A 72,089-nucleotide genomic window follows, 5' to 3' on the forward strand; every position below is an offset into this window, starting at 1 on the left:
AATCACTCCAATTAAACGTTAATAATGCATTAACCGGATATAGTGATGTTCTCTATCACAAGTGGCCCTAGACTTCTTAAACATAAGGAGTCTGGCGAGCATGTGCAGTTGTTTTTAGGTTTAATTAAGCAAGGTTTAAAATGTAACACACTGAAGTAAAACGGTCTCTAAAGCTTGCATTGTTTAATAAACATATCCTATAAATAGATCAGCGTCGTTGTATACACCCTCACGTCCCGTTTATAACAACACACACCGTCTGCAACATTAGCCTCAGCTCACTTTATTTACGGGCTTTTTATTGCCCGACGCACTAATCTGGCTTCATCTACAAGGTCTGTAATACTTAGGAGATGTAAATTCCTAATCTACTTTGCATTTTTTGTATACACGTAGTCACGTCACGTACTGTAGCCTACATTTATCTCCTAAAACTAGGTCGCACTGCCTCAGCTATTACGTTGGTATTTACTACGGGGTAATAGCTAGAGCGGGAGCCAGGGGGGGTCAGCCTAGCTGGAAAAGTAACAAATTCAAACCCACATAGCAATGGTCCTTGTGTCTGCCCATGCATAAAAACTGAAGTCTGCCGGGCCTGCAGTGGTGGACAAGGTCATGAGGTCATGTCAATTGCCATAAAAATATGCCATTTGCACCATATTTCTGAACTATGACTATTTTTACAGACCAAACGGTTAACATTAGCCAAATGTTGTCGAAGTGTATGTTGTTTGTCTTGTCCATTGGAGTCATTTGCTACCATCCTGCCATCTCTACCGTGGTGTTCAGATCAGGACCAGAGTCAGGGTCTTGATAAATGCTTAGGGGCTACAACTTTGACATGATCTCATGACCTTGTCCACCACTGCAGGCCCGGCAGACTTCAGTTTTCATGCATAGGCAGACACAAGGACCATTGTTATGTGGGTTTGAATTTGTTACCTTTCCAACTAGCCTGCTGACCTCCCCCTGGCTCCCGGTCTATAACGGTTACGAGGTAACGTTACAGAGTTATGCAACTCTGTGTTTCTGCCCCTACCCCCTTTGAACCACCTTCCTACAAATGACGTGTTACTTTGGGGGCCAAGGAAAAGAAACGAGGAGTTTGTCAGTTTACACAAGTCTACCCAGTGTTCGTGCTCTGCTATAGGTTTAGAGAAAACTTATCTTATTTCATGGCAGACACGTGAAATAGGTCACTAATTTGTTTTCTGCTTCCAGCGACCACCCATCGGGAAGATGGAAACTATCCTTCAACCAGTGATTAAAGAGTCAAAAGTTAAAGAATAAGAAACGCGCCAGTGTTCTGCAGACAGGGAGAAGACTGTGGAGATTTTAGTTTAAAATTTTAAAGTTTGAAAGAGATGTAGAGTAGGCAAATGATATATTGATTGATATCGTAATGGGAACTAAAGTATATTCACTCTGATATCATTCCACGGTAATGATCTAAAAAGCACCCATCTTCAGTGATTTAGGGGCCTGCACACTGTTTAGGCCGTGGGACCACGGCCTCTATAGCCCCAGCAGTACAGGGTCCGTGTGGCTGTCGTCGTCGTTATGTCCCTAATAAGGGTTGTCAAGCTGACCGGACTTCTGCAGGAAGATCCTCACCTAATAGCACACTCCGGTGTCTTTATTCATTATATTTACGCTTCTTTATGAGATTATTTTGTTTCCTTAGTTATTTTAGTGCAAATGTTCCCTGCCCATAGTACGCTTTACTAAACCCAACCCCCAAAAGGCAATCCGTAAATCTAAATCCGTCGATGACACACTGGTGAAGGTTCTGGAGGCCCCGAGAAGGCCACGAGTAGTGTTGCCGCCTGACGAGGGCTGTTTTTGTCGCCCAGAGGCTGAGGGATATAAAACGTCCGCGCGGCGCTCAGGAAACCAAAGGAGCCTTGAAGAAACCGTACGTGGAACAGCAGGATACAGCGTCTCTTGAGTGTCCCCTGAGGCATTCTTCACCCCTTGGCAGTCGTGGGCGTTGCAGGTCACCGAGACACAGGTAGGTGAGGGCAAGGGGCGGCACGCTGCCTGCCGTGACACACACCTTTATGGATGGTTTACCTCTTCATGCAGCATCGATTGACGGTGGCAGGCAGGTTTTCTAACATACCAAAGGCAGGTATTCACTTGCTTTACACATTGTGGACACCGCCCGCCGCTCCTCGCCCCAGACTACGAAAAGCCCACACCTGCTGCTGGTGGGACAGACGAAAAGTAATCCCAGAACAGAATGTCACTCATTTATCTATATATTATATGCCTCATAATAATAGTTCAGTGTTGTGTATTTTCAAAGAATAAAATTGGGTGTGGCCATTTAACTCCGTGGTGCAGTGGTCAGCGTGCCCAACTCTGAACCTGCGGGCCTGGGCAGTCATCATGCAGCCCACCCAGCTGTTCATCCTTCCTTTCGAAATGGTTGATAAATGGTTACTTGGGCAAACCAGGGGAAGGTAAACTGTGGTAACCTGGATGTTACACTGGCCCAGTGTCCCGGGGTTAAGATTCGTTTTAGTGCCGTGCCAGTATTTCATTACCTACCTTATGAAACATCACTAGCTCTTCATAAATCTTTTCTACAAACGTTCAACAATCATGGAAATGCTTCCAAAATCCAATTCAAGGACTATTTATTGTTGAAAATAGGGGATAATATATTCACGAAAGTGCAGCCTCTTCTGGCAGCGGCCACGGCGGCGGTGCAGCCGGTGTTGCGAGAAATACCTCCTCGCAGAAATAGGTAAATAGGTTGCATATACATGTGGGGGGGGTCCAAGGAGGGACACAGCCCCCCCTGATTAGAAAGGGGGTCAAGGGGGGCAAAGCCCCCCCGTTAGCAGGTTGTAAAGTTCGGTTGGAGTAGTTTAAATATGCTCCCTCACCCTAAACCCTCTGCAAGCTATTTTGCAGCTGAATCAATCGCCGCGGCCTCCGCCAGAGGAGGCTGCGCTTTCGTGAATATATTATCCCCTATTTTCAACAATAAATAGTCCTTGAATTGGATTTTGAAAGCGTTTCCATGATTGTTGAAAGTTTTTAGAAAAGATATATGAAGAGCTAGTGATATTTCATAAGGTAGGTTATGAAATACTGGCACGGTACTAAAACGAATCTTTACCTCTCCCGGATCAAAGGGTTCCCACCACAGGCCCAAGGGCCAATGTGACAGATATGGGCATCACAGCCACGTACAGCTGTAGCATATGCTCTCAATAAAGGAAAATTACATAACTACACCCACCGTCCCACCAACCAACAGCGCAGCACGAAGCGTATCAATTATTTATCATAAACAATTAAATCTGACCTGACCTGACCTAACATCTAAATCTAACCTAACCATACCTGACCGGTACTTTGCTGCCAAAATGCAATAAACAGAAATAAATCTCCAGTAGGCCATATTTTATGAAGTTTTCTCACAAATGAGTGATTTGCAACAGCAAAGCAATACGGCATTGTGTTATATGTGCAAAAAGTACTTCATATAGAACAGAGGTGTCATTTGCAATGAGGCAGGAGTACCTCTAGAATAATATCCTCACCTTAACCTAATTTCTGAGCATCATTACTGTGTGGTGGTTCTTCTTCTTTTGACCTATTCTGCTTTCTGGATCTGGATCTGGATTTATGATGTGCAGGGCACCTGTACAAGTGCATAACACCCATATTTGTGTTGTGTTAGTGTTGGTGTGTTGTGGTGATGCTTTGTATTGCTTCTTAGGTCCTCCTCCTCAACACTTTCCAGCATTCATTTTCAGCTTTCTTCTATTACTCACTGTCAAACTCATCCATTATCCTCTGCAGCATCCCCTCATTCTCTGCCAATAATACTGTATCATCTGCAAACAGGCCTGCCACTAATGACTCCTCTGTACCTCTCACTTTCAGCCTTGGACCTAGCTTCCCAACTCTGGCTTTCATTTCTCTCATACAACCATCCATGTAAGTACACATTAAAAAGCCATGGTGACATCACACACACCTGTCTTACACCCACACCAACATCAAAACCCTCACTCAACTCACCATTCATGAGTATAGAGGCACTCGCATTCTTATAGAAGGATCTGATTCCCTCCAGCAAATGCCCTCCCACACTATATATCCTTAGAACATCCCATAATCCATTTCTGTCAACTCTGTCATATGCCTTCTCTAGGTCCATGGTCCATGAAAGCAGCAAACAGCATCCTATCCTTTTCTAGGTACTTTTTAACTAACATTTTCAATGCAGATATTTTATCTACACAACCCCTCCCATTCCTAAAACTCCCTTGTTCATCGCCTACAATTTTTTCTCATTTATTTTCTTCATCCTTTCATTTAGAACCTTTCCATACACTTTTCCTGCCACACTGAGTGGACTTATTCCTCTGTTACTATTACAATCACCTCTGCTCTGCTTTGTACAGCAGCACAACAATAGCCTATCATCTTGGTAAGGTTAGTAAACAGAGTTAGCCATCATAGGCACTATTGGTAATGGGCATTTTCATGCCACCATATGACTGCAAACATACATCAACATTTGCTTGCCACTTTACTCCACAACATATATGTCAAATAACATGGTCCAGTATGTCAGAATGTACAGCACATTATTTGAAAGATGTAGGAGCTGCTGTACATCCTGAGTTCCTGGGAGAATATCCTATGACAAAAGAAATATTAAAAGATTTCCCATAGGTACTAGTGCGATGATGGCACAGATACAGAAAAAGCCCCAAGTTCTCAGTGCCAAGGGAATGTCTCTTTGACTCATTAGTAAATTGGTGGCCTTCCCACCTCACAGGTGGTGAGTTCAAATTCCCCACTCCCTGATGAAGGTTGTTATTTATACAACTATAAGCGGTTTCAACTCTTCATGGCTTCTCTCAAGTAAACCAGTTTCTCATGAATTTTGAAAAGCAGCAAATACTCATAGTATTGTGGTGATAGTGGTGGGATCCTGCAGTCGTGAGGGGGATGCAAAGATGGCCCATGTTGTATACAAAAAATATGCTAATGAAAGTAGATTGATTTAGTGTTTCAAAAAGCAATTAATACTTACATTACACTAGCAGTTTGTATTTACAGAAACCTGGGATGGACTGTGCATGCCCTGACAAGTGCTGTGTGATTGGAGGCATTAAGATCTTGAGACTGTTCCACATGAAATTCTTCTTTAGATATCTTTAAATTGGTTTATACCTGTCAAATTTATGAATGCATATCAGAAGAGTGCTGGATTTACCAGCCCAATGAGCTTATTGAATAAAACAAATCAGATGGTAGTTATATTAGGAAAAGTAACACAATTTTTTTCAGATGTATATTTTAAATGCATCACTTTTGAGTTCCTTAGAATTGCTTAGCTTTTAAGTTATGAGCAATTTCCTAACTAACCAAACCTACTTGTTTAATTTTACCTGCCTAGGGAGAGTACCTTATCATCACCAAATAAGTAACTTGGTCATATTTAATTAGTAAATTAGCCTCACCTGATGTGAAAGTTAAATATGACTTTGCTCATCCCATACAGAAACAAACTGGCACCCAGTCATATTCATTTTCATACTCTTCTTGAAACCTGGCTTTTTTACCAAAAAAAATAGTAGTCAAAGGGTTGCAGGTTCTGTGAATCTATTTCTGTTGAAAAATTGCTTGTGTTTAATTGAAAAGAAAATGGAGGGTTAGTTTTCCTAACCTGAATTCAGCCTATGCTTCTTAGAAATTTAAGATTATGGAATCAACTAAACACAATAAAACTGAGATAATATTCTTGTGTGAGTTTGCAGGAGTGACTTCTCATTAGACCTCTCAAAATGAAAGAAACCTTTCTTGAAAACTGCAGGAATGCATACTGAGGATTTGCAAAAGAGGGCTGTAAGACTCAAGGGGTGATAGCTCTGTTAATCATGTATTAGAGCTCCATTATAATAAAGTTAACACCTCTACTGCAGTCTATATTATAAATTTATTATTGTATTTGAACCCTGTCATAATTTGAGATACATTTAATGAGTTGTTCTTCACCATCAGTGAGGCACATCAGTACCTTCATTTTATTATACTTACTATTATGCCTTACCTGAAACTGTGATATTGTAGCTAAGATTGTGTGATGAATATAATGGTTACTCACCTTTGCAGGGTCCATAAATTCAGCACCATGTCAGATGATGGGAGAGGTCAGACCCCAAGACAACCTAGGAATCTGCAAGGACTCCTGAATTTTTGTACAGAAATAACAGCAAGAGAAGACACAACACAGCCAACGAGTATCCAGCATTTAGATCCCGAGGTGAGATGCCACACTTATTCTTGTGATCCATTACCATCAATACCATTGCCACCATTGGTATGATACAAAGAAGGAAATGAAGTATTGTGATAAAACACAAACCTTTTCCCAAGGCTTTATTCAGCTTAAAGTCTATGCCATACTCTGTAAACAGAGAGAGAGAAATGCTATACAAACAGGAGGGGTAAAACACAAACAACCTAATACAAGAACACATAATATACAAACAAAACACTATAAATGCTGAAGCTATGATCATATGGTAATATCAGTGTTGTAACAATAATAATGCAGAGATTGGAATAGATACCTACTGAGCTGCTTGAGCTGGTGAGGGCTGGCTGGACACTGGCAGCTGCAACTAAACCTAGCTGCCATTACTGCTCCCCAACCCAGTGTTGCCAACCCAGGAACTACAGTGTAGCCAACCTAACAATAACATTTTAACCCTAACATTCTCCCTCTTCCAAAATAGCTAGTACCGTCTTTAAAGATCTAAGTGGTTTGGTGGGCGACGTATACGTCCAGACCTTCGTAGCTCTGGAGCCTTCTCGCCAGGTTCCGCATGCCCTGGAGGTGTTGAAGTAGCACGTGGAGCCGTGTCACTTGCTTCGGTAGGAGTAGGGTCGAGTGACTTCCTTGGAGAAGTTGAGGCATCTCCCGCAGCATCCACAGGGGTATCTTGGGATCCCATACGTGCAGGGGTCTCAGCTGGGGCTAGGTGCCGAGTAGACACTGTAGTCTCTTCACCATTTTGGTTGTGAATGTGAGCATAGTGCGGATTAGCCTGAAGGAGCTCCACTTCTTCAACAAGAGGGTCTGTCTTGCTCATCCACACATGACTCTTTAGGAGAACTGGTCCAGGATGACATAGCCAGGAGGGCACTGAAGCTCCAGTAGAGGAGCGACGTGAATAGTTCAGCAGTCTCTCATGTGGGGTAGCATTTGTAGCCGTGCACAGTAATCAACGAACTGAGTGAAGAGCATCAGGTAGAACAACTTGCCAGCATTGAGTAGGTAGACCACGGGACTTGAGAGCCATGGTAATTGCTTTCCATATTATTCCATTAAACCGCTCCACTTGTCCATTGCCTTCGGGGTTGTAGCTTGTGGTTCTGCTACAGGAAATTCCTTTACTATTCAAAAACTCTTAGAGTTCTTTGCTCATGAAAGACAATCCCCTGTCTGAGTGGATGTAGGCAGGCATGCCAAAAATTGAAAACAACTGAGAGAGACAACTAATGATGGTTGAAGCAGTCATATTCGCGCAAGGGAACACAAAAGAAAATCTAGAATATTCATCAACGATGTTGAGGAAATATCGATTCCTATCAGTACTGGGTAGGGGTCCTTTGAAATCTATATTCAGCCGCTCAAAAGGCTGAGTAGCTTTTATGAGATGAGCCTTTTCTGGGTGATGAAAGTTTGGTTTGACCTCTGCACGTACTTTACATAATCTGGTCACCTGTCGCACATCTTCCACTGAGTAAGGCATATTCTTGGACTTGACGAGATGGTAGAAGCGGGTGACCCCAGGATGACACAAAGCCTTGTGAAGAGTTACTAGTGATTCCTGGCCATTACATGCTGCCCCACAGTGGGATCTAGGGAATATATCAGGGGAGATATTTTCTGGTCCAGGTCGGTACACAATCTCAAAGTCATAGCAAGATAGTTCCATTTGCCAATGCAATATTTTGTCATTCTTTATCTTACTCTTATGCTGCTTGTCAAACATAAACCTCACAGATCGCTGGTCAGTTCTTATAGTAAAATGCCTGCCTGTCAGATAATGCCTCCAATGGCGAACAGCTTCAGTGATGGCCTGGGCTTCCTTTTCTATCAAAGCATAGCACTTCTCAGGTCCCTGAAATGTTCTTGAAAAGAAGGCTACTGGATGTCCTGCCTGGGAGAGAACCGCTGCAATGGCAACTTCAGATGCATCAGTTTCAACCTCGGACGGTAGTGACTCGTCAATTGCTTGAACTACTGAATTTTCAATGTCCTGCTTGAGAGTGTGAAAGGCAGCTTCTGCTTCCTTGGTCACTGGGAATGCAGCGGCGGTGCTTAGGGGGCAAACTTTGCTTGAATAATCATAGATCCAGTGTGAGTAGTATGCAAAAAGGCCCAGGGTTCGTCGGAGTGTCTTTTTATCTTGAGGCACTGGCAACTCGCGTAGTGGCCAAAATTGTTCGGGGTCTGGTCGTTTTTCTCCTCCTTCCACCACGTAACCAAGGATGCTAAGCCTTTTCGTTGAGAACGTGCACTTTTCCTCATTGTAACTTATGTTTTTCTTCTTAGCAGCCTCCAGGAACTTATTGAGGTTAGCATCATACTCCTCCTGGGTCATGCCACAAATGGTAACATCATCCAAGTATGCATAAGTTCCAGTGAGCTGTTCCTCTTGAATTAATGAATCCATGATTCGTTGGAAGCAGGCTACCCCATTGGTGACCCCAAAAGGGACACGAGTAAACTGGTACAGGCCACCGTCAGCCTCAAACGCAGTGTAAGGTTTATCTTCTTTCCTAATGGGGACCTGATGATAGGCACTCTGTAGATCAGTAGTGCTAAAAACGCGGTACCGAGCGATTTTGTTCACTGTGTCATCAATACGGGGTAGGGGGTAGCTATCAAGAAGTGTGGATTTATTGATAGTCTCAGAGTAGTCAATGGCCAGTTGCCATTTCTTAGAACCATCTTTGACAACAACAACTTGTGCCCGCCACGGAGAATTACTTGGTTGTATTACACCCTCCTTCAGCAACCTCTGAGTTTCTTTCTTGATGAACATCCGATCCTGATAAGAATAGCGGCGTGACCTTGCTGATATAGGATGGCAATCAGCTGCAAGGTTATCAAACAGCTTCGGAGGGTCAACCTTTAAGGTACTGAGTCCACAAATGACAAGAGGAGGCAGGTCACCCCCATACCTCAGAGTAACACTACCATGCAGTTTCTGAAAGTCTTGACCGAGAATCACATCTGAGCAGAGTTGTGGTAAAACAGTTAGACGTATACCTTTATAATCCTGGCCATTAACTCTGAGGTCTACCTGGCAAAACCCTGATGTCCGAGTAGAGAGGGATGTCGATGCCATAGAAACTGCACTCGATGAGTGATGGACAATCAAGGAGTGGCGCTTGACTAGGTCTGGGTGGATGAAGCTATCAGAGCTGCCACTGTCAACAAGTCCATCCACCTCTGCTCCCTTAATTAAGACTTTTACAACTGCCTTTACGAGTGAACCAGGGGTAGCTGCAGAAGTAACTGTTGCTAGTGTTACATGGTCACCAAAATCTGTACACGCACTTGCTGTTGTTGAAGACTTACCTCGACACACTTTGGCAAAGTGACCTTTCTTCTGACACTTATGGCACAATGCTTCACATGCTGGACACTTGGGGCGGGGATGCCTTGGGAGACCACAGAAGAAACACTTGGCACTTACAGCGGCAGCCACAGGGGCAGGCTCCTCAGTAACTTCTTTGATGGTACTTGGGTTAGGCGTTGCAGCACTTACCGCCTGAGAAGGCTGAGTACTGTACACTTCAGAATTCCTTTGAGCGGAATCCAAGGCTCTCGCCTGGTCAAACATGGTGGCTAAGTCCAGGGTTTTATCCTCCAGGAGGCACTGCCGTATTGCTGGTGACTGCAGACCACTTATAAACGCATCCCGGATAGACTCTTCACAATATTGAAGAGCTGTCACAGTTTGGAAGTTACAGTCCTTACTTATAGTTTTCAAAGCTTGAAAATATTCATCTAAGGACTCACCAACTTGCTGGCAGTGAGTTGCAAGGCGGTGGCGTGCAAAAACTTCGTTTGTGGGCTTGACATACTGTGATCTTGGGGCACTGATAGCGCTGTCATAGGTAGCACATTCAGAAATAGTCTCGTAGATTTATGGCGACACAAAGTTCATGAGTAGACCCAGCTTATCAACGTTTTCTTGTGGAAGAGCTCCCAAGAAGTTTTCAAAAGTCCTGAACCAATGCTTCCATTCCTGGGCCACTATCGATACAGCGGGGTCACAGTCTAGCCTCTCCGGTTTCAGCAGGCATTCCATGTTGTAGCCCCTGTTTACTGGAGGTGTGGTGGTGGTTGCAGCAGCCTGGGTCCTTGTCCAGTGTCCTTGGGACCACTTGAGCGCCACCACCCAAAAGACTTTAAGCTGAATAAATTGTGATAAAACACAAACCTTTTCCCAAGGCTTTATTCAGCTTAAAGTCTATGCCATACTCTGTAAACAGAGAGAGAGAAATGCTATACAAACAGGAGGGGTAAAACACAAACAACCTAATACAAGAACACATAATATACAAACACAACACTATAAATGCTGAAGCTATGATCATATGGTAATATCAGTGTTGTAACAATAATAATGCAGAGATTGGAGTAGATACCTACTGAGCTGCTTGAGCTGGTGAGGGCTGGCTGGACACTGGCAGCTGCAACTAAACCTAGCTGCCATTACTGCTCCCCAACCCAGTGTTGCCAACCCAGGAACTACAGTGTAGCCAACCTAACAATAACATTTTAACCCTAACAAGTATTAAAGCTGACAGGCACATACATTGCATTGTGATGTAAAGCACATGCTTATTCTGCTGTTCATTTTTAAATCTATACATGTAGCTATACTGTAAACAGAGTCCTTATAAAATGAAATGTTATTTATTAACCCTCTCACGCACCATAAGTTGCAATAAGTTTTCTTATCCGTGCTCATTTGTAAAATCCAGTCTCTCGCCAGCTCAAGTCAGTTATTTAGCACGTCAAAATATTTTGTTTCTCTGCTATTTTCCTCCTCTTCTTCTCTTTGACAAGTGTGCTGGCAAAGATCTGTTAAAGACTAATGAATGATATATGGATGGACTACCTGGAAAAACAGAACAGATAGACGGATAAGCTAACAGTGTGGCTTTCTAGGAGGAAGATCTTGTTCACGAACTTAATGTGCTTTTACTCATGACTGATTGACATAGTTCAGGAAAGGGAAGGTTTGGCTGTTGGAATTTATTTAGACCTACAGAAAGCATTCAATAAGGTGCCACTTAACAGACTGCTTTGGAAGATAGAGGACATTGGAGGAAGGACTGAGAGGAGGACTCTTGAGGTGGATGAAGGACTTTTTGGAGAATAAGGAAATGAGGACTGTGATCAGGGGTGTGAGGTCCTCATAGGGGAAAGTGATTAGTGGAGTCCCACAGGGGTCAGTGCTGGCTCCAGTCACGTTTCCAATTTACATCAACGACAGGGCGAAGGGAATGAACATCTCTGAGAGTTTGTTTGCTGATATGCCAAGTTACTGAGGAGGATTGGAAGTGGGGAGGACTGCCAAGCACTGCAACAGGACCTAGACAAGATATGGGAATGGAATTTAATATCAGAAAGTGCAGTGTGATGGGATTTGGAAAAAACAAAAATAGAATTTTAGATAATTATACATTGGGAAATAAGAGCATTAAGAAAACAACAATGGGAAAGGATCTGGAAATAACTGTATCGGATAATCTGTCACCAGAGAAACACATAAACAAAATTGTAGGTGAGACTTGCAACCTGGTGATGAAAAAATTGATTGTAAATATGATACATCCAAAGTTGGAATATGCACCAGTAGTATGGTCACCAAGTACACAGACGAATATAAGGAAAGTAGAAAGAATTCAGAGGGCAGCGCAAAATTGGTTCCAGGACTAAGAGACTTAACATTCAAAGAGAGATTGAAACAGCTGAACCTACTGACACTGGAACAGAGGAGGGAGAGAGATCTGATTGCAGTATATAGGGTGCTGAGTGGGATGGAAAAAGTGGACAAAGAAGATCCAATAATGTGGGATACAAGAGAATCAAGAGGTCATGGAAGGAAGATGAAAAAGGAAGCCTGTATAAGAGACAAAGAAGAACAGCTTTCTACAAAGAGTGGTGGATACCTGGAACGGCCTGGGAAAAGATGTGGTCCATGCAAAGACAATTCATGATATTAAGGCCAAGTTGGATAATAGTAGATATAGAGATGGGACAGTACGAGCGTAGCTCCTCTCCTGCATACCACAACTAGGTAAATACAACTTAGTAAATACAAAGGTAACCACCCAACTCTGGTAAATTTTCTTTGGTGGAGTCTTGAATTACTTTCACTACCCTGCCAGTACTTCTTCTTGTCCTGCCTGATATACCATTTTTCATCATATAATTGTGATAACTTTTCATGATTTATATGCGGGCCACATATTCTCTCTCTCTCTCTCTCTCTCTCTCTCTCTCTCTCTCTCTCTCTCTCTCTCTCTCTCTCTCTCTCTCTCTCTCTCTCTCTCTCTCTCTCTCTCTCTCTCTCTCTCTCTCTCTCTCTCTCTCTCTCTCTCTCTCTCTCTCTCTCTCTCTCTCTCTCTCTCTCTCTCTCTCTCTCTCTCTCTCTCTCTCTCTCTCTCTCTCGTAATGAGCTTCATGGAGTGACAGTTTTTTCTTTCACAGCGACGCAGATTTTTGGAGGAAGCTTTGAACTCACTCACCGTTAATGTTGCCAAACAGCTGGCAGAGAGTGTCAAGAGCTTATGTTGTGAGGCGGTAACAATGGGGGGTGAGGACGTGACGGAACAAGAGGAAGCCATAGCTATGATAGAGGAACACGCGGATGACATGAACTATGCTATTGGTAGGTAACAACAAAAGTACCCTTCTTGGAGCTTTGGAGTGTTTTGTGTGTGTGTGCTGCTTGTAGCACAGGAAGGCTTTCTTGAGGGGCCTTATGGACAGCCCAGCCCATTACTGGCGCAGGCTAATTTTATTTATAATGGCTGCCGTGATGTATGGCCCATGCTGTCCCCCAGTGCTCCTCTTGACTGAAGTTGTTGAAGTTAAGGTTGATTGAAGATCCGGACAGCATGTGGGTAATCTTCCGCCACTCGGCGATGACTTGAAAAATCAGCGTGTTTCGGTGGGGACTCGAACCTAGTCCACGCTAGGTCCTCGGGCTCACCACGCCCGCACGCTAACCACTCGGCCACCGCCTCCCCGGGAACAGAAGTCATGTGTAGTTTTTAATGACAGGATTTATATATATATATATATATATATATATATATATATATATATATATATATATATATATATATATATATATATATATTAAAAATGCTGAATAATTATTCAGCTTGATAAGTTAGTTAAGATATATATACTGAATGTTTTAACTCCAGTCATCATGACTATTGTAAGAGATGAGAAAACATTTATAAGGCTAGTCTTTTTATTCTTATTATTGGGTTCAAAGCCTGAAATAGTGACAAAGCACAATCATCATCTTCCAAGTTATCTATGCTAGTACATTATTATTATTATTTATTTTTTTTTTTTTCTTTTTCTATTGCTGCCATCTCTTAATCCACCCCTCGTGATGTAGAGTAGCAAAACAAAAGGTCCTGATACAGTACTTACTTGGTAATAGAATGAGGATGGCTTTAAACGATGCAGGTGGTAAGAGAATGATCCTGAGTTCTGATTATTTTGCTTTCAAACATAAAGATCAAATCCAAAAGAAAGTGCAAAAAGAGTGAGAAGGGGACAAAGGAGGGTGATTGAAGGATTTAGGGGAGCAAGGGAGTTTGGGATGAATCACAAGTAAATGATAGTTACAAAACTGAAACCTTTCAAGATTTTGGGCAAGCATGTGATGAAAGTACAGAATAGTGAGTGAGGAAAAGGTTTATGAAGGTTATAAAGGGAACAGGCGGATGGTTGGTAGAATCAAGGATTACATAAAGTAGGAGTTGAGTGCACCAAAAATGTATTTAACATTAAGAAAAAAAAATTCCTTTATCAGTGCTGCAGAAGTTCCTAAAAGGGACTATTGTCAAGAGCTATAATAGGTAGAATTTTCCTCATAAAAGTTAATAATTACCAAATCTGTCAAATTGATTCTGCAATGGATCGATCACACACATCTACATTGGATGCAGCTCTACATTACCAGATTTTATATATATATATATATATATATATATATATAGAGAGAGAGAGAGAGAGAGTATAAAAGTGCAGGAGATTTTATCGAAAAAATGTTTCATTAAAAGTGATTGTCAGTTCAGCGTTGATTATTTTCTTTAAGATGTTCTCTTTTTGTCTAAGGAGTGTCTTATTCTCTTTAGGGAGATTGTTGATGGTATCCCCGTAGGGTATCATCTGCGTAGCCAGATCGCGATTTCGGGTCCTGGACCCTTCTTCAGTGGCGTTGGGAGTGAGTGTGTCCATCTCAAGGTGTGAGAGGAGAATGACTGGGTGTCCGCGCGGGGCTGCCTTTATACGGCTGGCTCCCCGGGGTTCCTCGCTGCCTCGGCTCCTGATTGGCTGAGCGTTGCCTGCTGGACACCTTTCCTCATGCTTGGAAGAGCCAGCAGATCAAACAAAGAAGACGAGCGTATAATGCGCCAAATCGTCAAGAAAAACGTCACTCCCACCAACCCAGAAAAGAAAATAAGCCTCACCATCTACTACAAAAGTAAGAAGACCAGCCATCTCCTACTACGAAACAGCCCAGCAGTCGACAAAAAGAATACTCAACAGTCACATGTTGTATATAGGTTCACTTGCAACCAAGGGAACTGTGCAGCCCTTCAATCAACCTATATCGGCATGACGACACTGAGATTAAGCAGACGACTCAGCTATCACCTTGCATCAGGAGCGCCCAAGACCCACACTGAGCAAGTACATAAGACGAAACTTACAAGAAAAACTCTGGAAGAAAACACCGAAATAATTACAACATGCAACGACTACAGACGCCTGCCCATCTTAGAAGCGTTATACATCAAGGATATGGAGCCAAATCTTAACATCCAACAACAAGATCTGCTTGCTCTTCCAAGCATGAGGAAAGGTGTCAATCAGTCAAAGCTAAGCCAAGAAGTAGCCGAGGCAGCTAGGAACCCCGGGGAGCCAGCCGTATAAAGGCAGCCCAGCGGACACCCAGTCATTCTCCTCTCACACCTTGAGATGGACACACTCACCCCAACGCCACTGAAGAAGGGTCCAGGACCCAATCGCGATCTATACGCCAGATGATACCCTACAGGATACAATCAACAATCTCCCTAAAGAGAATAATACAATAATTAGACAAAAAGATAAAATCTTAAATAAAATAATAAACTCTGAACTTACAATCACTTTTAATGAAAAATATATATATATATATATTTATATATATATATATATATATATATATATATATATATATATATATATATATATATATATATATATATATATATATATATATATATATATATATATATATATATATATATATATATATATATATATATATATATAAAAAACTGGGCAAAAAAAAAAAAAAATGCCCAGCTGGTATGCATGACCTTCCTCTGGGCAATGGTCTGTTACCAAGTACAGCAAGATTTCATTTCATTCATATTCCTAAGATATTACTGCTGTTCAAAACTTATTCATGGTGCAGCTTAAGTTGTTTCATTAATTTTTTGCTTCTTTCAAAATCACAAGAATATTCTTATTTCTTTTCAGACTTGTACAAGATGGGAGCCTTCCCGGTGTTTGTGCGGTGCCTTGACTCCCCCCACTCCTCGCTGCGGGTGGGGGCTGCAGGGCTAATTGGGGATGTCTGTCAGAACAACCTGCAGTGCCAGCAAAGCATGATAACATTAAATGTTGTGCCACAGTTGCTCCACATGGTTGATGGAGATGAGGATATTAATGTGAGAGTAAAGGCTCTTTATGCTCTGTCATGTAAGTTTTGTTTCATTAAGTTCTTTAAAATTACTGTAGTAATCTTGAAATGTGAAACATGCCACTTTTTTTTATTATTAAGCAGACTTAACATTGACTACAAATTATTGTAACATGAGATTCCATAAGTTAAAATTTTATTTGCATCTTTTCAGTAACATAGAACACAAATTATTGTAGCATGAGATTCCATAAGTTAAACTTTCATTTGCATCCTTTCAGTAACTTAGAACACAGATTATGTAACATGAGATTCCATAAGTTAAAATTTTATTTGCATCCTTTCAGTAACTTAGAACATTCAACAAAGTTAATCATAATCAATACAAACAAACATTATGTGGTAGAGTACTTAACAGCAGTTTGATGTAAATTTTGGTCTGCTTCATATAATTCGAGTTTTCCCTCCAGGCCTCATACGTGACTTCCCAGACGGAGAGAAAGAGTTCATGAAAGCTGAAGGTTTTTCTTATCTGATGCGAGCAATGCAGTCTGGGGTGGAGAAACTTGTGGTCAAGTCTGCATTTCTTCTCAGCAGACTTATTCAAGGAAACGATTCATATAAAGGTAACTGTCTTTATGCAAGTATCAATATTTGGCATTGATTGGCAATAGATTAAATATGTACTTTTAGCCATAAAAAATATAAATGGGAGTAGGCAGTCAGACAGCTGCTGAATCAGACGCAGGATACTACTGGTGAGGTATATACAGGAGGCAAGGGGGTGCTGCAAGCCTATCAAAGACCCTCCTTTGTCCTCACTTTTAATTTCTCTGTTGTATCATTAACACCAGAGAGTAGTTCAGCATGCTCTCTAAAGACAAATCTTCTTACTCTCCACACCACGCTACATTCATGCTACTCTTGGGAGTAGGTAGGAAGACACCTACCAAAATGGGCGTAAGCCACTCCTAGTGAGGTATATATGGGAAGGAAGGAGAGTGCTGCAAGCCCTCCAAAGACCCTTCCCGTGTCCTCCCTTTCCATTTCCCTATTGTCTCATCAACACCAGAGAGTAGTTCAACATGCTCTCTAAAGCCAAATCCTCTTTCTTTCCTCACCACACTACATACACACCATTTCCCAAAATTTTTCAAATTCAAAATGGTGTTCATAAGCACTGCCTCGGAGTCCCCGGCTGGGGAGGGTGACCACAAATTCCTCCAGGGAGGACTCCCTTTTGGGCTGCCGACTTGAGAGGTGTCTTGATAACTCCTCAGACCTCCTTCTTATCAATTTCTGCTACATTCACAGTCTTTGTTCCAATTTCCATTCTCTGGAGCACCATGTCTCCTCCTCTAAACTTCACCTTCTCTTCCTCACAGAAACACAGGTCGGGGGCTACTGACAGCAATCTCTACTCTGTTCCCTCCTATTATCTCTATCCTAAATTTCAATCCAAAGCTGGATGTTGCACCTACGTGCGCAACGACATCACTTGCTCTCGTGCCCACGACCTTGACTCTTCTGAATTTTCCACCATCTGGCTAAGACTTCATTGCCACTCTAGTACTTTCTCTTCCCCTCATGCTAAAAAGCCTTGGTTTAATCACGCTTGTTCTCATGCTATTAAAGATAAGAGAGGCAGCTCACAAAAGGTACCAAAGCTTTCGTACTCCTGCTAATAACGACCTTTACATTTCTGCCCGAAGTCGGGCCAAATCTATTCTCCGAATAACCCAAAACTCTTTCATCAATAGAAAGGGCCACAAATTGCTTTTTCTAATTCTTCAAGGTACTTCTGGCACTTAGCCAAAAAGATCTCCAATTTCACTTTTTCATCTCTCCCTCCTCTCCTAATACTGAAGTAGGGATGTACCGATACCAAAATTTTGATCGATACCAATACCTGTGCACTGATTTTTATGTATGCAACAATTCCAGCAGCTAAAGGGCAATATCAAATGTTAAGAAAAAAAAAAAGACCCATTACTCGTTGTTCCAATATAGAAGGGAAGTGTTAACACACCCCCTCAAGAGTTTCGACAAGGGGCGAGGGAGGAGGCGCCTCGTGACTTCTAGTTGACACAGCTGGGTTAGCTTTATCTTAATTGCTGTACATTTAGGCAGAAGACTGAAGAAGTCCCCAGACCCTGGCAGTGTGCCCCGTTGCAGGGCGATTGTCTGACCGACTGAGGCAGGCAATTGAGGCGAGTGGAGGGGCTCCACCAATCCCACGCCGAAGCTACTAATGCTAAACCTGTATTGTACGCATCCACGGTACCAAAGGCTATACTGTATACTAAGTATTATATACCTTTTATTTAAAGTGATGAAACTTAAATCACGGGAAATTCCAAACTATGTAGTATCATGATACTAGATAATTACACTTTTCTAATATTTTTTCAACAATTTAGAAAATACAATTTCTATTGAACAAAATTATTTAAGAGTGACATGCTATGTACAAAACTCCTTCAGGTATTGGTAGTATCAGCCGATACCGATACTCTTAACCCTTTCGCGCACAGTAAGTTTCCAGTAAGTCTCTTCCACTCACCATGCATCTCTCAGGCCCGACCAGCCTTTTTTTGCCGCCGCGAAACTCTACATTCCCGTATGTATTTTATCATCACAGATATATCGGGCCCCAATAAATTTGGTATCAAAGGCTTCATAAAGACTTGTACTAGAACATGCGCAAATAAAAATAGAGGAAAAAATATATGTAAACAATAGAAACTCGTTTCAAGTCTCCGTATAGATTATTGTAGACAATAAATCCTAAGTACCAACTCTTCCCCACTTGCTATCTCAAAATTTTGTGAGCCAACTTTTTTAGCTGAATATATGTTTCGAAGCGGAATTTAGTGAGGATTCTTATGGTATCCTCAAAATCTTCATACGCCTATTAGTTCCTGAGTTACACCAAGAAAACTGTATTTTTTCCTCTCCCGTCAGAGTAGGCTAACAAAAAATCGCTCCACGCTCCTCATTTATGCTCCTTAGAAAGGTTACCATGAAGAAACTTATCCCAACAAATGACGCTCCAAATTTGACGCATTTCCACCGAAAACTTAATTTTTAATAAATTTTTTTACTTTTGTGACGCGTTTCACGTCATCGTGCGCCAGGACCTTTTACCTTTGATGACGCGAAACGCGTCATCGTGCACGAGAGGGTTAAAATGTGCCGATACCACCGATACATCCCTATCCTGAAGGCAGCACTGCCATCTCATGTCGCTAAGGCTGAACTCTTCACTCAGACTTTGTGAAAACTCCACTCTGGATGATTCAGAGCATATTCCTCCAACTCATCATCCCTCTGACTCCACTATGCCTTTGCTGTATAAAAATAAATAAAATAAAATCCTGCGAGCAGACAGGCCTGATCTAGATCCTCCGGTGAACTGTAAAACCTTGTGCAGTGTTTAGATATGTCATTGCATGTGTGAAACTAGGGCAGCAACATTTGAAATATGTGTGAATGTTTTGAAGCTCATCTCACTTCAGTCTTTCCTATTCTGTGTGCCAATACAGGAACAATTTTGTGGCCTGATTGAGTCATTGATATTTTTTTCTTCAGCCGAGTTGTTATCCATGGGGTATGTGGAGCAGTTATTCACCATCCTCAGTAATGAAGAAACGGACAACATTTCACGGGAGCATTGCACAGCAGCTCTGCTTAGCCTTGCGTCATCCTATCCCCCGGCCCTGGCTGAGTGCATGAGGCCAGAATTACACCTGAATCATCTCCTTACAACAAGGCTTAAGGAAATCAAAGCCAAGCAAGAATTACAAGTAAGTTCCTTCAATGATGCTTATACAAGAAATTGAGAGCCAGAGTTGGGGACTTCAATCCAAATCAATTTAATATAGAGCAGTCTGGTGGTGGACCTTTTTGTGGACAATATAGTTGTGTTGGCAGAAGGGGAAATGCTGCTGCAGAGGATTGTGAATGAATTTTATGGATTATAATTATAAAAGGAGACTGTTCACAGTAAGTGTTAGCAAGAGTAAAGTTATGATATTTGAGGACAAAAGTTTGTAAAGTCATACAGAGTTAGAGCAGAGAGCAAGACCATATACAAATCAGTTTTATAGTAGGTGCAAGTGGTGTGTCAAGATGGGATAGAAAAAGCAATGAAATCATGCATGAGAGATTAGATATGGATGTAACAATAAAGAGTGAGGATTGTGGAATGGTTGAAGTGTGGTGCTCAGAAATGGTTTGGACATGGGATGAGAATGAATGAGGACAACTTTATGAAGAGTATCTGAGGTCAGGATTGAGGGAGCGACCACCAGTGAAATGGATCAGAAGAGTGGATATTTGAGAGAGAGGGGTAGGCAAGGGATCAAGTGTGCTGGGGGTGCTGGAACAAAGAAAGTTGGACTGGACAGTTCTGTTCATGTATGTAGTGAGGACATCAAGGTCACCAAAAGTTTCACATACCTGGGTCTTGCCAGGAAGTCACTTGATGGTTTGGCCTGGACCATGGCGTTATGGACATACTCATCAGGAGTGCATGGCATTATTAATATCTATGCAGACAGATAAAGATTTGAATTTTTAAGTCACATGTTATCCCTGTCTACTGTATGGCTGCAAGACATGGACAGTGAATAATGACTTGGAGAGGGGTGTCGATGCCTTTGGTACCAAGTGCCTTCACAGGATAATGGAGTAGCACTTGAATGATCAGCAACTAATTCATGAAACTGAATTAAGGTCTGTTACCTACTTTGTGAATACCAACTCCAGCTATATGGGCATGTGGCATGTTTGCTGAAAGTCAATCCTCCTTATAGGGTTGTTTCCATACAAGACAACCTTGAATGGAGGGAACTAAGAGGGCACCAACTAACTCATGACTGGGGCAAGTTTATCAATCCTGCCAGGAGGGTCTTGGAATGGAAAGGATGGATAGGTACATGGAGGCTTGCTTAGTGGGACTGTTGGGGGTGGAAGCAGTGGGTGAGTGAAGCAACATGCCCCCTGGCGTGTTGCTTCACTCACCCAGGTGTCACTATAAACACTTGCCTGCACCATAACAGGCTGGGGCCGACCATCAAGCCCTACCAAGAAAACCTACCAGCGCCATAGGCTGAAATGTAAAAAAAAAAAAAAAAATGCTTGCCATTAGTTAGCTGAAATCACAAGTTAAATGGTTGCATGTACTCCATACCTGACAATGCTAATTAAGTAAAGATGAGCTTCATGGCAAGTTACCTTTCTTCTTGTAAGATGTTCCACCATTATTTTATAATTCAGTTTCTTGTGGCAGCACAGTGTGTACACATCAGCACTTGTGCCTCATCACCATATAATACTGCTCACACCAAAGTATTGTTGTGTTGTTTGAGTGAATTTTGGTAAACTTGGTTTATAAGATACTCACATTATTGCAGATACCTATTAAATTAGAATTCTTCTTTAGTCATTGAAAAATAAATTTGCCTTGTATGTGCTTCATGAAACCTTCATCTTCTCAGGAGGAGGAAGGCTACATCAGCGAGCTTCTGAAGCTGATGGAGAGACCCGAGGCTGATGGGGAGGAGAACTCATGCAGATAATTCTACTCACTTCCTCATTAGCATTTTATGACCACTGCATTAATTTATTAAATTATTGTTCTCCTAAAGGCAATAGCACTATAAATCTAATCACTACAGCAGTTCACTCCTTAAACATTTGCAAATGTAACAGTCTCACTCCATGGAGATAATAAATTTCCATAATGTTAAATGTACAAAATTTATAGATATTTAAGTTTAACTTAATAAAGAATATATTTTAGTATCCAGGCAGAGTTATTTACCTGCTATACTGCATTCTTGAGTGGCTGTATATATTGGATGGTCTTGGTCTGTGCCATGCCCACGACAAACCTTTCTTACCCTCACCATGCCTGTTGGAATATGGGGCTTTGCATGACTGCACAGGGGCCCAATGTCTGAATGACCTTTTTTTATTTTATTTTTATGTATGTAGTACATAATTTTGTTTTTATTTAATTTTGTTTATTTTCTTTATTTTCAACAAGGACGGCCTATGAAAGTATATGAGAACTTCTCTTCAAAGTGATCCTTATTTGAGGGCTGTGGGTTTGCACCCTTTGCTGGTGCCAGGCCACCACCCTGGAAGTTGAGACACAACCCTTGGGTGTCTCCCTGTACCTATTTACTGCTGGGAGGACAGACAAACAACTTCAAAGCAACTGCCCATCCATCTCCACTCCTGGGAATTAAACCACAGATCTCTCACTTGTAAGACATGCATTCCTGTAACCTTAGATCCGATTTTTTTTTTTTTTTTTTTTCCCTTATTCTATATTTTTTCAAGTTGTAAGAGCCATTTTGATAGGATGCCATTCAATTATGTATAATAATTCACTCTTACTAATAGGCTATACAGTCAGTTGACTTTGTGCTACTTTTACATTCCAATTTTGTTACAACCCTAAATAAAAGTTAAATTGAAAGAAGGAACAAGAGGACAGACTTTCAGTATGTGATGACATGCATAAATATCCTATACTACTGTTGCTTTTGACATGAATGTATTTAAGTGAACCTGCATCTACAATATGCCAACTTTGCATAGGGAGACACAAGCCTATGACATGTAGTTGTGCTTTATATCAAGATAAATTGAACAACTATGAGGCACAGCAATGTGTATGGACACAAAAACAATGGCTACACTGCTGTTGCTACCGTTTTAGCTGTAACTGAAAGAGAAAATTGTCAATAGATTAGGTAGTTGTCTTATTTGTACATATTAATCACAGCTGAAGTGTGCATCCACTATTGAACTTATCAATATTTACACATTCCTACCCGTATAGAACTACACTGCAATTTACTGAGAAAGATAATATTGTTAGTACATGCTAAAGCTAGGATACTCCTGAAGAATACTCACATGGCCGTTCAAGAGAGAATAATGATTGGCTATTCTTCAAAACATAATAGTTTGGTGTTAAAAGTTGACATGGAGATTGTGACTTTCCTTGTATCTAGCTCATACATTAAGGCTGCGTTTACACCAACCGCGTCGCGTCGAGTTGAGTCACGTCGTCATTTGAGGCGATTCATATTGACGCAACTCCGTTTACACCGACTGCGTCAACCTGAGTCAAGTCAGTACTCAATGACCCATTTGATTTCATGGAGAATGGATGCATGTTTTCATTTTTTTTTTTTTTTTTTATTAATTTATCTTATTTATTTTGTTTTCCATTGGTCTTTTTTTCTTTTATTTTCTATTGGCATTTTTCAAATACTTTTCTTTTTCTTTTCTTTTTAGTTCTTTTCTTGCTGTTGTTTTTTCTTCTTTTGTTTTCTTTTTTGGTGGGGGGGTTTTCTATCATACTTAAGTTGATGTTCGTGTGTCTGGGTGAGCCACTTTCCTCCCAGAAGGGATCAGCGAGTTATGATTTACTTCATGTTTTTGGTGACGGGTATAATTTCTTGGCGTATGCTTGACTATAATTGAACGTAACGGATGCTATATGAATGGTGTACATTGTTATTTACAAATATTGAAAATATACATATTAAGTATATGAATATACCCACTCCCCCTTGTCCCTTGTCCTACTAACATTGCTTTGTGATAGGCCCCAATCTTAACACTGTGTGCATTGTATGTACATATGTATGAATGGTTGAGTGAATGATGTGCATTCTTCAGGATGATACGTAAAACTGAAAACTTCTTTCCATAAAGCAGCGATGACATCACGATCCCGGTGGTTAGGGTCACTGGAATCATATATAGCAGGGGGCTCTTGAACTAAGTTGATTAGGAGTTCCACCAGCATGCTTGAACACCACGGCAGACTCGCTGTGACCGATGTCAAAAATAGGTCCAGCCCTATATGTGACTTGACACATCCGGTGTAAACGGTTTCTTTCAAAATCCCATAGAAGTCATTGTTATAACTGGGGTGGCGATTCATGATACGTCATGAATCGTCATGACACGACGAGACGCGACTCGCTTGGTGTAAACACAGCCTAATGTTGCCTTCTTGTGTGAAAATAAATTACTAAAAAGGAATATGAAGTTCCCAATAGCAATGTAAACTTTCTGTACAGTACTATCAGTATTCAAACAACTTCAGTGTAACAATAGTACATTTCTTACCTTATGATGCAGAATGTGGCCACCAAAAGGTTGGATAAAACTAGAAGTAAGTGAGAAGAGAAGGATGTGAACCCTGCTGCTCATGTCTGCAGCTCCTTTGTTGCAAATCTGGAAGGAAAAAATAGAAAATGTTTTCTTCCATCCATATAATGTCTGTACTGCCATACACATATAAATGATCCAGTCATAAAATAAAGTTTTGCTACTGCTGTATACCATCATTCCACTACCTCCTCATGATTTTAGTTCAGTCAATAAATCAATCCACTGCCTCCTCCCTTTACCCATGTCATCTTATTATGCAAACATGTTCATATCACTCAGAATATTGATAATAATATTGTAACTGAAAAGTCATGTCTGCAAATTTCCTAAAATGATCCCAACTAATCCTCTACAAGGTTGCTAGTAGTACCAATTGGCATGTCACCCTTCTGCCAAATCTTTACTAGAGCAGCTTGCCTCCCAACAAATGTCAGATAGCTTTTTCTACCAATGCCTGCTGCACGATGAATAAACCCCAACCCTGCTGACCATATACCCAACCACAGCCACAAAGACATTAACACATTGCAACTCAAGTCTAACCATTACAACACACTGCCACATCACCAACCACACAACCTTACCCACTACTCCATCACCACACCACCGAACAGATAATGTCCCACCACAGCCTGCATCACAACACACCACCCACTGCACAACCTTCCCTGCCACAGCCTATATCACAACACACCACCTACCACCCATCACACAACCTGCTCCACTAAAGCCTACATACATTTCAACACACAGCCTGCCTCATCATAACCTAGCATTACAACATACTCACCCCCATACAATCTTCTCTACTGCAGTCTACACCAGAGAACTGGAAACTGAGGAGTAAAATGTTGCAAAAATTAAATATACAGGAACAGAGAAATGGCAATGCGTCTATCATGCTCATTTTGTTCTACAAGAATTCCCACAGGGATCAAAGTATCTGAGCTGTAAATGAATTGATGGCTGGCTCAACAATTGGTAAGGAGTGATTCGCAAGAAGAAAGAAATTTGAGGGAAACGAAGTGGCCTTACTTAGAACAAAGTGAGACAACCATAAATGTATAAAGAATATATCCTAGGAGTGTAGAAGTTAACAGTTGTAGTTACTGGCTGCATATGCATGTGTAATATATATATATATATATATATATATATATATATATATATATATATATATATATATATATATATATATATATATATATATATATATATATATATATATATATATATATAACATGCATTGACGAGACTATACAAGGTTACTATATGGTTACAGTATGGTTAACTGAAAATAAGTTACGACAGTCACCCTTTTAAAGAGCTATGCAAGGAATTTGCATATTGCCAATTCATTCGTCAGGCATAAAAATATATAGAATATAAATAGGGATCAGAGAAAAAAAAATGAAACTTATAAAATACATTGTCCTTATGGAGCATATATATGATGGACTTCGTTTTGCAAAATAATTGTTAAGATTAAATTATGGCATTTTACATAATTGTAGGGGAGAGCGGTGATGATTCGGCCACTTTTTTTTTTAAATATTTTTAGAAAAAAAGTTGTAGTAGTGCAGTTTTGTTGATCTCAAAATGTTCCTTCATCATTTGGCACTTTAGGACAGTGGTTCCCAACCTTTATTTTTTCAGGCGACCCCAATCATGCACCTGTAGGGCCGCTTTCACAGTCGCTTTGTTTGTTTTGATCGTTATCAATGGCTGTTGTCGCCGCTATAGTATTTCCACGTATAGTCCGTGGGCCACCCTCACAAAATAGCTCTAGAAAACAAGTTTCGTCGGGCATATGTCCGCATTGAAATTTTTCACTTGTAATAGGTTGCAGCAATGTTCTCAACACTTTATCCGTAGAGCTTAACCAAAAATACTTGCACATTAACATACAGTGAAAATTCATACATCGGCTTCTTGGTATGTATAAAATAGTATTCCCCACACGTTAAGTGATAGGAAAAGCAACTCTAAACACTTTTTCATCTATGGCAATTTGTGTTTAACGCCTTCGTTTTAAAGTTACAGGATGTTTAAATACGAAAATTGATCAATTTCCAGCCTTTGGTCCTGATCTGAAAATAACGGTAGAGACATCAGGATGGTTGCAAATTACTCTAAAATACAAGCCAAACAATTTATATTCAGACAACATTGGGCTAATGTTAACTATTTGACCTATAAAAACAGTCATAGTTATGCATGCTGTCATGAAAATACCATTTGCATCGTATTTTTGCTTAAACAAGTTGTACAGCCTAAACAGTTGCCATTAGACAAAGACTGTCTTAATGTAATTTGTTTGTCTTGTAAAGTAGAGTAATTTGCAACCATCCTGAAGTCTCTACCATGATATTCAGATCAGGAACAAAGGTTGATTCAGTTAATTACAGGATGTTTAAATAAGAAAATTCATTGGAATCCAGTCATTGTTCCTAATCTGAATATCATGGTAGGGACTTCGGAATGGTTGCAAATTACTCTACTTTACAAGACAAACAAATTACATTAAGACAGTCTTTGTCTAAAGGCAACTGTTTAGGCTGTACAACTTGTTTAAGCAAAAATACGATGCAAATGGTATTTTCATGACAGCATGCATAACTGACTGTTTTTATAGGTCAAATAGTTAACATTAGCCCAATGTTGTCTGAATATAAATTGTTTGGCTTGTATTTTAGAGTAATTTGCAACCATCCTGATGTCTCTACCTTTATTTTCAGATCAGGACCAAAGGCTGGATCAATTTCGTATTTAAGCATCCTGTAACTTTAAAACGAAGGCGTTAAACACAAATTGCCATAGATGAAAAAGTGCTTAGAGTTGCTTTTCCGATCACTTAACGTAGGGAATACTATTTTATACATACCAAGAGTTTTTTTTATATTATTATTTAAACGTGCACATATAACTGGTTAAGCTCCTTGAGACTAGCTTCTATGCAATATTACGAAAGTGTACGATATCTGATGGTGGTCCACGGACTAATAGGTAACATTACGTCAATGTGATCCTAAGAAAAGATTTACTACAAAAATTTATCCTGTATTATCTCCTTTTGACATTACAGTTGACAGTACAGAAACCCTGCCAATGTATTGCACATAATAATAAAGTCAACATACCTTGGATAAACATGCCCATTTGGCAACATACCATTCCAAATTATCTCACTCTTCACTGGTTTTCCAACTGGTCTTCTTACAACAGCCTCCAGTTTCCATGCTCTTGTAAGTCCATGTCCCTCCTCCCTTGTCACATGTAAATACCTAGGCCTATACTAAATAGCAGAGTCGGTCCACTTTCTGGATGGTACACTACTGTTATTGTCATTATTTCTTCCATCTGTTCGAGAAATTATCTTGCATATATTCGAAAAATGGACATCTGCATTCTGCATACTGTATTTCTTATATATGCTTCATAAATGTATTCAAACTTAAGCTACTGCTGTGGCACCACTTCCAACTTCCCATGCACAGGATAATCAGCACCCAAACCTCCACTGCAGCAGCTATATAGCTACTGTAGGTGTATTCCAGTATCTCACCTCACTTTAGGGACCGTTTCTATTCAATTCATTTCGATACCTGCTCCTAGAAGCTCCCACCAGGGGATGGCCACGGCAGAGGAGCTTCCATCTCTCACTATCTTGACACTCCCTTCTTGCCTGCTCAAGGTTTCTCAAGGATCCTTCACCTCTCTCTCTGACATACTCCTGCACCCTATCCCTCCATTTCACTGGCGGTTTTCCTCTAAAATTCTCTCCCTCTATCTCACTCATATAACCCTCCTGGTCATTTAACCCTCTTCCATTCACTCCATGTGGCCAAACCACTTCAAAGTCTGTCATTTCACTTCTTCTACCACTCCACACTTCTTCCCCACACCCTCACGACACATTCCAAAACGCTCATACACACTCTCATTATACACTTCATCCATTCTACTTACACCACATGCACTCATCAAATAATCCATTTCCACTGCCTGCACTCTGGACCTCTGACTTTCATTCCAGGCCCATGTTTCGCTTGCATATGTGAGGGTTGGTACTTTTACTGTATTTCTCAAGTCCCTCTTTACCGCCATGCTCACACTTCTACCCTCCATGATACGTTCAAAAGACCCTACCACCTTCCTTCCTTGCAGTGCCCTTTCTCTTGTCTCTCCTTCTGTACCACCATGCTTACACATAACTGATCCCAGGTACTTAAATTCATTAACCTCCTCCATTTCCTCATCATTCAAAGTTATTTTACATTCTTTTTCACATTCAATACCCACTCTATATGGGCATACAAAATCCACACCCTCACTTCTACTCCACTCACAAACCATCACTTTACTTTTGTTGACATTTACTTTCAATTTTCTCTTTTTACATACACTATCAAAGACACTAACCAATTTTTGTAAGTCACTCTCGTTTTCTGCAATGAGCACTGTGTCATCAGCAAATAAAATAGAATTCAGCACCCACTTCCTTCCCTCATTGTACATTTTTACTCCAACTTCCCCAACTTGCACATTCGGTCTCATGTCAAGTACAACAAATGTAAAAATAAACATACAAGTAATTTGTTCTAACAAATTCCCAAAGTCGCAAGGCCATTTCAAAATTATATGGATTATATTTACTAATATTACGGTCTTCTGTCTTCTTAAAAAACGAGAATAGTCCCGTGAGTCGAAATATTCATCAGAACGAACAGGCAAGGCGTTTGTTCACAGTTAATATTAAAACCTTATTAGAATAGGTACGTAAATATTTTTTTGTATAAATAAAACTACATATATTTGACATACTTTATTTGTGCTTTTTTACTCAATTCAATATTCATTAAAGCATTAAAAAAAAAAAAAATATTGAATTTAGTTTAGTAAGCCATAAAAGTACATTTTCTTTGGCGCTTTTAAGCATTAGAGAATACCACAAGTTTTTGTGGAATACTATCCTATTCATATAAGAAAATAGATTTTAATATGCTATTATTTCGTAAACGTGCAAGTAAAACTAGTTAAGCTCCTCGAAACTAGCTTCTATGTAATAAAACCTATTATATCCTGAAGAAAACGAGCGCTGCGGAATGATGCCCGACGAAAGTGTAAGATATTCCAGGGTGGCCCACGGACTAGTAAAACTGGCCGATGGGGTAGTGGCGGCTGCAGGGTTAGCCTAGCCCCGCACCTTGCCACACACTCTCAACACCTCTCGCTTCCTCTGCAGCCGCCACTACCCCATAGGCCAGTTTCACGTGGAAAACTATAGCGTCGATCGCCGCCATTGGTAACGATCAAAACAAACAAAACGACTGTGAAAGCGGCCCCTAGACATGACCGGGACCCCACTAGTTTAGTTGTTTACGTGTTATTGTAACAAAAACACCATGTTTGATATTTTGAGGTCTTGGCGACCCCAGGAAAAGCGCTTGGCAGCCCCACTTTGGGTCGCAACCCCAGGGTTAGGAAAGGGGGCAAGTTTAGGATGTTAATTTGACACCCGTAACTATTTTCAGTTTTCAGATGTAGGTGATGAAACAAGCTTCTAAATCGTCCGAACCATCATCATGCACCCGTGGTGATGGTTCGGCCAGGGAGGTGGGATGATACGGACGTAGACTCGTATTACTCGGCATAATATATATATATATATATATATATATATATATATATATATATATATATATATATATATATATATATATATATATATATATATATATATATATAAAACTTAAGTTTGATTGGCTAATAAACAAGACTATAACTATTACAAAACATTTGTATAACCACAAAAGTGTCCTCTCAATATTTGAAGGAAAATAATAATTAAAAGGAGAACTATCTGGAATTATGGCTTCCTTCTCTTCTCACAAGCATATAATCTGAGCCCCGTCCTCCGCCTCACGTCAGTCAGTGGTCCCCGGCCTCAGGTAGGAATTAGTTCACGCAAGGGAAGATCGTGCCTCTCCAAGCTGCTGGCCCACTACGACTGGCTGCTCCAAGGACTTGCTGAAGGAGGTAATGTGGACGTCGTGTACCTGGATTTCTCCAAGGCCTTCGATCGGGTCGATCATGGCATCCTCCTCCACTAGTTGAAGGCCATGGGGATAACGGGTGAGCTGGGTGTGTGGCTGCACAGCTTCCTCACACACAGGACACAGGCAGTCGCTGTTGATGACCACATATCACAGCAAGAAAAGGTTGTCAGTGGAGTCCCCCAGGGTTCAGTCCTCGGCCCCCTGCTTTTCCTGGTCCTGATGGCTGACATAGAGGAAGTGGTCGACAGCTCCTTTCTGTCTTCCTTTGCGGATGATACCACCCTCAGCCACAGGATTAGAGAGGAAAGTGACACAAACTACAGACAAACATACAAAAGATCTTTGAATGGGCAGAAACAAACAATATGAAATTCAACGAGGAAAAATTTGAACTATTGAGACCAGGGCCCAACACTGAGCTAAAAGACTCCACCAACCTATATTCAGGGGGACAGACAGTGATTCCACCAAGCCGGGTCGTCAAGTGTCTTGGTGTCCACATGAACAACGATGCCACCTTCCAGCACCACATCAAGGAAACAGCCAGCAAAGCCAGGCGGATGGTTGGCTGGGTCCTCCGAACCTTTAAGTCAAGGGAACAGGAGGTCATGCTGGCACTGTGGAAGGCACTCATACAGCCAGTACTCGACTACTGCAGCCAGCTCTGGTCACCCCACAAAAAGGGTGACATACAAGAGCTGGAGTCGGTACAGAGGGCCTTCACCAGGACAATTAAAGGCATGAAGGGCCTCAATTACTGGCAACGCCTACAAAAGCTGGGGCTATACTCTCAACAGAGAAGAAGGGAGAGATATGGGGCCATGTATGTGTGGAAGGTATTGGAACAGCAAGTGCCTGATCCCACCCCAGAGCTACTAAAGGCCAAAACAAGTGAGCGTACCGGTCGCTTATGCGAGAGACGGGCTCTCCCTTCAACAGCACCAGGGAAAATAAAGAATCTCCTCGCCTCCAGCCTCTCACACAGTGGTCCTAGGCTCTTCACTGTGCTCCCTAGACACGTCAGACACACCACAGGCAGCTCGGTCGCCAGATTAAAAAAAGGACTGGACAACTTCCTGCAAACGCTGCCAGACGAGCCTCCTGTTCCAGGCTACACGGCTTACTGCAGGGCAGCCTCAAATTCTGTGCCGGACCAAATAGCTTTCCTAAGGGAGGACTCTCGGGCCGGCTGCAGCGGTGGTCCACCACAGCTGTGAGGAATACCCTCTAGATTCAACCAAGTAAACCAAGTAACCAATGAAGGCCCTTCGGAAGACAATACGTGACATGTAGTTTGGTTAGCTGCAGTCCCTGGGAGATTCCTCGTCCTCCTAATGGCGTGTAGCAACCTATCGTTTCTTGACCTGGAATATGAACGGTCTGCCCGCACGGTGCACTGATCTCCACGCGTTATGTTATAACACAAGACACCCGTCATCATCGCCTTACAAGAGGTTGGGCTTGAGTTATCACGGTTAAGAGGTTATGTGTATCACTCTCTTGGTCCCGGAGTTTGGAACAGTAGAGGGTTAACAACTTCTGTCAAACAAGAACTTCCTATTACCTTTCACGAGATGGGTTTTAATGAGAGTATGAAACTTATTGTTCTGTATGCTAAGAGTAGACTTAGATTTCTTAATAGTACATTAACATATATGTTCTTTCATATATATTAAGCGAATATTCTCCATTTGCCGGTAGTATATATTCCTGTATGCAGTCCCTTGTGACTGGCCCTTAGTATTGTACTTTTTTCCATCTCATTGTACTACCTACACTATGTACTGCCTGGGGGCAGGGATGGCATGTTCCTCCCTTCTCCTTTGTTGTGTCTGAAACAATAAACTTATCAATCAATCAATCAATCATCTGAGTATAAACCAACCAAATTAACCTTTTTATAACTGTTGCAACACCTGTAGTGTTTAAATTGATATATAATTAATGAAAATCATGAAAAAATCAACTGTCCGAATTATCACTATATATAAAATAAATGTGTGGTCACACTCCACTTCTAGCACGAGAGCTGGGTGATCGTGTTATACGGCAATACCTTCGCCGTGCATCACTGCTTCACCGTAATAATGTACATTTTGCTACTTGCCATATTCTTGAAGTGGGAGCTTACGATACACCCTGAAAATATTATTTAGATAAAAAAAAAAAAAAAAATCGAACTTTCACCTAAAAGAACAGCTCTTGTCCCGTGTGGGCCAAGGCAACAAAGTTTTGCACATTCACAAAATCTCGCGGCACTTATGCCCATACTGCCCGAATCATTACCTCTCTCCCCTACTACATGGCGTCCTCGATATCTGTAGAGAGGGACAAAAATCCGCGGATCTTCAAATCGCTTGAGCTCCCTGTCTTACTCCATGGCTTTGAGACGTGAACACTAAATAGGGACTTGGAGGGGCGGATGCCTTGAGTAAAGTGTCTACGCAGAATCATGGGATATCGCTGGAATGACTGTCAAACCGGTGATTACTGGGAGACTGATTTGACGTATATTACCCGCATTGTGCGTCACCTTCAACTTCAGCTACATGGTCATGTAGCACGCTACTCATAAATCGACGAGTCAGCGGGGCGGGGCCCGCCCGCTGACCACTCAGCCACCGCGTAGGTACATTTGAAAATACCATAAAGTAACCTAACCACAACCCAAACAGTTATATTTTCATACTCAGTAAATTCATATACGGTTCCTCAGTAATGAGACACCTATCTAACAAAGTGATAACTATTTTGTCATATATTCTATTCTACTGTGGCTACTTAATACATCCATACATGCGTCCTCAGCACTGATCATTTCTATAACAAAGTTAGCTCTTTTGTTGATTTTTACTAAGTTGCTGCCTGGCATGTGCTTGAAGATGCCTTAAACTTAATCCAACAATTACCCAGTTATCATATTTGTTTGCTCAGAAAAGTCAGAGTATAAACTTCCTCTAACAAAATCTTACTAACAAGGCGAGCTCTTTGTTAAATTTTTAGTTGGTGCCTGTCGTGTGTTTTAAGATACGGTAAACTTAACCTGACCATAACCCAAACACCTATCATATTTGTGTATTCAGTTAATATACAATTCCTCATTAGTTACAAAAAACAGTAATAACTGTAATAAAGTGCTTTTTTGTTAATTTAAACTATAAAATACTGACTATCATGTGTTTGAAAATACCCTAAGCTCAACCTAACAATAACCCAAACAGTCAAATTTGCGTACTTGTTAACCTCACATCTACATGCTTCCTCAATGATGAGACATCTAACAATGTGAGTTTTTTTAATCGATTTCTTACTATAAATTGCTGACTCATGTTTTAAGATAACCTTAACCAAATCTTATTAGAACCCAAGTGTGAACTCTTTGTTGATTTTTGCTTTAAGATACTGCCTGTCATGTTTTTAAGTTACCTTAAACTTAACCTAATAACAACCCAAAGTAATCATATATGTTTACTCTGTAAATTTATATTATTATGTTCCCTCTGTAAGTAGACTTCAAATCTAACAATGGGAGCTTTTTATTGATTTTTAATTATATATACTTATATTTGAAGATACCATTAACTTAACTCAATTATAACCCAGTTGTAGATTACCTATATTCAATGAAAAATCATATATGCTTCCTCAGTAATGACTAACAAAATGGGCTCCACCTTCACTGAGTTTTAGTTTAAGTTGCTGCCTGCCATATGTCTTACCCTATAACCTACCCTAATTATTGCCAAGTCATCGCAGTAAGGAAACTAAATCCCGATTAATGGGAGACCAATTACTAATGATCTGACTAATTTACCGAAACAAACTGGACTACGACCACAGTTAGAAAATGGATGAAGCACGCAATCACCGCCTACTTTTTCCTTCTCAGATGTGATCAAGAATGTTACATGGAGAAGAAAAAGGTAGGTTGCCTCACTCGCGGCCGTGAGTCTATCACTGCAGCAAAACCTTGATCGAATTGCAAGTCGCTCACCGACAAACCACAACATGGGAAAATAAGGACTTAGGGCATTAGGCAACAAAGACAGCAAGCATCATCTTTACTGATTTCGCTACAGACATTCACAGCCAAGGAGTATATTAGCCTCTTTGTTCGTGACCCACCTTCATCCACGTAGGATCACGCTCGCCACAGCTTGCCGCCAGTGCTTCACCGTCACACATCTTCAGCGGGGAACACATCCTTCCCTACCCAAGGCTGGTTCCTGCCTGAGGTGGACGACACTTCTTCCTCTCACACGGGCAGACAGGCAAATAACCCCTCGACCGAGATCCCGTAAACTCAAAATGATTCGAGGCTCCGAAACACCGCTAACCCATCTCGACTTCTGTACTACATTAATCAACATTTTTTTTCTCATAATACTGCTCACGTCTTTATATTCATCTCTGAGTCTCTCATTGCAACATTTTTTTTATGTTTAATGGAAAAAAAATTAATGAATAAAACAGAACAGTCGAGGTTAGGCGTTTCGAGTTGCTCGGAGAGGATGCTCGCTGTTTTATTGGTCTGTTCGTGGTTGGGTGGCTACATTCCTATCAACATAAGAATTTTATTTTTCTCTTAACGTACTTAGGCAGAGCAAATGTTAATATAGCGAAATATTTGAATCAGAAAGGAAGACAAAAATGAATTATTATATTAAATAAACAAAGGACCATACGCGTGGGCACACAAAATGTGAGCACTACGATTGTCTTGCCTTGACTTCCTTGGGTGGACCACACACACACACACACACACACACACACACACACACACACACACACTACTAGGGATTTCAAATTCTACAAAAAATACAAGATTTCATAATATCGTTTCTAAATCTTCCAGCAATTTCGTAAAATCACCGACTCAATGGCTTGATACACAAATTCCTTGTTTGTGTGGTTGTGGAAATGTGAAGTGGTCGTTGGCTGGCTACTAACAATATCCTCTGCTTATCTGGACCAGTACTTCGTCTATATCAGCAGTGCTAACAGCCGTTCATCCTCTGAGCATCGGACGGCTTAACGAGCGGTCCCGATAACAACTAACAGTTGAGTCTCTTCTCGACAGGGAGGAACTCAGTCCTCTGAAAATTAAATACTTACTAGATACTTGTACAATTATGACAAAACAAATCGGTGTAAAATTCAACTTCACTAGAAGTACATGTGCTAAAAATAGGAAGCATTGATACCGAAGGAACTATTTTGATACTCTGCAAGTAAAATAATAGCGGAACTACTTCTAAGAGGTGGCATGACTGTTACTGGTTAAAATAATGTATGAGACTTTACAATGATGTGATACTGAAGAGCTTTTTGCGAAGCGGTACGAACCTGATGTTGTTTTGTATTATCTCTGTAGCAGACTTATATGTGATATGGGCAAGCGGGGACTGATAGCAAATGGCCAGATGGGAGGGATCACACACCAAAGGAGTATGTCTTGTCACAGCGAATGTTTTCCGACATTCAAACCTTGCCGCCAGAAGTGCCAATCGAAGAAGAAACGCCCCGTGACGAAAGGAGGTGTGGTGCGTTTACTCCCGTCATACTTGTATCTAATAATTTCAGTTTCCAAGGACAAGTTGATCTCATTGATAAGCAATCTATGCCACACGAAGCGTTCATAGATATTAGATGTCGATAATTTTAATGAAATAAACTTTATGAAATATACAGTAAACCCTCTCGTATCCGGGTTAATAGAGCCACGGGGGCACCCGGATAAGGGAAAACCCCGGATATGATGTAGGTTAAGTGTACGAACCCGAAACCCAGCTTTCGATCACGGCCTGCCATAATATAATTAAAGGCAACGACTGAGTACTGCATAGGTGCTTCTGTCCATTGCCTACTCGTAATATGGTACGCCTCATGGCTTTGTAGCAGTCAGTTTGCACCAGGGAGTGAAATGCATGCGATTGACGTGCTCCGGGCGCTGAGAAAAGGGTTCGAGCCGCGTCGTCACGGTTAGTACTCGCGGCAATCTCTCCCTGGCTTGTCGCAGTCTTGCTGGACCTTGGGGGATCTGTTACTTGGGATTCGGCAATTAGTCGCGACAGCCTCAGCCGCTAACCCATTGCTGGGGTGCCTAGCCCTGTGTTCACAGGCAGCAGCTAATGTTCCCCTGCCTGGCCAATCACAGCAGCGGGGCCTGGACCCAACCCAGAAAAGCCCAGGTATTTGTGGCAGCTTAACCGCCCAAGTCTGCACCATCGTGTTTACCACGTAGGCTTTCTAGCAGACCCAGCACTGCCACAGTAAACTTTTTACGGGTCCAGTTTTACCAAACTGGAAGGCCAACGCTCTGTGATGTTCTTAAGTGCGCGCCCGCGGCTCTATCGCTGCGTAGCTGCGTTAGCAACCTCGTGACTACGAGCACTGCGGGCTCTACCACCCAGCAGGTCAACAGAAGGCATACCAGAGCGATACCCAAAGCGGTCCGGGCCGGCAATGGGAATCAAGTGCTCAAAGCAGGCTTCTATAAGGACGCCCGGGCAGGCACCCCAAGGCGCTACCCTTTTAAGCCCGGCAATGAGCCCGAAGGCCCACAGACGCCGGGCAAGTACGCCAGGCCGCCCCACTCTGAGTGTGAGTGGAGAGGATAACCAAGGAGTCAATGACAACCTGGCGCATCCGCTTGCGCGGTGATCAGTGAATGTTTAGTTACACTGTGTTGCCCTTGCGAGCCAGGGTGGGCGGGTACCCCCTGCACAGTGCATCCAACGGGACCACGGGGAGGCCAGCCACCCTTTTACTTGCCTTACCGTAAGCATGGTAAAATCTTTCTTTCACATGTCGGACCGAGGGCGGTACTTATCCGCATTTCTTATTCCGCCCTCACTCCCGCAGGAGTGCTAGCGGACCCGCACGCCTTCTCAACGGGGACGGACTCACCTAGTCCAGTCTGGATTTAGGCAGTCATCAAGGCTTAAGCTAGGGTTCGCACTGTGTGTTTCATTTGAACAGTCCTTTGACACTTCCGCCATTTAAACCTGCACTGCCTTGACTCTCGTCACTTCGATATGGTCTGCAGCGCTCGGCAAGAACGTTTACGTGCCAGTTGTACTGCGAAGCACACAGCTTTCCTGTGAACCTTCGCACCAGGACGTCAATATCGTTGCTCCGTGCAATCTGGGGCGCGCCTTACGGGTGTGGTACGCCACCCGGGAAGAGCTTAGAGGCATTGCGCGGGCAATTTGAACGACTTTTGGCGGCGCGCAACAATTTTTATTTTATTTTTTGGAAAAAAAATAATTTTTTTTGAAAACTCCCGGATACGGGCGAGGTCGGATACGGTGCACCCGGATAACTGAGGGTTTACTGTATAGTCTTTTTTCAACAAAAGTTTTATATTATTGAACATGTTTTCAATGACTTAGTTCTAGATGATTATAGGTTATATATTGCTGATATTGCATACGCAATAAACCTAGCTGTTCGTCCACCGTCATATCTTATTTGTAACAATCATTGTTTTAGATATATATTTCGTGTTATAAATAAAGAAAAAAACATTTGACGAAATCCTTGGAAAATATCATAGTTGATGGTCCCATCAATTACATGAAATCCTCATAGGGTGATTATGTGAAACCCATGCCCTGGTGTAAAAGAAATCCTTATAATAATATGTATACCTTCTTTTAGCATAATGCAATCGTTAAGATACTTTGTCTAAGTTCATAGGTTTGGTATTTACGTGTTAACATTATTCCCACTATAAGCCTCGATCCGTGGGGCAGCAGCTAGCGGCCCCAGCTACGAATCTGCGGGCCCAGGTTTGAATCCCGGCCCGGGCAGTAGGAGTACAGCTCACCAAGCTGTTTGTCCTCCATTTCGGGTTGCTCGATAAACCTGGGGAATGTTACACTGTAGTATCCGTGGTGCAGTGGTCAGCGTTCCCAGCTACAAATCCACAGGCCCTGCTTTGAATTCCGGCCCGAGCAGTCAGCGTGCAGCTCACCCAGATGTTTATCCTCCATTCGGGCTGCTCGATACATGGGTACCTGTAAAAGGTGGGGAAGGTGAATTATGGTAACCTGAATGTCACACTGGCCCTGTGTATCACCAGGGTTGTGTCCCACCACAGGCTCGGGGGCCAAATCGACGGCACCGAGGCCACGCGCAGCTATAGTGTCCCCAACTTTCTCTGTAGGCTGCTTTTCTCACTCTAAAAAATACGCCGAATAGGAAGTAGACAGAAATAAGCAAGAAGTATAATAAATTAAGATATAGCAGTGACCATGTGCTATATAACCTGGTCATACAAAAGAGAACAGACGCATGCTATAATAACATGACCAAAGAGAACGCAGAAACATCACCTGCAACGATTTTGACTCAACTTCGAAGAGCTAGCAATGAACGCCCCAGGCTCGTCATAATGTTACTTGATTTTGAGCCTTCCACTTATTACCGCCACGCCCTTAGTCCACTTCTTGCTTACCTTATGAACCTTCTCTCTCTCTCTCTCTCTCTCTCTCTCTCTCTCTCTCTCTCTCTCTCTCTCTCTCTCTCTCTCTCTCTCTCTCTCTCTCTCTCTCTCTCTCTCTCTCTCTCTCTCTCTCTCTCTCTCTCTCTCATTCATTATTTACATCAACGATGTGGATGTTGGACTCAGTAATCACATTAGTAAATTTGCAGACGACACAAAGATTGGTAACTCGGTTCACACTGACGAAGACAGGCAAAGCCTCCAAGAAGATTTGCACAAAATTTCAGCTTGGTCGGATAGATGGGAGATGCCCTTTAACGTAGAGAAGTGCCAGGTCCTTCAAGTTGGAACAAGGAATAAGAAGTTCGATTACGAAATGCACGGCGTTAAACTCAAGTGTTCAATGCGTTGGAGTAACACGATTGACTCCTTCAAAAATAAGCTCGACCGTCACTTCCTTCAACTTAATATCAACTAGAGTAGAAATGCAACGTTTAGGAGCCTTCTGATTAATGTAAAAATCTCTCTCTCTCTCTCTCTCTCTCTCTCTCTCTCTCTCTCTCTCTCTCTCTCTCTCTCTCTCTCTCTCTCTCTCTCTCTCTCTCTCTCTCTCTCTCCTGACCATACACGCAGTCCTATATTATTTCGGCGTCTATATTCAACAACAGTTTGTAATATATGATGTAATAAGAAAGTAAATCGAAAATTAAATTTTCATGGTGCAAAAGCCTATAGGAAATAAAGTAGCCCCGCGATCCCTAGACCTCACTTCACAGGAAAAACATTTAGTTGTATTGAAAAATAATAGGCAGTAAATTAATGTGCAAAATAAAAATAAGAACAATCAATTATATTTTTAATATTATGCTAAATGAAAAAATATACGAAGGTAACCAATATGTAGCCGTGAAATAACCAATTAATGAATGAAAACAAGTAAATAATATGCTACTTTTCCATTTTGATGCCTTCTTTTTTGTCTCACTTATCTTTTTGTGCTTGTTTGGTATAAGTGTATCGTGAAAATAATGCAGTGATCCACTCAAATCCCGAAGAGGGCCGAGTGAGTCATATTGTTGGAATTTGTTATTGTAAATACGGCCAGCGCCAGGGAGGGACGGCCGCTGCTCCCCGCCGCACTATGTTCTAAGAGGAGGGTTATCGCGTGGCTGCCGGGCCGAGGACGCGTGCAGGAGTGTTACAATGGCTCTGGTCACCGTGCAGAGGTCTCCCAGCGTCAGCAGCTCCCCGCCCTCCTCGGTAAGTGGCTCCCTGACGCGGCTCCTCCTCCTCCCGCCCGCCGCTCACACCTTCAACTCGCCACTGTCCGCGCCGCGAACCCCGCCGCCCGTGGCTCGCCCCGCACCCCTGGGGAGGGACAGAGTGGCGTTTGGGATATTACTCTCACTGCACGTAGACGCAGTACACTTGAACTTATGACAAACACTGTGGCTTTGCTAGATACAGAGACAAAGGTGTACAGCACCAGAACGAAAGAGATTAGTGTGTGAGCAAATTTCATTACAGGAAGAGGTTAGGGTTGCAAGTTGCTGTTGTGTAGGTATTTACAGAGCAACACATCAAAATAATTGAAAATAGTTATTTGTCACTGCCTAAATTGTTAAAAACTTTATAAACTAAGATCTCTGCTTTAATTAAATGGATAGTAACCTATAGTCACTGCACACGAAGGTGGCAAAAATCCCCCCCCTCATCATAGGAGGAGCCACTCGGAGCCTGACAGCCCCATACTACTGATTGGTTAATAGAAAACATGTCACTTGTGGACAAATGGGAGTGCTTTCATAAATCATCTGTCATGTAGGTCAGGTACTGCTAAAGTTGTGTTGACGACTTGAGACATTTAGTCCTCATCACAAATGACTGCCTTATGCCCACGATGAAAAAAACAAAATTATAACACAATAACTACTACTGAAATTTGTTGAGGAATACAAGTTTTCAAAATATGCTGTGCAAATGAAAGAGGTCAACTGACAGTTCCCAGGTCAAACCTAAGTTGCTAAGGATTAGTACAAGGGTGAGCAAAGGGAAAAGGTTAATATGGTCTTAGAGTGTGCTCAACCAGCCACCTGGTGGCCCTCTTAGAACCTCTGTTAGTTCTAAATCTGCAGAAGTCTTGAATCCTGCTAGGCTTAAATGACATTTTTCTGTACCAACTTAGCAACATATCAGAGATTTAATGCTCAATATTATGTTTACACCAAAAAATCTGAGTGTTGTACATATTCATGATGTTATAATGAAAATGTTGGCAAAATACAATGCATTTAATGATAAATCATACAACACTCCATCCAGGGATTCATAGGAATGCATCAATGGGGACTTATGGGTACCGTAAATATTTCCTTCATTCAAGAAAAGAGAGGGTAAACAAGTCAAACAATGGTGTCATGGTTTCAATTTATTACCCGTAGAGGTGGAAAGTATTGAAAATTTCACTACTCCGTATTTCCTCCGGCTGGTTTGCCCCTGCCTCACATATGATGCATTCCTCTATCTCCTAAGTCATGAGCATGGGGGGTTGTTTACACTGCTGCAAAACATATCATATGCTTCCAGCAGCCAGCAGCAAGTGTTAAATTTAATTCATATTTCTAATTTGAATTATAATACAAACATCCTTAGCATCTGATAATATTACATTCTCTATACTGAACTTTAAAAGAACAATATATAGCATGGGACATTTTTTTCTGTTTGAAAAAATACTATATATTTTAATTTATTTTCCTTATGTTGCTCCATTTCTTAAATGCTAGTACTAAGTTAATTGTCGCTATACTGTAACTATGAGATTGTGATTGTGAGATTGTGTGATTTCTAAATATTTACTATCGAAAAATTTATAAAAAAAAAAAATTTTAATAGTCCACATGCATAATTTTTTTGTGTTCCAAGACTGCCACCAGGTGGCAAGTCGAGCTCACTGCAAGACCCTATTAGAGAAGGAGAAAAAAAATTGTGTGTGTGAGAGAGAGAGAGAGAGAGAGAGAGAGAGAGAGAGAGAAGGGTGAAGTGCTATGTGTGTGTGCATGTGTATGTGTGTGTGTGTGTGTGTAATTCACCTCTTGGTCTGCTGCGGGTCTCTCTCCAGACAGCCAGCCGTTCCCCTATGGAAGAGCACAGAGCTCATAGTACCGATCTTTGGGTAGGACTGAGACCACTCACACACAACACACCACGACAACGAGGTCACAACTCCTTGCCTGATGTCGCGTACCTAGTCACTGCTAGGTGAACAGGGGCTACACGCGAAAGAAGATAAACCCAACTTATCTTCACTCGGCCGGGGAATTGAACCCCGGTCCTTCTGGTTGTGAGCCAGACGCTGTTCCCCTGAGCTACCGGGCCATATGTGTGTGTGTGTGTGTGTGTGTGTGTGTGTGTAATTCACCATGGCTTGATCACGAGCTGGACGCATCATCGCCAGCAAGCATCCTCCCAATTAGAGCAAGGGTCATTATAGTCAGTCTCTGGGTACTGCTGGGACCTTTACACACCAAACACCCCATCCCTCTTGCCCAAAGGGGAACAGTAACTGCTGCTTGTCAGCAAAAAATCCTGGATTGAGCAGGCCTTGAACCTCTGCAGGGTCACCCCGGGGCAGAAAAGTAATGTAAAAATGCCGAAAGTTCTGATTGTGCAAACAGTCATTAAATACACATAGAAGTGAGTGCTTACATTGAATGATATGAAAATATAGAAGCAATTTATTATTGTAGAATGTGTCTAGTTTGTAATATTTGCATTGATAATTACATTGTTCCTACAGACTGCAAATGAAACTGATTGCTCCACTTCAAAAAATAATAGTTCAGTTTAGTCAATATCACCTGTGTTTTAGACCATATTATCTGGCCAATGATTTTCTGGTGACAACTGTCATCTCCGCACTCACGCGCCGAGTTTAGAATCACATTGAGGTGACTGCCACCTCTCAAATGTTGAGTGTTAAGCACATGTGTGCAGAGTCCTGGAGGACATGGGTTCAAGACCTGCCTGCTGCTTTAAGCCGACAATTTTCAGTCATTGCCAAGTGCCCTGAGACTAACCACATGTTGCCCTGATGATCACCTATCAACCTGGACTCTTGTGAAACCCTTTAGAGAGGAGCAAAGATGAGGCCCAGAGGGTAGCATGAGTCAAACAAGATGATGCCTCTATTAAACACTTCCCTGTGCCACTAACAGGCTGGGGCCAACCAGTAGGCCCTACCAAGAAAGCCTAGTGGCACTACTGGTGGAACATAAAAAATAAAAGAAAAAAAGAATGGGACAAGACCATTAGAAAATGACTCCCCCATTGTTTTGTGCTATAGTTTGTATTCCCCTGTTTAGGTATAGGTGCTACTTGGTACAGAGTACAGAGGAGAAGGCTCGAACTCTTGTGTGGCTCAAGGGTTCCTATAAAACATTGTCCTGCCCAACAAACCCTGCTTAGGATTCCTAAGGCTACCAACATGTTGTTAAGGCATGAAGTACTGATGTTTTTTTAGCATCATTGCTGCACATTTTAAAGTAAATCATTCGCATCTCCTAAAGGACATCTCTGATTGCGCCATTCAACACTGGCTCCAGGAGAACCTCAACCTGCCTTCCTGTTTGTCTGCCAAAAAACACTTGACAGCACTTGCCAAGAAGTTCAAGGGCTGAATGCCTGAGCAATGGAGAAAAGTCTTGTTCTCTGATGAGAGTGTCTTTCAAAGCTTTTTGCCTCTTATTGGGCGGGTTAGGAGGCTGCGGACAGTCAGCTGCTATGACCCATACTACAGCCAGGAGACAGCGAAGCAGAGTGATGGTGCGATAGTAGGGGGGTGTTTTATAGGGCAGCAAGGTAAGGGAGACCTGTACTTCATGCCTAAGAACACTATGATGAATGCTGACCAGTACATCATTGTGGTTGATGACCACCTGTCACACTTCTTTGAAATTCATTGTTGCACACGTATTATGCAAGACTGCATCATATCACAAGGTGAAAATGGCTTGATAACCCCTGATTAAGAATGCATGGAACCTTTGCATTCTATGCAGAAGGTTATCATGTGCAACATATCATTGATTCCTCGGCTCATTCACTAGTTATGCAACTTGTGAGTGCGGAAACGAGTGTGGATTACTGTAAAAAACTCATAGACAGTATGCCTAAATGTCTCCAGCTTGTTTTTAAGGCCAAGGGCAACATGACCAAGTATTAGCATTAAGCTAACATGTTAGCACATGTTTGTCTGTATCATGAACGAAAGGAATGTATTTTTTTCTTGTGTGCACGATATGTGATCAGCTTCATTTGCAGTCTGTATATATGATAACTTTATACTAGAATATACTCTATTGTAAAATATGTTTACTTTCAACAAAGCATATGTGCATTATATTATTACTTCATGAATTCTAGTGTGTGTTAGTAGTACTATGTTCAAAGATTACAATACATCTACAGCTACCTGGAGTGTGAGTGATATTGCTGCACAACTCTCCTTTTGATAACCTCTACCCCCCCAGAACACTGACACCTTGCTGGATGTCACCCATCCCTTCCCCACTGTTTTAATTCTTAATGGCTATTTATCTACTGTATATCACCTGTAGCTATATGAATGGTACATCCCATGCAATACCATAAGTAATGTTGTCCTCCAGATCTATGACAGTTATGCCATGTACATTGCCATGACATTGCCAAACAGATGGCATATTGATATATCTGGTCAGCACAAGTAATGCATCCTGTAATATTGTTCAGTTGACAGTAATGGTAATTGTGCAGTTCACTGATACAGTCTATATTACATTTGCCCACTGTGGGGATGCTGGAGGCACTTCTGAAGCAAGAGGCAAAAAAAAAAAAAAATAAATAAATAAATAAATAAAATAAAATGCAGTCAGTTTCAGGTATTACACTCCCATTGAGATGCATTTTACTTTAATGTTCTTTGAAAATATTCTTCATTCTAAACAACTGGCTTTTTATAAATCATTAGAGTTGGTTAGTATGTAACCTGATCAGCCTTGCAGCAATGCCATAGGCCTTGTTGCTGGTGTAGCAAGGACCAAAGTCCTTTGAAACCAGCTTCGGATAAGGACAACTCACAAGAGGATTGACAGTGTTACTAGTCTTAAATGTGCTGTAGATGCTGGCCTTTCTAGTCTATTCCAGCTCATGATGTTATGCAAGCCTACCAGATTTCAACAGACAGACTTATGAAACTACATGGTTACTTTCATTTTTGTGCTTATAAATGTTAGTGTAGAAGTAGAATGCAAGTCATTTTATTGTCACATTTTTAGTCAGACATAAAGTAGTGTGTGCCATCTTCATGATTGTAAGCCAGCATGCTGATTATCATGCTCGAATTCAAAGATTTTTATATTCCTAGTACTTTGTTATAAGATACTACTTAAGTGGCTAGAATCAAGACTAGTTCAAATGTTGAATTCAGTGGGAACTTTATTAACTTTCAGGAATATGGAAGTTCAGTTATCTCTGTAGAGGAAGAGGAACAAAAAAATAGGAGGTAAGCAGATGGTTATTTGTTGTTAAAGATAATTTTGTTTACCTAATTTTTTTAAGTATATTTGATAATAACATTGTAACTTAATAGCAAATAATATAGATATGTGTTGGGTTTTAGATCTTTTGCTATTTTTTTTTGCATAGTATGGTAGTGTAATGCACGTTTATTTAATATGTAAAGAAAATAATTAATACATAGTACATATTAAATGATAGTTAAACAAAGAAAAAAGATGTGAGGTGACATTTTCTGTCAGTGATCTAAATTAATGGTATATTTTCACCTTTCAGCCTCAGTGAATACTACTTTGCTGTGAAAGGTGAGTATTTTGTGACTGTTGCCACTTTTTGTCTCTTCATGTTAGGCATTACAGAGAGGCGAGAACTTTAAAGACTGGGTGTTTATCCCTGTACACTTTAAAGGAATATATTAATAAGATATACACATACTCATTAATTTTGTTTTGATCATAGTCTGATACAAGATCACTTATCTCCTAGGGTTTGGTGTTCTCCTTCCCAAAAATGAATGTCAGTTGGGCCGAGGCCGACGAACCGGCAGCGCCCCACCGGACATCCAGGGCCACCTGCAAGCAATGCTGCACCTGCTGTGCCAGGGAGACACTCTGCACATGGTGGGTTGTGTGTGTGTGTGTGTGCATGTAATTCACCAGAGCCTGATCACGAGTTGGACTCGCTTTCGCCAGTGTGTGTGTCTACGTGTGTGTGTTTATCTAGTTTTAGTATACAGGATATGAAGTAAGTTTGTCCTGCATCCCTAATTACTTTTATGCAACTAACCAGAATTCAAGGATGGGATGTTCTTAGCTCTAATTATCTCCAGTATATGAGTGTGTCTGTGCATGCATACATGTCTGTTTTTGTGTGTGTATATATATATATATATATATATATATATATATATATATATATATATATATATATATATATATATATATATATATATATATATATATATATATATATATATATATATATATATATATATATATATATATATATATATATATATTATACAAATAAGATCTTTCACATGGTAACAAAAAAAAAATTAATTTATGTCTTTTAGCTGTTTGTCCATATGTAAACTATAATTTGAAGAGCAACAGGTATATTATTTTTATGTGAACTTTAACAGTGTAACTTATTGAATATATAAAGATTCTTGGAAATGCTATTTATTTTTTTATGTAGTCATGAATAGCTTTAAAAATTGGAATTCAGATATCCAGATACATTGTGGGTTGTGTGATGAAGTACCTTAAATTGTTTGTGGTTGCTTCTTTACAGGCCGTTCGGCTTGAATCGCAGCACATCGGTCGCATTCGTTACTTGGCAGTGGTGGGGAGGGTGGGGCGGCAGGACGCTGAGGAGGACTGCTTGGTGGGAGTGGACTTCTCTGGGGAGAAGCCTTCTATTGGATTAGTTGTGCCAGTTTTAGCAGACACAGCAATCAGTTTGGATGGTGATGGGTAAGTAAATTTAATAATATGGTTGTTTTTCTTTCCTGCTGGGTCTTCAATAATACTTGCTAATATTGGCTACTTGGAAGGAATTACAAAAATCTTCATTCCCAAAATAATAACCGAAGTCTGAATATAAAATTCAGTTCCTATTGTCATACATGTATCAATTACTTATTTTTCTTCTATGCTTCAGCTTTATCACATAATAAAAGCTTTTCTCCTCATTGTCTAATCACGCTAATCCGATCTCTTCTGGCCTCAGCGGCTTCAGCGTCCTCACAGGCGGGCGGAAGCACATCTTTAAGCCCATCTCCGTCCAGGCTATGTGGTGAGTGTTGCTTAGCTGCTGCCCTGCTTGATAACTTGTCTTCTGGTGGAATACAAATACCCTTGTGTACTGTGCTAAGCCTATTTTTTGGTTATTTCCAATCCAGAGCAAGTTTTGTTACTATACCTCTTTCTAGATCAAGAGATATTTTGAAGGATGACATAGATGGAATGTGTTCCTTTACATTCTTTAAGACTTCCTGGAGCAGCCATTTACCATAGAAGCACTTTGACTTTTCAAGGAATGTAGTTTTCATAACCCATCATACACTGACTGTTAACCATCCTCCCTTGTGCAAGTCATGATGATGATTTTTTATTGTTTAATGTGATGGAACTGTTCCCTTTGAAAAGTCTAAATGTTGGCTAGAATATGGTAATCTGTGTGGCTTTATAGAATGAATAAATTTACTTGCTGCTTTTTTTCATGAATACCATTATGTTTATTATCAGATGTTACTTTATGTACGTTCAAAAGTTTGGGGGTTAAGATGTTTGTTTTCTCTTTGCAGGTGAGTGTTAATGGTAGTGTAAGCTGTGCTGCTCTGGGCATGGTGGCAGGTGAGACTCAGGGGCAGAGGGTCATAATAAGTCTGTTTCCACTTCATATTTTCGGTAATTTCAGTTTGAGTAAGTAAGATATTGCCTACATGGTTTTATCATGGTTGATTTGGCATTGTTTCTTTAAGCTTTGATATCAAAGATAAAATTATAAAGCATTTCTTTACTTTCTTCTTGTCTGCCATCTGCCATTTAAGCTGGGGTGGTCATAATGTTCCTACTTACTGACCTGGATAGACTTCTGTACTGTTACCAGCCAAGTTTTCTCCTTTAGTCTGGAAGTATGGAAAAATTTATGCATGCATGGATGATGTGTACTAGCACTGCACAATATTGCTCATTATGCACTTTTGATAATATTTTGGTGGTTGATATTTTTCTAAATATATGAGCTCTTTGGTTTCCAAGAAGGTAAAAGGTGAAGTTACTAGTATACCTATGAGACTTATATTACCTCACAGAATAGGTGGCCAAAATTCATACCCAGCTTTAAGCTGTTTCTTCTCTTTTATTTACTTCAAGTACAGAAAACAGCACATGAATTGGTAGGGTGGCTTGAAAATACTTTTTTTTTTTATAGTAAAGATTTCTTTAAGCAGTATCATAGTTCTTCATTCTAATGGAGAAATGCCCCACTACCAGATTAGCATCATCACCAAAAAGTAAGAATCACTTTCCCACCTCCAAGACAATAATTAAACATGCATCCAAATATATATAACTACTAATATGTTAAAAATTACTTCTCGGTATCAAATGAATGTTCCAATCACTGGTATTTGTATATATTCGCTGAACATCAGAGAGAAAATGGATATTGGAATTGATTGATTGACAAAAACTGTATGACACTAGATCTTATAGTTAGTTTTCTGTAATTGCAAAGGTTACATTTTATGAAAAAAATGCTTAGGAGTTTTATTAGAATTATGGTTTCTTAGTATTGTGCAGCAACATGTCAGTGATGTGTGTCTGGTGTCTTGAGACATTACAAACGTAAATTATATCCAGCCTCTGCTTTTGTGGTAGTGTGGCTCAGCACGTTGTCCAGGTGGGGTGTGTGGGCGCTGGGGTGCCTGGCGCCCCTTACCTTGTGGGGCAGACTGGCTGGCCCCTTATGGAGTCAAGTTATGTAGATGGTATACAGGAGAGCAGCAGCCAGGAATGAGCTTCACACCTGACCAGGAAGACAACGCTGCTTGCCTAGGGAGCATTTTCGTATTGTTGCCTTGACCGCTCACTTTTAACTTTCTAATCGGTAGTTGGGAATGCCAGTGAGGGTGTAGTTTGGGCCACATTGTGGTTGGTTGTTTAACTCTGTATAGAGATTTGTGTTTCGGAAGTCTGGTTGAATGTTCATTAAGGGATTGTCCTATGGCGATCATCACGCCAAAAGTTAATGATAGACTCGCGATGTTTTTCCATAGAACTAAATGACATAGTTGGGAAATGAGGTGGAAGCTAAGTGGCCTCTCGCCCTCCTTGTGAAGGGTTTTTGTAGGTGCTGGGAGAGAAGGGCAGCTGGATAATTATCGCGCGTTCGTGTTCCGGCACTGATTAAGCAAAATTTGGTCCTTTTTCTAGAGATTGATGTCATGTATCAAAGATATTTTCCTTCCTCAAGGCTGCCTGGCAGCGTCACACAAGACATGGTTTGTGGTGAGCAGAAACATAAGGCGTTGCCTCGTGCCTCAGGTGCTGTTGAGGGGACCAACATGGGTAGTTGATCAAGCACGTTTTGAGAGGTCCCGTGGTGTATACTAGCCATTGTCTGATTGCCGTGTGAATGTTCGTAGATAACAGATAAGAAGCATGTATCGGTGTCCACACCCAGCAGGGTACTTCATGGGCAGTGTGACGTGTGTCGCATTATGCATGATGCCCCCGCCGCGCCGCAATATTTATGATGCCCCAAAGCGGCGGTGGGAAAGGGTAGTGGGGTGGCTGCAGTTTTCGAGCCAGTCGCCAGGCAGTCTAGCGCGGCTGAGCGGGGCGGGGCGGGGCAGGGCAAGGCGGGGCAAAACCAGGCACCTCGCGGAGTTGCCACAAGGCTCACGCCTTCATCACTGTTATGGATTAAGAGCACTCATTATACATACGTCTGAGGGATTAGCCACCAGCTGTTTCCTCATGCGAGATCAGAGGGGAAGAGCACAATGTTGGTGAGGGTGAGGGAGCGAGGAACAGGCCGCGACGCCCTATCTCGTTCCTGCAGACCATGTGGTAACCGGGCTATCAGGTTAAGCCATCCATCCATCCAGCCAGCCACGCAATTTCCCAAGGGCGGCCGCTGAAACCTTAATAACGCCATAAAGAACTCGTCCATCCTGAGAGGCGTCTGTTGTATTTTCCTCTAAACATTAATTGTAGGTGATATAAAGTTAAATAATAATCTTTATCTGATGATATGAAGTTGCTTGTTTGATTGTCTATTTAAAATAGAAATCAATCGTTTAGGGACGTCGCTAGGGCGTGTTTTTACCATGGCCTTGAAACGTCACCCTGAGGTCATTATTTTGCTCGCTGCAGCATCTTGATTTTTCATAGGGATTAACACAGTGATGCAGACGCAGCGCACATTGGTGGCAGTGAAGCAGTGCTAGTATGTTATTATGTTAGGTAGTCGCTGTTTGCATTTAGGTGGCGGTGCAGTAATATAAAAAAATATCACTTGCCATTTGTGGACGAATGTATAAAATCAAGAACTTTTAGCTGCCTTAAGTACGCTTGATATGACTGTTTGGTACGAGTTTTGGTGTCCCTTGTCAAAAAAAAAAGTGAAAACAACAAAGGCTTCCCAAAATAGGGCACGAATGGATCTGGAAAACATTTACTCCTTCTAATTACAATCTTACTGAAATTTACCAGAGGAAAAAATAAAAGCTTCAACCGCAGGAGTGAGACAGAATACTGAACTTCCTCAACCTGGTGTGTGTTCTTACTTAGCAAATGTTCCACAGGCCCGATCTAGTGATACTTAAACATTCATAGTGACAACAACTCGGGTAACAACGAATACTTTAGTCATTTTCACCAAGAGACATAAGCGTGGACACGAAAAAGTTGGAAAGTTTTGTTTAGTCGGCGCAACATCTGTGGTCATATGCCGGAGAGACAGAAGGGGAAGGAATTATAGGAGAAGGAAACAGATCCCAGGAGACGGGACACAACCCCCGATTAATACCTGGTACCCATTCACTGCTGGGTGGACGCGTAGACACGAACGAATACGCAACCTCAACAATATACCGTTAAAGACAGAAGGTTCCACTGATTTACTCTCCCTCTCTCTATTTCCTTCCTAGTTCTCGCTACGTGTCGGTTTCATCACTATACCTTACGTGACGAGAGAGCCAGGTCGAGTGTTACGCCGACGATGAGTAGGAGGAGAAGGAACAAGGCGGCTCCGCAAGACCATATTAAGACAGTCATGAAGTGCCCAGTCAGACCCATCTCCTGTAGTTTATATTAAGACCACCCTTTCAGCTCCTCCTCCTCTCTTTCTCTCTAGAACCCGAGCGAAGAAAGAGTCCAGGAACCCCGTCATCTCATCTCCCTGCCATGCCGCCCTGTATGTATAGGAGGCGGGGTCAGGGAGAAGGGAGGGTGGTGTGTTTATGCTAATTAAAGTGAGAGTTGACTTTCATAACTTATTCTCGTGTGGCTGAAGGGCGTAACCTGATGTTGGGGAAAAGAGAGAGAGAGAGAGAGAGAGAGAGAGAGAGCGTTACACAATCACAAACCACACATACTCCTGTCATATACTTGATATCCAACCTCTCTTCGTATAGATATTGAAAAAGTTGCCCACCTGCCACATAATCTCCTCCACCCTTCGGTCCGGCTCCCCCAAACCCGTCTGGACACTCAGATTGAATAGCATTGACCTAGTAAATTGTTAACCTGTGGGCCAGCGAAATAATTACGTTTGAAAGTCTAGGCAGGCGAAGGAGTTTGTATGCAAATTATCTCGTGTTATTTATTTATTTTTTTCCTTGTTGTTTATGAAGCATGTATAATTTAGACCGGTAATAACCTTAGCATAATGTGTTTCTCTCTCTCTCTCTCTCTCTCTCTCTCTCTCTCTCTCTCTCTCTCTCTCTCTCTCTCTCTCTCTCTCTCTCTCTCTCTCTCAAGGTGTGCTAGTGGTAGTTAAAGGGGTTAGGAAAGATGGTGATTATTGGGGGAGGATGATGGTGGTGATGATGTTCGTGGTGGTGACTGTGGTGGTTGTGGTGATGACGGTGGATGAAAAGACTCGTGTGTGCGGTGAAAATTGTGATGGTGATGGTGGTGGTGATGATACTGGTGGTGGTGGTGGTGATGTTCGTAGTGGTGGTCATGGTGGTGATGGTGGATGAAAAGACTCTTGTGTGCGGTGAAGATTGTGGTGGTGGTGGTTGTGATGATAGTGGTGGTGGTGGTTGTGATGATAGTGGTGGTGGTGATGGTGGTCATGGTGGTGATGGTGTATGAAAAGACTCGTGTGCGCCGTGAAGATTGTGGTGGTGGTGGTTGTGATGATAGTGGTGGTGGTGGTTGTGATGATAGTGGTGGTGGTGGTTGTGATGATAGTGGTGGTGGTGGTGGTGGTCATGGTGGTGATGGTGTATGAAAAGACTCGTGTGCGCCGTGAAGATTGTGGTGGTGGTGGTTGTGATGGTGGTGGTGGTGGTGGTGATGGTGGAGGAGTGCCAAGAGCCACGACCTTGTACTTACTGTTGGCACTGGCAGCTGCACACACCTCCGCGCACCTCCTCCCCCCTCCTCCCCCCCTCCACCGACCCTTTCCCCACAAACCCTATAATATCTCTTCCCCATTCTCCTTCTCTTACCCTCAGCATCCCCTTCAATCCTCTCTTCCTTCACCATATAATCTCCCTTCATTTTCCTTCCCTTCCCCTCAACCCCCTTATTCTCCCTCACCCATTTCTCCTCCCCATCCTTCTCTTCCTCCTTTTCTCCTTTTCCCTCACCATATAATCTCCCTTCATTTTCCTTCCCTTCCCCTCAACCCCCTTATTCTCCCTCACTCATATCTCCTCCCCATCCTTCTCTTCCTCCTTTTCTCCTTTTCCCTCACCAAATAATCTCCCCTCATCCTCCTCCCCTTCCTTCCCCTCCCCTCATCCCTCACTTCATAATCCCCCCTCATTCTCCTCCCCTTTCTTTCCCTTTCCCTTAGAGCTTCATTATTTACTTCCTCCCCTTCCTCCCCTTCACCCCATCACCCCTCACCCTCCTTCCCTTCCCAACAGAGCTCCATCATTCCCCTTGACCCCTCACTCGCCTTCCCTTCCTTCCCCTTCCCTCGCCTCGTCACCTCCCATCACACCCCATCCCCCACGCATGTTCTCCAGTCCCTCACTCTCCCCTTTAGTAACATTTCATTGCCTCGCTTGCACTATTATTATTTTTATTGAGCTCCACGAAAGTGCGTCAAGGGAAAGTAAAGAGAAAAATAAACCCAAACAGAGTCCCCTTGATGAGCACACGTGGATATGAAAAATGAAAGACACTGACAGTAAAGTAAGAAAAAAAAGGGAGGGACAAACACACTGACTAATGAGATAACAAGAGGGTGTTGACTTTTGCTTTAAACTTATCAGTGTCAACAAGAGGAACAAGAGAAAAGAAAATATGAAGTCTGAGGTCAGGACGCACCGGGCAATTTATCATCTACCATCTGTCTTCCTCGTCCTTAAGCGTATCTAACTCCCCTTTTGGAACTTTGGAACTGTTGAACGTGTTTGTACTTAGGGCCGTATTCTCAAGGTAGTTTTATGATCCTGGTGGTAGTTTGATGCTTTCGTAGTAGTTTTGGGCATTTCCAGGGGTAGTTTTATGATCCTGGTGGTAGTTTGATGCTTTCGTAGTAGTTTTGGGCATTTCCAGGGGTAGTTTTATGATCCTGGTGGTAGTTTGACCCTTTCTCTTATACCTGGACCTAAAGAAACGCTCATTAGAACCCGACTGATCTGCTTTTCGGCCTTTGGAAATTGTTGGTGTGGGAGGCTGAAGCGTTTGAGAATACCGTCCTATCCTCTACACGCCTGATGCCTTTGTTCCCTCCTTTTACTTCCCTCTTTTTGTGAACTATGTATTTGTCTATCTCGACTTTGAACCTTTTTTTTTTTTTTTTTTTTTTTTAAACTAATCCATGTTTTTTTCCTCTTTGAACTTTTTTTTTTGTCTAACTTGTTTATATTCATTCATTCATTCTTGTCAATCTTAGCTTTTAACCTTTTTTTTTTTTAACTAATCCATGTTTATTTCCTCTTTGAACTTTATTTTTTTGTCTAACTTGTTTATATTCATTCATTCATTCTTGTCAATCTCAACTTTTAACTTTTTTTTTGCGAACTAATTGTTGTCTGTTTCCTCTTTCAATCTAAATATATCTAACTTGCTTATATCTATTTATTATTTCTTTTCTATCTCAACTCTGAACCTAAATTATTTTCCCGTGTGCTTTCTCTTTGAACCTCTAAATTTGCCTAACTTGTTCACATTGTTGCGTGTCTTTACGTTTTCCTTTTATATAGCTCAACAATTTGGCAATACATATCACCTTTGTTAATTAATCCCCTTTGATCCATTAAAATAAACACCATTCGGATACTCATAAACTCGCGGCTTGTCTCAAATTACCATCACCGCAATCAGCAATAATAATGATAAAATAAAACTAATCACTGACCCCATTTCCCGCAGACAGGTTAGGAAGGACGGGTCGGAGGTGGGGGTGGGGGGGGTGGAGTGAAGAAGGTAAATCTGATGAGCGTTCTAAAAAAAAAGGGGTGAGGGGGCTATGTTCATGACCCAAATTTCCTAGGCGAATCATGGGAGTTATAAGTTAAGTTTTAGTCGCCTTGGAGAAGAGGGAAGTGTGCTCTTGATCCCAATATCTCGAAGGTAATTATAGATGAAAATAATAATGGAATTGTTACTATTACCACCACCACCATCACTACTACTACTACTACTACTACTACTACTACTACTACTACTACTACTACTACTACTATGCCCTTCCTTCCCTCCTCAACCCCATCATTCACCCTTATCGCTCCCCCTCCTCTCCTTCGTTCCCTTCCCCTTAATATCACCTTCATTACTACTACTACTACTACTACAATCGTTACCACCACTACTACTACTAACAACAACAACAAAACACTAGCAAAAACAATCAATACAAACAATCAATCCTCGGCTAGTGTTCCTCTCAAAGCCCCGCCTTGTAACAGGTTGACGCGCCCCGCCGCCACAGTGACCTTACGCCCTGACAGCTTCGCCCTCCCCGGAGCCTTGACTATATTCGTCCATAAGATAGAAGTGGCAGGCGGCCTGGCTTTATATATAGTTTTACTGCGAACCCAGACAGGAAGAACGTGTACAGAGCGAGCCCCTACCACCCCTCCTTCCCTCTCTGCTTCTCTCCCCCCCTCCCTGTGTCCCTTCATTAGTTGTTGATACCAGGCGGAGGAGGAGGAGGTGCATAATATTGGGTTAGGAGTGTGTACGTGATGGTCGCGGCGAAGGGTCGTCTTATGCAAGGGTATTATGTATACTAACAGTGCTCGAGGTCCTCCGTGTGAGATTAATCAGATTATATTATGTCAGCTTGTTGGCGGTTAGGATGACGGTGACTACGTTCGTTCACTCCTACTCGCTTGCTTCCTTTACTTCCTTACTTGGCCAGCTGTGGAGGTCCTTGTCCCTTGTGTGTGTGTGTGTGTGCGTGTGTGTGCGTGTGTGTGTGTGTGTGTGTGTGTGTGTACAGAGAAAGCAGAGTACGGGCAAGAAAATAAATAGAAACGTAACTTGAAGCAGCATAACTAAAATGGAGATCCCAAAGAAGGATGTATCAATCTTTTTACGTGGGAGGCGTCTTGATACTCCCCTCTTGAAGGTGTTGAAAGTCTCAGGAAAGAGGAGAAAATACAGTAGCGGGAAGGCTGGTCCTGTGTGTGTGTGTGTGTGTGTGTGTGTGTGTGTGTGTGTGTGTGTTTAATGAGCACAGTTAGATTCTTGACAGGCTAAGTACGATGCGTGGGAGATATCTAATGGAAGCAGCAGATTATGTAGCCGTGGTGTTGGCGATGATGGTGGTGGTGGTGGTGGTCCGAGGGATTGTGGAGTCGGTCGCCTTTTTTGAACCTGCAGGTCTTGTCTAGGCTGTGTGGTGGTGGGCCGGCGCTGGTCAGGTTCCACTCGGTTCCTTTGTCATGAGAAAAAAACGTTTCCTTTGTGTTTTGTAATTTGTGAGGGCTGTTTGTTGTGCTCAGTGGAAGTAGGAGGAGGAGGAGGAGGAGGAGGTACGTTAGCGGGTTATCGTTGGAGTTAGGAGAGCGCAGAGCCGGTCATGTTTATACGGACGGGTACTCGGTGACAAACTAATATTAGATCATCTCTCTCTCTCTCTCTCTCTCTCTCTCTCTCTCTCTCCCCCCTACACATGGTAACACACGTGCCGTCAGTGTTGCATCCCCGGCGTTGCGTCTCGGCCCGTCAGTAGCAGCTGCCGGGACAGGGTGGCGGCCGGCAGGTGTCTCCCGCGGGGCACGCCAACAAGGGTATCTCGGAGCACCGAACACACATTCCTCGCTGCCCCCTCCCTCCCTTCCCTCCCGTTCCCGCAGTGTCCCGTCCGCCAGCTGTTGCCGGGAGAAGCTGCTGCTGCTGCTGCCCCGCTTATTACCACTACCGTGAATAGCCACGCTCATCCCGGGAAGTGTAGGAGTCAGGGAGTTTCCGTTGAACAGCTATTTCTGTTTCACGTATACTCCTCCTTCCTTCCTGCTTGAATTCGTAATTGATCACGTGGGAGTTCCTGCATGTTTAGCAAGTCTGAGCGGTGTCTGTACTCCTAAATTTAATCTTCTTTCAGCATCTTTCTCTTCTGGTCCACGTAGCTCACTCCTCCTTCCTTCATGCTTGAATTCGTAATCGAGAGTCACGCGCGAGTCCCTGGATATTTAATTAGTGCGGGAGGTCTCTCCTTCAAACTTTAATCATCTTTCTGCATATTTCTTTTTATTTCGGGTTCAGTCACTCCTTTTTTCCTTCCTGTTTGAATTCGTAATGCAGGAACGCGTTAGTCTAGGATAATGGTGGTGGTGGTGGTCGTGGTGGTTGTGATGATGGCGGTGGTGGTGGTGGTGGTGGTTGTGATGATGGCGGTGGTGGTGAGGATAAATGTTTGTTCGTTTGTTTACCTTAATGTCGGCCTGTCTGTCTGTCTGGGAGCTGCATATGTAACAAATCCGAGCGGTCTCCTTGCTCTCAATTTTAATAATCTTTCGGCATCTTCCCTTAATTCTGGCTCATGTTTATCCCACTTTCCTTCCTGTTTGAATTCGTAATCAAGAGTCACGCGATAGTTCCTATATAACAAGTCCGAGCGTCTCCTTGCATTCAATTTTAATAATCTTTCGGCATCTTTCCTTATTTATGGTTCATGGTTGCCGCACTTTCCTTCCGGTTTAAATTCGTACTCAAGAGTCACGCGTTAGTTCCTGAATATTTAACCCCTTGACCGCGGATTTCTCACAAGAGGACATCACCAAGCTACAGGAATGGAACAAAAAGTGGCTGCTATATACAATTCAGTGAGGAAAAAGTGTAAAGTCCTGCACCTTGGGAGAGGATATCCAGCATACCAATACCACATGGAAAACACTCCGCTTTCCACCACAGAAGCAGAGAAAGACCTGGGAGTATATGTTACCAGGCTACCAGTGAAAGCCGAATCCGTACCAATCGCAGCGGACGGGTTAACAAGTCCGGCCGTCTCTTTTGCTGCCAAATTTGACCATCGTCTTTCGGCATTATTTCTTTTTTAGGTAACCATGTTTAGCTCTTGGTCTGCCTCCTGCACAACCTTAAAAAACAAGAACTAATATCAAGCACCTACTCATCCCATCCATGCAAATACGGGAGGTCACTTTACTTTTTCATTTCTTCCTCTTTCGGCATTATTTCTTTTTTAGGTAACCATGTTTAGCTCTTGGTCTGCCTCCTGCACAACCTTAAAAAACAAGAACTAATATCGAGCACCTACTCATTCCATCCATACAAATCCGGGAGGTCACTTTACTTCTTTTTAACTTCCTCTTTCGGCATCTCCCTATTTCTCTTTTCTTAGGTAATCATGGTTATCTCTTGGTCTCTCCTGTACAACCTTACAAAGAAAAAGAGTAATATCGAGCACCTACTCATTCCATCCATACAAATCCGGGAGGTCACTTTACTTTTTAACTTCCTCTTTCGGCATCTCCCTATTTCTTTTTTCTTAGGTAATCATGGTCAACGTTGCCAGACTGTCCTACTCAGCCTTCTATGTTTGCTAATTCCCGACACAAAAACTGCCTCCTCGACCCCAATAACTGCCTTCATATATAGTCATCGTTAAAATGGTTAATTATTGGTGCTTCTTGGCAATAGCTATGACTCAAAGACCGGTAAATACGAGGCTGTGAGTAAGATAATCTGGCATCGGTGATCTTGGTAATCTCTTGGTCTCTCCTGTACAACCTTACAAAGAAAAAGAGTAATATCGAGCACCTCCCCATCCCTGCATTCCCCCCCGCCCTCACCACCACCACCACCACCACCTGCACATTTTCACCCGTGATTGTAATCCCGGCGAGACAGCAGTTGCGCCGGGAAGGAAGCCATATACCGAGCCATTGCCCTCTAGTGCTACAACCTTCGCGTCTTGGCTTTGCGACGCCTCTAAAAACCTTCCGCTAAGACCTTCACCCTCAGAAGCAGGTCAGCGGCCCCTCAGCCTCGGCCTTGCCTCGCCTCACACAGCTTTGCCAACACGTGGCGCTTTGCTTGACCACTTGGCGAACGAACGTGGAGGCGACTCAGCGGACCGATCGAATTCCAACCCGCCGGCGACCACCTTCCCTTTCCGCCGCGCCCCTTGCCTTTCCCTTTCTCCTCCTAAGCCTCGACTGTGCTTGTAACATACATGATTTATTAAAGTTCTCGCCGTGTATTGTATGATTGCCGTGATTTGTGTATTATTATTTTTTTTCGTTCATCATTACCAACGTTATGTTACTACTACTACTACTACTACTACTACTACTGTTTGCTTTCCTCCACTTGTCAACTTCTCTTGCTGATGATGACGTTGATTGACAGTTGATTCACGTACGATTTATTTCACTTGTCAACTCCTTTTGCTGATGATGACATTGATTGACAGTTGATGCCCGTACTCACCACCACCACCACCACTAACATAACTTATCGCCTGCCAATAACCCTGATGTCAACACACACACTCGCCTATCACGAAATCTTTGCGTCTCAGTGGTTCAAGAGGTTAATAAGAATAACCTTGAGTCACCACCACCACCACCACCATTACCACTACCAACACCACCACGATCAACACTACCACCACTACCAGGGGCCATGTTAAGAGAATCGGATTGGTGGTGATTGGTTACGCTTGTTGTCACGAAGGATTTATTGTTGTTGTTGTTGTTGCTTCTGGGTTGCTTGTCTGGGCGGGGCGGAAATACGATAGCTTTATGGTGTGTGTGTGTGTGTGTGTATGTGTGTTTCGGTTTCAACAATTAATCGTTATTCGAACACACTTTCTTAGTACTGGTGTCCATCCAAATCAACGGTTTAAAAGAGGGATTCAACACCCTATAGTCAAACCCTTCCTCTTACAATGTGTACCAAAAAAAAAAGGGGGGGGGGGAGTTATGTAAAGGGAATGGTCTCGCTGAGGTCTGGAAACTTCAGCAACCGTCCCCCGCTGGGCTGCCGCTGCTGTTTGTGGCGGTAGATGTACAAGAGGAGGAGTAGGAAAGCCGCAAAAACCTTGGAGGTATAAAGGGGCAAAAACCGTCGTACGTAAGACCGGGAAGGTAATGCTTGCTGTGTGTGTGTGTGTGTGTGTGTGTGTGTGTGGCTGGGAGCGGTGGGCGTGGCGTGTCCGTGTAATGCTTCAGTGATGGCCGTCGTGTTCCTGGCGCTCATGCAGGTGTACCCTCGCAAGGTAGTGGCTGGGGGAGGGAGGAGGAAGGGGGGACAGTGATCAGAGTCCCCTTGCCGACGTGCGGTTGGTCATACATACAACCCCGTGAGCGCCGCCGAGGGAGCGTTAATGTTGCAGCGCCGTGATGTCATGTGTTAATGGCGTTAGCGGTGAGGGCTGAGGGCCGCACCACCTGACGCTCCATGCAGCCCCCTCCACCCACCCCCAGCAAGGATGGAGGGGGGCGGGAGGGGGGATCACCCAGAAGTTTCCTGGTGACGTCATCAATGGCGTCACTTGGCCTAATGTCCCATGGTCCATTACCCATGTCGACCGGTTGCAGTGGTCACACACACACACACACACACACACACACACCGGAAGAAGTCGTCATGTGCGCCAAAAACATATTCTCGTTTTTAAAGAATATGATCAAATAGTTTTGAAAGACGAGAATCTTCGCGCTTGCTTGACTCAATCCTTTAGAGATAAAATTAGGTATGAACGCCCCCGCCTCCCTCACCCACCCCCCACTCTCTCTCTCTCTCTCTCTCTCTCTCTCTCTCTCTCTCTCTCTCTCTCTCTCTCTCTCTCTCTCCCCCAAGGCTACCAGTGCGTGTGGGGCTGCTCAACACGCAGTAATTTAATGTGCCGATGGGGTGAAGGGGTGGGGAGGTGGGGGGTTGGGGAGCTGGAAAGGGGGAGGGGGAGGGGGAAAGGAGGGGGGGGGCAAGTCTGACGTCATGACTCGTGAGGTGGCGATAGTGACGTCATGGATCGTGATGGAGAAGACCCTCCGCTGAAGGTCGACCACCACCACCACCACCACCTCCCTTGTCCTAATGGCTAAAAAAGAGGGGGACGTGACCATAAGGGTGGGGGAAGGGAGGGAAATATAGAGGTAGGGGAGTAGGTGGGGAGGTAAGGGGAGGAGATGGAGGGAAGGAGGAAGAGGAGGTGGAGAAAAGTTAATGGGGAGGAAACTGGCGAGGTGGGAGGGGGTGGTTGTGGAGGAAGTGAAGAAGAACCGGAGGGAAAAGGATGGGGGGGGAGGGGGGAGGGGGGAGGGGGAGAGAAAACAGGTCACGGAGAGAGGGATTAAAGTGCAAAGAGCAGGAGGAGGAGGAGGAGGAGGAGGAGGAGGAGGAGGAGGAGGTCATGGAGAAAGGGAAGGACATGTCAGGGAAATATTACCACAACACGTTTGAGAGATCTTACATCATCACCACCACCACCACCACCACCATCACCACCACCACCATCATCACCACCATCACCACAATCACTCTGCGTTCTTTGTTTTATATTTTCAGTTATTTTCTCTTAATCATCACTTTTATATTTTCTCAGTTATTTTCTCTCTTAATCATCACCACCACCATCACCACAATCACTCTGCGTTCTTTTGTTTTATATTTTCTCAGTTATTTTCTCTCTTAATCATCACCACCACCATCACCACAATCACTCTGCGTTCTTTTGTTTTATATTTTCTCATTTATTTTCTCTCTTAATCATCACCTCCTCCCTCTCTTTCTCCTTCTCCTCCTACCAGCAGCCATAGAGATAATAATGTTTGGTTGTCATCATCACCACCACCACCATCACCACAATCACTCTACGTCCTTTTTTTATTTTTCTAGTTATTTTCTCTCTTAATCATCACCTCCTCCCTCGCCGGGAGTTATGTTATCCTTGTATAATTCGCTGGTAAGGCCCCACCTGGAATACGCCGTGCAATTCTGGTCTCCTAATTACAAGAAAGACATGAATTACTTGAGAGAGTACAGCGCCGCGCCACGAAGATGATACCATCACTGAGGACGAAGCCCTATGAAGAGCGACTCGAGCGACTCAACCTCTTCACGTTGGAAAAGAGACGACTGCGGGGAGACATGATACAAGTCTTTAAGTACCTGAACAAGCTCAGCAACGTTGATCACTCCAAACTCTTCACGCTACAAACTAACCTGAGAACAAGAAACAACGAAAAATCAATTCAAACAAAGCGATGCAATACCGACATCGGCAGGAGTTATTTCTCGAATAGAGTTGTTCGCCACTGGAACAGCCTTCCTGCAGAAGTGGTTAGCGCAGAGACCATCAACTCCTTCAAGAAACGCATTGATCGCCACTTTGCTGCATCGGGAGTGAACTGAACATTCCCAAGAGTAGGTACACAAGTCCTTTAATCCTTCCTCGCCAGCCACTCCTATGGCAAACGGATTGATTGAATCACTGAACGCAGGCAGCCTAGTAATGAGCCAAAAGGCTTTCTGCTGCCTGCTTGTCCATGTTTCCATGTTTCTCCTCCTACCAGCAAGCATGGGGATAATAATGTTTGGTTGTCATCACCACCATTGCCACCACCATCACCACAATTACTCTACGTCCCTTTTTTTATTTTCTCAGTTATTTTCTCTCTTAATCATCACCTCCTCCCTCTCTTTCTCCTCCTCCTCTTACCAGCAACCTTGGGGATAATAATGTTTGGTTGTCATCATCACCACCACCATCACCACCACCATCACCACAATTACTCTGTTCTTTTTTTCTCAGTTATTTTCTCAATCACCACCTCCTCCCTCTCTTTCTCCATCTCCTCCTACCAGCAACCATGGGGATAATAATGTTGGGTTGTCATCATCACCACCACCACCATTGCCACCACCACCACCACCTCACCACCTCGACCAGTTTCACCTTTGTCGTTTCATCACCCTTTCATCACCATGCAGTTTAATCCACACTCATGCAAGCTCATCTTCACCATTCATCCACTTTTTGCCATTCCCTGTGGATTATTTTTAGGCATTGCTTATTATTTCTCTTATTTATTTATTTATTATTATTATTATTATTATTATTATTATTATTATTATTATTGTTGTTGTTGTTGTTGTTGTTGTTAATGTTTGTTCTCTCTGGTGTTGATGTTGATTTTTGCTTTAGTAGTAGTAGTAGTAATAGTAATAGTAGTAGTTGTTGTTGTTGTTGTCGCCGTTTCTCTTCGTCTTTTTCTCCTTATTCTCCCTCTGAATTTTATCATCATACAAAATATTTATGAGACAGCTCTCTGCAAATATTCTCCACTTCACACCACCAGCATAACCCTCCCCCCCCACACATCTTACCACACCACCACCACCACCCTAATACTCCCCAACCCTTCCCCCCCCCCCACCTACCACCACCATAACCACTACCAGTCAGCCAGGTCGCATGTCAAGGTGAGGCATGACGAGCCAGTACGACCCTGTAGCGGTATGTACCGGTGATGCTACCTGCCTGGCACCTGTCCTGAGAGAGAGAGAGAGAGAGAGAGAGAGAGAGAGAGAGAGAGAGAGAGAGAGAGAGAGAGAGAGAGAGAGAGATTATATGACCCGTCCTCTTGCCACGTATACCTGAGTTGAAATTGAGTTTAGGTGGAAGAGAGAGTGAATATGTCGTTAGGATCTTATTGGGACAGGTGTGTGTGTGTGTGTGTGTGTGTGTGTGTGTGTGTGTGTGTGTGTGTGTGTGTGTGTGTGTGTGTGTTTATAGTAGCATGGGGGTCGCCTCAGCATAGTGATACCCTTGGGATTATAACTGTCAGCATGCTTTTTTTTATTTCTTTATCCGAGTTTCTTCTCTGCATGATCCGTGAAGCCTCTCAGATGTCCCTTGCTGTTGTTGTTGTTGTTGGTAGTGGTGGTGGTGGGAGTGGTGGTGGGGGTGGTTGTGTTTGTCGTTCGTTGATAAAAGAAATAATAATAGTAATAATAATAATAATAACAGGAATACCATTAGTCAGCATCCCAGTCACAGTCATTTCATTACGCTCCTCGTCTTATTTTTCTTCCCTCTTAGATCCGTCAACACCTTTTCTCCTCCACCCTTGCAAGCACTTTCCCCTCCACATCTTTATCCACTCACCTCCCTCAAAAAAATACCACCTGTCACCTCTTCCACCCACACCATCACACCAAAACCCCTCCACCCACACACACTACCTACCTACTTCCCTCCTCTCCACCCCCACAACCACTTACCTTTCCACATCCTGAATTTACCTCCCCCTGAAATCCACTTCACCACCTGTCACCTCTTCCATCCACACCATCACCTCTCCTCCACACACACTTGCTTCCCCTCTCTCCTCCCCCACTACCACTTAACCCTCCACATCCTGAATTTAACTCCCTTTGAAATCCACCACCACCTGTCACCTCTTCCACCCACACCATCTCACTATCACCCCTCTTCTCCACACACTACTTCCATCCCCCTTCCCTCCTCTCCACTCCCACCACCACTTACCCCTCCACATAAAAATTTACTTCACCCAGAAATCCATCACCTCCTCCCCGTTAGTTAGTTAGTTAATTCCACTCACACCACACCATCACCCCATCCCTCTCCACCTCACCCCCACCACATACCCCTCCACATCTGAAATTCACCACCTCTTCGACTCCCCCACTCCCCCATACTCAAACCCAACGACCTCCACTACACTACACTCCCCCTAACCCCTACACCCCTTCACCCCCCCCCATGCTCAACCAGTCAGGCCAGTCATGCAGCCCTTTATCACACTCCCTCACCTCCTCCCTCCCCCCTCCATATCCCACCCCCCATGCTCCATCCAGGTGATCCCTCCCGCCTTGATTAAGAAGCGGCTCACCTGTGTAATACCTGGAGACAAGGCGGCAGGTGTGCGGATATCCTGAGTGTGTGAGAGAGAGAGAGAGAGAGAGAGAGAGAGAGAGAGAGAGAGAGAGAGAGAGAGAGAGAGAGAGAGAGAGAGAGGGGAGGGGGGTAACAAAGGTAGCAATGGTAACGGCTATGAAAGGGAAGAGAGGAATAATGGAGAAGAGGAGGAGGAGGAGGAGGAGGAAGAACACCGTAGAGCGCACAAAGAGATGCTGGTGATGACCTTCCCTCTCTGTGTCTTCTTGTTTTCCTCTATTATTATCTCTCTCTCTCTCTCTCTCTCTCTCTCTCTCTCTCTCTCTCTCTCTCTCTCTCTCTCTCTCTCTCTCCATACGTAGTTTACCTCATGAGTTTGCGTATTTACAGTTTGTTTGTTGTTGTTCCTTGATTTGTGTCGAGTTTTTGTTTATGTTTGTGTGTGTGTGTGTGTGTGTGTGTGTGTGTGTGTGTGTGTGTGTGTGTGTGTGTGTGTGTGTGTGTGTGTGAGGACAGCGAGGGAGGTAGAAATGCACCCAAAACAACACCCACCCACCCACCCACCCACCCTAGCAGCACATGCCAAATTACACTGCATATTTACACTGCTTTTTTTTTTTCTCTCTCTCTCTCTCTCTCTCTCTCTCTCTCTCTCTCTCTCTCTCTCTCTCTCTCTCTCTCTCTCTCTCTCTCTCTCTCTCTCTCTCTCTCTCTCTCTCTCTCTCTCTCTCTCTCTCTCTCTCTCTCTCTCTCACACACACACACACACACACACACACACACACACACACATCAGGCACCAAGCACATGACAAGCTTTCCCTTAGAACTCGTCTCTAGATTCTTCGAGTCATAAAGTTTTCATAACAAACACATCTTCCCAGTTTGCGCGATTCCTTGTTTATATACTTTGTTTTGCTTGGAGTGTTGGTAATGTAAGCTTCGCGTCTTCATTGCATATTTTATTAGTGCCTTTTTTTCAATCGTTGCTTTCACTTTCTAAATTTAACACTTTCACAACGTTACCGTGGTTGTATTTACTTTGCCTCAGTGTCTCACGGAGTAATAGATTGTGTTTGCCTTTTTTTTTATCGCGTCCATCATATTCGTTTTATGATACTTTCAACTCTGCGTTCTATTTACTTTGTTGTGTGCAAGATTCCTTTCGAGAGTAACGCCCCAAATCCACGAGGTGATGGAACCTGTGCTGTGTAACCCGGTGACGAAAACACTCTTCCTCTGTGCCTAGTTTATTTGATTTCCTAAGTGAGGGTGGAGAAGGGGGGAGCTGACTTGGTGTTGCGCAGGACCCGAGGCTGGCACTGGCACCTAACCCCCCCTAGCCCCCCCCCCTAGCCCCCCCCCTTCCACACACATACCGGCTAGGAAGAAGAGGGGAAAGGGGTGGAGACCATACCCCGCCAAATGTATGCTTGTCGTTGCGATTCTTAGCCATGGTTCTCTTGACGACTTTTGGCCAAGCATCTAAGTCGTCCGTCAACCTGGTTCCTCTTGCCTCATTCCTTCACACCTTTTCTCCTGCTGTGCCTCGCTAAGGTTTATTTACACAGGCGGAAGAGACGCAGTAAGTAGGACGTAAAGCAGCCATTTACTATTTCGAGGGAAGCACTGAAGTATAAGGGAGATAAATGTTTAGATGACGTGATGCAATGCTCTGGTGGTCGTTGCTTGAACTACACGACGAGGATATTGTTTCCCTGTGGCGTCACCTTCTCAGTTCTCCGCGTTGCTTGGTCCTCCCCTCCCCTCCCCCTTTCACCCTTGAGTCATCCTACAGTCATGCCTTTTCCCCTTCCTGTAGTCATGCTCAGGGCAAAACATACTCTACCCTCACAATTCCTTCAGTTCTTCGTGTTGTTTGTCTTCCCTTTCTTTTCCCTCCTCTTTACCCTTCCTTCGCCCTCGAGTCATCCTACAGTCATGCGGTCGCTCCTTCCTGTTGTCATCCTCAGGGCAAAAAATACTCGTCTACCCTCACAATCCCTTCAGTTCTTCGTCTTCCCTTTCTTTTCCCTCCTCTCTACTCTTCCTTCGCCCTCGAGTCATCCTACAGTCATGCGGTCGCTCCTTCCTGTAGTCATCCTCAGGGCAAAAAATACTCGTCTACCCTCACAATCCCTTCAGTTCTTCGTGTTGTTTGTCTTCCCTTTCTTTTCCCTCCTCTTCATCCTTCCTTCGCCCTTGAGTCATCCTAAAGTCATGCTCCCCACCGGGCAAAAAATACTCGCCCACTCATCCGATCCCTTTAGTTCTCGTGTGCGTGGTCTCCTTTTACTTCCTTCCTCTTCACCCTCGAGTCATACCCACACGTCTTCCTGTTATCGTACCTTCGCCCCTTCCTGCACCACCACCCCACCAGGAAAAAATACTCGTCCATTCTCTCTGTCCTTTATGTTAGTCTTCGTGTTCTTAGTCTTCCTCTTACCCTTTCCTTTCCCTCCTCTTCACCCTCGAGTCATACCCACATAAAGTCCTCCTTGAGTCATACCTTCGCCCCTTCCTGCAGCTAGACTTCCCACCATTCCTCTCCATTCCTTCAGTTATCCGTGTTCTAGGTTTTCCCTTCACCCTCGAGTCATATCCACCTTCGCCCCTCCCTACAGTCAGTCTCAGTACTATAGGAATAACACCCGTCCATGCTCCCCATTCCTTCAGTTCTTTGTGTTCTTTGTCTTCCCCATCCCTACCTTCCTCTTCACCCTCGAGACATCCCTACACAAAGTCTTCCTGGAGTCATTCTTTCGGCCCTTCCTGTAATTGGTCTCCCCACCCGGATAAACACGTCTCCAAACTCTCCATTCCTTCAGCTCTCCCTGTTCTTCGTCTTCCCCATCCCTACCTTCTTCTTCACCCTCAAGGCATACACAAAGTCTTCCTACAGTCACACCTTCGACCCTTCCTGGAGTCAGCCTACCCGCCGGCAAGACCCTCGCTCGTCCGCCCTTCCATTAAGAGTATTTCCCGGTATAGGAGTGGCTGACGAAGGGGCGCCTCGTTTTGCCTGAGTTACGGTCAGAAAAAAGCCCTATCATATTTTGTTTCTTTTTTCACCTCTGACCTTATGCCTTTTACTGCCCCGTCACCGTCTTTGTCGTTTCCTTCCTCATTTGTTTTTTTTATTGCTTTGTCGCTTCCTCCTCCTCCTTTTTTGGTCTTGTTCTTGCTCCTGTTCTTTTGTTTGTTTGTTTGTTTGTTTTTTTATTCTCCTCCCCTCCTCCTCCTCCTTGTTTTTGTTCATATTACATTGTTTTCTCCTTTATCTTCTTCTTTTGCTTCTTTTTCTATTTCTTTTTTTCTGCTGCTTATTCTTCTTCATCTGGTTTTGCTTCTTCCTCCCCCTCCTCTTCCTCCTCCTCTTCCTTCTACATTCCTCCTGCTTCTCCTTCGCCCGGATAGTTTAATAGGTCGGGCGTCACGGCGCGAGACTATTTGTTGCTGCACATAGGCGGGGGATTGTGGCGCCAATCCTTGTGTCACCTCGTTGAGCAAGGCGGCGAGAAGGTTGACCGGCTGTCCGCGTGGCTGGCTGGCTGATGGAGGGGGTTGAGTACTGTCTTGTGTGGGTGGTTGCGAGAGTGTGTGGGTAAGCGGTGATAGTTTGGTGAGGATGCGTATATAGTGAGGTTGAGGGTGTGGCAATGGTACATCATCATCATCAGCAGCAGCCAGTATAATATGACGTTTGTGTACTCCATCCCGTTCTGGCACAGGTTCGAGTTTCGCCTCCACCTGGTTCTCTGTCGGCCTTGGCTTCTATTACAATTTCTGCATGGGTTGCCACTTTGTAATATGGGTTGTCCATCTGTTTCCAATTCTACGCATAATGTGACACTGCCATGTCCACGGTTAATTCTTAATCGTCGATAATTTATCTTGGACCATTGTCTGCTAGATTAATCCATGATGCTCGCTTCCTGTAGCCATGTCATACCATTTTTTTTTTTTTTTCATTTCTCTGTGCGCTTCGTAATATGTGTCCATTTGTTTTCAGTTATACTCATCTGACCTGAACCATGTCTACGCATTATCCTTAAATAACACGGAAACCATTCCCGAGGGTCCTTTTCCGTGCGAAGGGGATCACACCCCTGGATATTGGCACTATGTGACCAAGATGTGAAAAAAGTACCTGGACACACTTGACACAACCATGCAAGTCAACGGGACCCGACAACTTATCTCCGTTGTTAATGAAAAAACTTAATAGAAAATACTTAAGCCTCACTAGCATATTTAACCGGTCATTACAACTAAACAAGGTCCCTGAAGACTGGAAAATAGCGAACGTAACTCTTATTTGACATCAGCATCAGATATATCCTCGAGAAGGTTGATAGTTACAAACTTGTCAGTTTTTTTTTTTTAGAAGACAACATGGTTTCCGAAGTAAACATTTCTGTTCAGCAATGTTGTTGGACAAAAAAAAAATTAATGTCCTTCATCCTTGACAAGTGGGAGTCATGCATGCATGCTCTTTGGGTACAGAAACAGTAACCATGCAAACACTCTGCATGAATACCTCTGCATGTCGTACAGGAGGAATCGGATCTTCACCAGCAACATGCAGTGACCTGAAACATACAAATCACTGTAAAAAAAAAAAAGAAGCATAAAGCACAGGCAATACAGTGCTCGGGTTCATGGCGAGGAGTATCAAGTGTAAGACGTCAGGAGTAATGCTAACGTGAGTTCAACGACGCCCTACGAAAATGATTCCACTCTTACGGGCTCAGCCGTTTGAAGAATGACGCAAGCGACTCAGTCTATTTTCTTTGGAAAAGAGACGATTACGAGGTTTGATTTTGGTCTTCAGGTACCTAAAGTACAGTTCAGTAACGTCGATTACTCCCAAGTGTTTGGCTCCAAACTAACCCTTGGTGTAAAGATAACGGTCTACCGATTCAAGTTAGGCGATGTAGTATAGACATTGGCAAAAAAAATCTTATTGAGTCATTCATCAGTGAAACACCCTTCCGGTGTAATAAGTACGGAAACCATCAACTCCTTTAAAAATTGCATATACCGTTACTTCGTCGCGTCACGAGTGAACTGAACGTACGTAGGCACTGAGGTGCCTTGATCTGCTCTGCAGGCACCGAAGTACCAGTTGGAGATCACTAGAGCGGGTAGCCTCGTAATGAGCCAATAGGCTTGTTGTTACCCGTCTTTCCATGTTTTCATGTTTCACTATTTGGCTACCTTTAGCCTTTGTCTGTTTACCTAATCCGTGATGTTTTACTCTTTATTCCTCTTTGTGCGCTGCATAGTTCTTTTTTTTATATATCTTTTGTGAGACGCCAAGCAGTGTGGGTGTGTGAAAGCATGAGTAGGCGGATGGGCGGGGGTTGACGTCATTGTCCTCAGAAACATTTGCCTTCCTCGCGGTGAACGTCCCGGCGCCGGAAATGTTCTCCTCATGTGATCCTCTTCATATTACTGTATTTACGTATGCGTGGAGACTCTCTCTCTCTCTCTCTCTCTCTCTCTCACCGTCATATTATTTTACCTCGTTTATTGTGTATTATTGTTATTAGTGCTATTGTTTAGTTATTTAAGGACGAGTAGTAGTAATAGTAGTAGTAGTAGGAGGAGGAGGAGCATTATCACCTTGTCAGCCTCCGTCTCCCCGGCAAGTTCCCGTCGCCCCCGCCGAGTCATGCCGCGTCGCCCCTTGCAATCAGGCGTTACCATGCGTGGCGTAACATGGAGAGAGAGAGAGAGAGAGAGAGAGAGAGGACCATTAAAGGAAGAGGACGTAGTTATTATTTTTTTCCTCTTTCCTGCGCCGGCTGACAACAACAATAACGATTAGGACACAGATCACACTGCTTCATCGTTTATTAAAGCTGGACTTGCGCTCGCTTTCTCTTGACTTATAAGCCAACCCCTGTCCAGTCCAATCAACGCAGCTATGACAGTGAAGGGAGCGGACGAGGGAAAGTATATATTTGGTGTGCTTGATAGTGTTGTGTCCATAACGATCAACACAGCTATGACAGTAAAGGGAGTGAGCGAGGGAAAGTGTTTGTTCTTGGTAGTGCTATGCTCTTTACTATCAACACAGCTATGACAATAAAGGAAGTGGGTGAGAGAAAGTAATTGGTCTTTTTGGTAGTGTTGTCCCCATTACGATCAACACACAGCTATGACAATAAAGGAAGTAGGTGAGGGAAAGTATTTGGACTTCTTGGTAGTGCAATGCCGATTACGATCAACACAGCTATGACAATAAAGGGAGTGAGTGAAGGGAAGTATTTCGTCTTCTTGGTAGTGAAGTGTCGGGGAGGCAAGGGGCGAAGGGTATGTACGTGTTCTCCCTCTCGCTCTTTCTTACCCGACAGAAATTGAAGCTTCCTTACCGAGTGTCGTCAGGATGCCCGTGACTCACTACCGCTGACCTACGCCAACACAAAGGGGAAACAGTAACAAAGAGAGAGAGAGAGAGAGAGAGAGAGAGAGAGAGAGAGAGAGAGAGAGAGAGAGAGAGATAACAGGTGGGTGCTTAAGTATTACGAGGAACAAAGCCGCCCTGCCTGACAACGGAGCAATGACACGGAACACCAACCAGCGCACGCGGCCTCCCCCAAGGTCACACACACACACACACACACACACACACACACACACACACACACTTGACACAACGCTCAACACAGTAGCCATTACCAGTCATGCACGGAACACAGAGTTAGTTATTACAACCATAGAGAACAAAGAAACACTCGCCTTGTAACACTGACTCAACACACATACAAACACTTACCACTTATGTACGCTGTCCTTCAAGGACAGGGTGAGAAGTGGCGTTAATGAAAGAGGGGGAAGGGGAAAGCGGATCACATAGGCCCATAGTCTCAATCATTTCGTGTTTCCGCGCATCAATATTTGGCAAGGCTTTCGTAGAGGTTCCGAGTGTTTCTAGGCTTTCGTAGAGGTTCTGAGTGTTTCAAGGCTTTCGTAGAGGTTCTGAGTGTTGCGAGGCTTTCGTAGAGGTTCGAGTGTTGCAAGGCTTTCGTAGAGGTTCTGAGTGTTTCAAGGCTTTCGTAGAGGTTCTGAGTGTTTCAAGGCTTTCGTTGAGGTTCTGAGTGTTTCAAGGCTTTCGTAGAGGTTCTGAGTGTTGCAAAGCTTTCGTAGAGGTTCTGAGTGTTTCAAGGCTTTCGTAGAGGTTCTGAATGTTTCAAGGCTTTCGTAGAGGTTCTGAGTGTTTCAAGGCTTTCGTAGAGCTTCTGAATGTTTCAAGGCTTTCGTTGAGGTTCTGAGTGTTTCAAGGCTTTCGTAGAGGTTCTGAGTGTTTCAAGGCTTTCGTAGAGGTTCTGAGTGTTTCAAGGCTTTCGTAGAGGTTCTGAGTGTTTCAAGGCTTTCGTTGAGGTTCTGAGTGTTTCAAGGCTTTCGTAGAGGTTCTGAGTGTTTCAAGGCTTTCGTAGAGGTTTTGAGTGTCTCCATGGGTAGTTTTATAAGCCTAGTAATAGTTTGAGAAGGCTTCTGCACCATGAACTTAAAAAACACCCATGAAAACACGACCAATCTCCTATATGCCCTTTGGAAATGCTTGTTATGAGAGCCGAAAGCGTCTGATAATTGGGCCATATTACCTTTTAAAAATACTTTCCCCCTTGTCGTATTCCTCCCCTTACAGGCTTACACAATCACCCTTAAACTTATATCCCCTCCATACATTCACTCCAGCGTATTCCCCCATTCCCCCCCAGCATTTCATTCATCATCGCTGTCATGATAACGCAAA

At 42.9% G+C, this 72,089-nt stretch overlaps 2 protein-coding genes and 1 long non-coding RNA gene across 8 annotated transcripts; 2 read left to right on the forward strand and 1 right to left on the reverse strand.

Moving 5' to 3' along the window:
- The first annotated feature begins 1,793 nt into the window (after positions 1 to 1,793).
- Positions 1,794 to 21,821, forward strand: LOC127009364 (hsp70-binding protein 1-like). 3 transcript variants are annotated; one of them, XM_050882378.1, is made up of 8 exons: positions 1,794 to 2,011; positions 3,904 to 3,957; positions 6,148 to 6,298; positions 12,782 to 12,962; positions 15,851 to 16,072; positions 16,484 to 16,639; positions 19,605 to 19,819; positions 21,515 to 21,821. In XM_050882378.1, coding segments are annotated over exons 2-8 (1,008 nt in total). In that variant the 5' UTR covers positions 1,794 to 2,011; positions 3,904 to 3,955; the 3' UTR covers positions 21,596 to 21,821. The 3 variants fall into 3 exon arrangements, with proteins under 3 accessions (XP_050738335.1, XP_050738337.1, XP_050738336.1); XM_050882380.1 differs by lacking the exon at positions 3,904 to 3,957 and having other exon boundaries at positions 6,163 to 6,298; XM_050882379.1 differs by lacking the exon at positions 3,904 to 3,957 and having other exon boundaries at positions 1,795 to 2,011.
- A 159-nt stretch (positions 21,822 to 21,980) lies between these two features.
- Positions 21,981 to 34,547, reverse strand: LOC127009365 (uncharacterized). Its single transcript, XR_007761897.1, has 3 exons — positions 34,403 to 34,547; positions 24,174 to 24,281; positions 21,981 to 22,752 (listed from the first exon to the last, which is right to left on the reverse strand). It is a non-coding gene; the product is annotated as an uncharacterized LOC127009365 (long non-coding RNA).
- Positions 34,548 to 39,747: 5,200 nt separating this feature from the next.
- On the forward strand, positions 39,748 to 51,294 carry LOC127009366 (protein phosphatase Slingshot homolog 1-like). 4 transcript variants are annotated; one of them, XM_050882381.1, is made up of 7 exons: positions 39,748 to 39,986; positions 45,218 to 45,270; positions 45,561 to 45,589; positions 45,771 to 45,904; positions 46,581 to 46,762; positions 47,019 to 47,084; positions 50,950 to 51,125. In XM_050882381.1, the coding sequence occupies exons 1-7, from the start codon at positions 39,930 to 39,932 to the stop codon at positions 50,987 to 50,989; spliced, it is 561 nt and encodes a 186-aa protein (XP_050738338.1). In that variant the 5' UTR covers positions 39,748 to 39,929; the 3' UTR covers positions 50,990 to 51,125. The 4 variants fall into 4 exon arrangements, with proteins under 4 accessions (XP_050738338.1, XP_050738341.1, XP_050738339.1 ...); XM_050882384.1 differs by lacking the exon at positions 50,950 to 51,125 and adding an exon at positions 51,156 to 51,294 and having other exon boundaries at positions 39,750 to 39,986; XM_050882382.1 differs by lacking the exon at positions 50,950 to 51,125 and adding an exon at positions 47,596 to 49,593 and having other exon boundaries at positions 39,750 to 39,986.
- The last annotated feature ends 20,795 nt before the right edge of the window (positions 51,295 to 72,089 follow it).

This window comes from Eriocheir sinensis, chromosome 40, assembly GCF_024679095.1.
Source record: "Eriocheir sinensis breed Jianghai 21 chromosome 40, ASM2467909v1, whole genome shotgun sequence".
NCBI classification, from domain to species: domain Eukaryota; kingdom Metazoa; phylum Arthropoda; class Malacostraca; order Decapoda; family Varunidae; genus Eriocheir; species Eriocheir sinensis.

Bases quoted from the DNA above. Each gene is read 5' to 3' on its own strand.
- LOC127009364 (XM_050882378.1), top strand. The intron at 6,299-12,781 runs GTGAGATGCCAC...TTTCTTTCACAG, and splicing joins TCCAGCATTTAGATCCCGAG to CGACGCAGATTTTTGGAGGA. The intron at 19,820-21,514 runs GTAAGTTCCTTC...TCATCTTCTCAG, and splicing joins AAGCCAAGCAAGAATTACAA to GAGGAGGAAGGCTACATCAG.
- LOC127009366 (XM_050882381.1), top strand. From the start codon at position 39,930: ATGGCTCTGGTCACCGTGCAGAGGTCTCCCAGCGTCAGCAGCTCCCCG. The intron at 46,763-47,018 runs GTAAGTAAATTT...TTCTGGCCTCAG, and splicing joins ATCAGTTTGGATGGTGATGG to CGGCTTCAGCGTCCTCACAG. The intron at 47,085-50,949 runs GTGAGTGTTGCT...TTTCCTTCCTAG, and splicing joins ATCTCCGTCCAGGCTATGTG to TTCTCGCTACGTGTCGGTTT.